This window comes from Thalia democratica, chromosome 6, assembly GCF_965202585.1.
Source record: "Thalia democratica chromosome 6, ktThaDemo2.hap1.1, whole genome shotgun sequence".
Classification (NCBI taxonomy): domain Eukaryota; kingdom Metazoa; phylum Chordata; class Thaliacea; order Salpida; family Salpidae; genus Thalia; species Thalia democratica.
In genome coordinates, this window is record NC_139170.1 from 29,090,029 (window position 1) to 29,162,117 (window position 72,089).

A 72,089-nucleotide genomic window follows, 5' to 3' on the forward strand; every position below is an offset into this window, starting at 1 on the left:
ATGCTAAAAAATTGTTTATAAGGTAATAATACAAGTATTTTGCTGATAGAACTGTTGATTACAAATATCAATCATACAAAGATGGTTTAAGTGATGTACTGGAAGTTTGATGATAGAATTCAGCAAAAAACTGTTGTTTTTAATCTGTATTAAAATTTAATTGAAAGCTTTATATAGTTTCTAGTGTTAGATTATGTATTTCAGAATAAGTTTAATTTAAGAGTTTGATTTAGAAAAGTCAGGAAAATTTTAGTAAAAAGTCAGGAAAAAGTCAGGAAAAGTCAGGAAATTTTTCTCAGCTTGATCAGTGGCAACCATGGCTCTCATAAAATGTTTGATATCCTTCAATTAAGTTATTAGCATACTCATGATTGTCGATAAGTTTTAGCAAGAAACATTTTTTATTTATTTTATGTATAATTAGATCAAAATTATTTAAAAATTAATACTAAAGTTTAATTTGTTGTTGTCGAAGATATATTTTTATTTTTCAGTTTTAGTTAACCAGTGTATTTAAAAATTACTTTAACAAGATAGTCTTAAGAAAGTTTTGAATCTTGAATTATACAATATTATGGTAATTAAATATGGACATGAAAATTTTAAATAGAATAATTACAAGAATTTATGAGTTTTTAAATTGAAAACTTTGATAGAACATTACATAAAAGTTTTAGTTTAAAGTTTTTACTTTATGCATAAGAAACCTTTACTAAATACAAGCTTTAGATTTGTTTGTTTTTTGATTTACAACATTTTTTAAAGTGAGTTCGGTTTTTTTAATAGTTATATTTGTAATACATATACAATATACGTACAAATTTTTTAAACAGCTATTCCAACTACAACTTACTAATAAAATTTAAGCTTAAACTTTTAGATAGACTTTCAGATAGTATACTAAAGAAGCTGTGAGTCCGTCTGAACTGAAAAAAATCCAAGTTCACAAAAAAAGAGAAGCATTTTTTTGATGTAACTTTAACTTTAAATATTTAAACTTACTTTTTAGTTAATTTCATATTTGTATGGGTAGAATGAGTTAGGGATAAGGGTATGAATTAAAGAAAAACAAAATAAGGCTCTAGAAATTTTTGCTGATTTAGATACTTTTTTGAAGCTTTTTCTCAAGAAAGACTGACTCTGAGTATACTTTTCTTTATATTTTACATTTCATAACAGAAATCAACACAGTAAGAGTAGCCAAAAAATAAATGATTTATCAGTATATTTCAAAGTTCGACTTACACTTACAGTATTAGCTTTAAAAAAATTTATACATGAGATTTAAAACCATAAGAATCTTAGCTTTTTCCATATTCTTTATTTTTATATATTTATTATTTATTTATCTGTTTTGATTTATTATATCTTCCATTTATTTGTTAAAACAATTTTTTTTAAATTTTTTTTACAACTAGAGTTCTCTTATAGTTTACTATAGGAGTAAAACAATGTATCGTTTTTAAATAATCTGCAAAAATAAATTCTTAATATTATTATAAAAGCTTTACCCTCTAGCAGTTATTTAAATTGTTTATATAACAAAATCAACACTAAATTTACAAAAAGATGAAAAAAAACTAATTTAAAACCAAAACAAATTTAGTTTCTTACATAGTAGCCATAAACTCAGGTCAAATCAAACACCTTTAACAGTTTTGAAGGTTATGAAATGAGTCTTTTTATATTTTTTAAACATCTGTTGCTGTATAAACATGCATAGTTACTAATTTTATAAAGTCTTAAATACAAACTCAATATTATAATACAATAATGTCAGAAAAATTCTAAAGTATATACCTAAATAGTTTTATTTTAATCTTTACAAAAACTTTATAAATCAATATTTTTCCTTAAACATTAGTGTAAACTGTTAAACTATCTTTTTTTCTAAGTTCATTAAATTACACCTTGAAAAAGCATTTTAAATTTTATTTCCACCATAATTTCTAAGGTTAAAATCTATGTAACAGAATAAAAAACTATCAATTTTCTACTCAGATTTTTTTTAGTACATTCTTGAAAATTAAACTTTGCAAGTAAACTTTACAGTTACAAACTTAATAACCTAAACTTGTTTTTTGTTTAGTATTAAATTATCATATTTCCTTTGCAATTTTTTCTCTAAAGAATTTTGTATGTTTTCGACTCAGGCTTTAAAGTTTAAATAGTCATAAAGTCAAATTTTCTTATGAGAAAGCTCTGATTTTAATTAAATAGTGTTTTATTTGTATTTTTATGTCAATAAAACGTTATTTACCAAAAATTTGTATTTTTATTGTTTAGGTATAAGTAACTAAAAAGAAAATTGTTTTTTTTAATTAGTTATGCTGGGCTGAATATTCTACACATGTGTCGCTGATTGGCTGGTCTATTTTCATAGAGATAAAACTACCCAACCGTTAAATTTGATGCTATTTATCATATCACAAGTTGTTACAAGTTAGCAAAACACTTGGTTTAAAATTCAAAAGTCTGTTCTCAAATATTAAACCTTACTAGTTTCAGAAATTTGTATATCTTTAAACTGTAATACATCATTAACTTATTTTAGAATTTATTCAAATTAATATGAATGCTCAAATTTTTGGATGGAGAAATTCACTAATACAAATCTTATTTCAAATGACTATTTTGAAAATACAATAATCAAACATCCAACAATGATGTCTTTCATATCGTTGACTATAAAAAACATAAACAAAAAAACTAACTTTAATAATAATTTTAAAATAAATGACAATAGTAATGAATATTTTTCTACATCACATAAGAGAACTTTTCTTGAAACTTTTACAGCACCAAATAACTCTTTATCAAACTCATATTCATGCACCAAAAATATTTTATCGATAGCTAGGACACATACACCATTATTGCACTCTTCATTGTCTTCTTCTTTTTCAGAACCAACCCACTCAAACTCTTTTTCACACTCTTATTCATGCACCAAAAATACTTCATCCATAACTAGGACACATACACCATTATTGCACTCTTCATTGTCTTCTTCTTTTTCAGAACCAACCCACTCAAACTCTTTATCACACTCTTATTCATGCACCAAAAATACTTCATCCATAACTAGGACACATACACCATTATTGCACTCTTCATTGTCTTCTTCTTTTTCAGAACCAACCCACTCAAACTCTTTTTCACACTCTTATTCATGCACCAAAAATATTTTATCCATAACTAGGACACATACACCATTATCGCACTCTTCATTGTCTTCTTCTTTTTCAGCTAACAGGCCCAGTCTAAGTTACCATCCTTCTTTACATAACTATACTGGTTTATCTTTAGTTTCTTTTTCTTTAACCAATGAAGATTCTTTTTTAGAAATTAAAAAGTTATCTAGAAAATATAAATTAGAGTACATCGAAGCAGTTAAAATAATTATAAATAAGAAATTCTCAAAATTACAAGACAAACAGATAACAAAATTTATAAATTGCTACTTCAAGGTAGACAAGAAAAACAGAAACTACTATGGACCATGTCGTTGGACTATATTACCTGGATGGACAGGGTCCCATTCCCATAATATATCTTTAATTTCCTCAGAAAATGATGTCATCCCAAAAAAGATCCCACGACTCAGAAGGGATGAATTTCCCAACTGTTTTCCACTAACTATTAGATAGTACAAAGCCAAATGTAACAGCCGTTATATAAGGTTTGACTACATCTTTATGAACACAATTCTGGTTCATTTTATAGGTGCACCAGATAGTTCTTGAAGATGCTATAGCATTGAAAATCAAAAAAAAAAATAGTTACAGAAAACAAAGATATGAAAAACGTAGAAATATACCATCAGTTTCACCAACATTACAAATCTAAACACACAGTCTCAAACATTAGAAATTTATTAAATAAAAAATCTCTGGTTAGAAAAAAGTTTAAAAACCAAAACCCTGTTGACCATATTCAAAGTATGTTAAAATTTGCAGGTCAAGAAAAGTCTTTTATTCAAAGACAAAAAAAGGTTCAAGGCGATCTACCATCATTTTTTATTGCTGAACCTTCAAGCTACTATGATATTTTTTCTCATATAGTTAAAGGTAACTTTTACCAAAACATACAATATATGTAACTACCATGTCACTGCATTCTCTTATTTAAGTACAAAATTGATAGACACTCGATCAAACTCTTTTCCTCTATTCCTTGGACCCATCTATATTCATAAAAAAAGTACAAAACAAAATTTTAATTTTATTTTTGAGTGAATTAAAAATTCAACTTAACTTAGTTGCTCAAAAGCTTAATTATTCTGATGACTGGCTAACCAAAATATCTTTTGTTAGTGACCAGGAGCAAGCAACAACTTCTGAAATATTAAGCGTTTTCCCAAAGGGAACTTTAATTTTGTGTTCCCTACATATATCAAAAAATATTTTTAGGAAGTTGGATAGCAGGCTGTTAAGTCAAAGTGTTGTAAACTTATTATACTGTGACTCTGAGACTAGTTTTGATAGCTTAAAAAAATATTTTACAAAGTCATATATACACAAGAAGCAGATTTTAAACATATATAAAAAAACAATTGGATTTAATACATCAATTTGTATTAATTCCAAAATGGAAACTAAATCTCCCAAATAAAAAACCACTAACCAATAATACAGCAGAAAGTGCAAACGCCAAGATCAAAACTATTACAGGAACGCACACTTTAAAACCTTTGGAAGTGGTTGAAAAAATTAAAAAACTCATAGACATTCAATTTATAGACATTAAAAAGTCATTTTATAATGAAGGACAATTTAGGATACCAAACAATACTGCCCCAAAATTTAATCTTACTAAGCCACAGTTAAACACACTTTTTTATCATTTTATCTCCACCCACTACAACACATACACAATTTCTACATGCAGGAAAACAAAGACTTTTAAAGCAGCATGGTAAAAACACCTTGTATACATAAACGGTAGGCCTTATGTACAATCATCAGACAAAAAAATTCGTTTTCCAGCATTTCTTTTAAATACAGCTAGAAAACCAGGTCAAAAAATCTAGAAAACAACAAATGTACTAGAGTTTTAAATAGGGCTTTATCATGATAAAGTTTTTTTTCTAATTTTGAAATATTTTTTCTCCACATTTACAACACAGACACATATCTTTCTTTTCTTACATACTTATTTTTAGTTTAGTGTTCTTTTAGAGGAAATCATATTAATTACTTTCTTCTTTTTACATTTACCATGCACATACACTATAGAACAACTTTTTTTACTTTATGTTTTTTCTTTCTTAATGTAAATATGTATATGAGTTTAAAAAAAATATATAAAAATACTTAAAAAAAAATTCTTTTCCTATTTGTAAACCTGTTAAATTTTTTTTTTGTTTGTAAAAACTTTTAAAATATGTACATAAATATTTTAATTGAAAAGGTTAAGTTAATTTTTGGTTAGTTAAAGCTCAGTTATTCATTCAGGTAATTTTTTTCATATTAGAGTTAGTTTTATTGAAATTCTTTAAATACTTTTTGTGAAACAAACTTTAGTTTTTGATTTAAAAAATTTGAGTTAATTTTTGTTTAGTTAAAGGTCAGTTATTCATTAAGATAAAGTTTTGTTTTTTGAAGTATTAGCTTAAAATATAATTAGTTTTAATTAAGTTCAGGTTAAATGTATAAAATAAAATTCACAGGGTAACTCAGGCCTCTGATTGTTTTTATAACTTTGTTTTGGAACTAAAACATTGTTTGAACAACAGATATCTGATTTGCCACAAGAATTTTTTATTTTAAGGGTATAGGGGGCTAAAAGCCAATCACTTCTATGTTTTTGTTTATCTATATAACTATGAATCTTCAATTAAATAAGCAAAATGGAAATACTTCCAAAAGACAAAAGGAAATTACAGTTGAGGCCAGAGGGTTACATCCATGGGTTACTCCAATTACAAGTTGTTTTTTACAGATTTTAAAAGTTCAAAATATTTTTTGAGATATAGCCAGTTAAAGTCGGAGGCAACAATAGGTTCCATATGGTAGGCACAACTAAAACAGCAAATAACTAGAATTCACTAAAGATATATCTCCTAGTATTTTTGAATTTACTACCACAAATTTTTAGGAAATGTTCCTAGCAATATTTAAAAATAAAAGGAATAAATAAAATTATTTATAAAAAATATATAAAAATAAAACAATTTTTTTTGTTATAAAATTTTTAATTTTTTTTTTGCAAAAGACTTTTCTAAACATTGCAAGGAACATTTCCTAAAAATTTGTGCTAGTAACTTCAAATATACTAGGAGATATATCTTTAGTGAATTCTAGTTATTTGCTGTTTTAGTTTGCGCCTATCATAAGGTTCCTATTGTTGCCTCCGACTTTGACTGGCTATATCTCAAAAATTATTTTGAACTTTTAAAGTCTGTAAATAGCATCGTGTACCTCAGTAAAAACTATATAAAACAAGATCACATTGTGAAAAAAGTGTTTTAACCCCCCTATGCCCTTAAATTTATCCTTACCTTACACAGATGCGTACTTCTTAAATATACTCTTTGAATGTAATAGATAAATAATAATAGACTTTTTATTTATTTTTTATAGTTATAAGGGCATACTTACATAATTATATAAAAAAATGGAAGTGGTGGGCTTTGAACCCTAGCCCAAAGCCTTTATATTAAGCATGCCGCCTTAACCGCTCGTCCATCACTCTTGCGAAAATATGCAAATTTTGCATTTATATATTTAAAAACTTTAACAATTTTTAAAAAGATTTTGCATTGAAATTTGTTTATAACTATTAATTCATTAAAAATATGATAACATAATTAATTATGTACCTATTTTGTTAACATAACAAACCAACTAAATCAATATTTAATCAAGTATAATAATAGCTATTTATAAAAATACAAAACAACAAAACAAAAATTATACGTAATACACACAACAAGTTAATACATAAAACAAACAAGATAATTGACTTACTTAAACTAAGTAAAAGTAATAGTTACTTTAATTAAAACTTTATGCTTAAGTATAAGCATAATATTTTAACCTATAATTAATAAACTTTTTTAAATCCTACGCCTACCCAATACACTCATTTTATATCTAATTTATATGGATCTTATAAAATTTACTCCTTTATTAAACTAATTCTTAATTATTTTTAGATTTTTGTTTTTCAATAATTTTAAAACTTTTTTAACTATACTTTTATGTTTATGTTTGCCAAAAAAATAATATTTATTGTAAGTTTATATTAAAAACCAGATTAAACATTTTTTTTTACTATTTTTTGTTTATAAGTGATAAAAATCTCGAATCAAGATGTTTTGTAAGCGTTTTGTGTAATTTTTTATTTAAAGTTTTCTTTTCTCTTAGTATTTTCCATGAAAACATCTTAAATACAAATGAAAAATATTTTTTTAAAGTACAAACAATTAATAAAATTCATTAATAAACGGTTTATCAACCAATGAAAATTTAAAATAAAGTTTTTGAATGTACGGACCTTGATTTTATTCTTTTAGTAAACCTTTTGACCATATATTTAATATTCTTTAATTTATGTATTAAAGGATTTTAAGTAGAACTTAAAATATTTCTAAAACGTATTCTTGTCTCTTTAATTGTTAACTTTTATTTATACTTAATATTTCTATTAACTTCTCATCACACCTTCTATTAATAATATTTTGATAATTACATACAAAAAAATTGATCTATATATGACGTTTAAACGACGTTTAATTGTTTATTTTATATACGAAATGTAATAAATAGTAAATACCATTGTTTCTGTTGAAACTGATTGAGTTATAACGTTTATAGGTTTTCTTATTATTTTCCTGAGTTTTAACATATAAATTTAATCACTATTGATTTTTTTATATTTTTTACCCAAAAGTACGTTTCTTTTAATTGTTTATTTTAAAGTTTACGTAAATTTGTTTTTTTTAAGTAATAATTAAAAAATTTATTAATACTTAGTGGTTAATATAAATACTAATTAAATTATAAAACTAACTGTTCGATGTTATATTATTTAAATTAGTTAATTTTTAAGTTAACTTAATATATTTAAGTTTAAAATATTAGAGTTGTTGTTTTAGATTTTTTATTAACAGTATGTTTGTTTTTTTATTGCTATCGCATCATTTTGTCCCTGGTTTCGTATTAATTTTGAAAAATTCAAAAAATTTTTATACTCTTTAGCGCCGCAAATTTTAAACAAATCAGCGACGCATTGGTGGAATATTCAACAGGTTATGCTAATAGAAATACTCTTGATATTTTCCATTGTTTGTCAAAAATTTTATAATTATAAGACAGTCTAAAAAAGTTAAACTACTTTGTAATAAAATTTTAAAACATTATACTGAAATATTCTTTGCTCTTAAATAAAATGTAAACTTTTTAGCTGTCTAAAAAAAAATTCTTATAGAATACTTTCGTTTTAATAGACAAAGAATAAAGTTTGTTACTGTAGTTAAAAAGTAAAGTTACGATGTAAAAATTGCTGTAAACTATTAAATCCTACTATCACGGTTGCCAAAAAACCTGGAAGTACGTCAAATTTGACAATTTAGGAAAAAATTCTGGAAGAAACTGTGAGAAAATAAAAATAATTTAAATTTAACATAATTTTTCCAAATAATTAAGTATAGATTAAATACGGAAAATCTGTCATGACAAAATTTTTTTTGTATTGGATTTTTATTTCATAAAACATTAATAATTAAATAAAAATATATCTTCAATATTTTATAACATTAAAGATTCACCTTAAATGGTACTATCTTAAACCTCATTTTTAACTAAAGATGGTCTAAAAGACTTATACTTTCAAAAATCTGGAAAAGTTAAAAAATCTTTGGCAGCCCTTACTATATATTCAAATTTTAGTACGTTTTTTGATTAAAAGTTTATATTGAAGACAAAGCATAAAATTGTGACCACTCATATCTCATACAGTCATACCCATCTAATTCATCATTTTAAACTAAACCTAGTGTTGCAAGAATGCATTTTTTGCAATGCTAGTTGTATACTGTATACTTTATAAACGTCTATTTGTTTTAAATTATAACGCCCCGCTCGATTAATTGATATGTGAATTAACTAACTCCTTTCAACTAGTATTTGACTAAGCCCTTACTCCTAAGCAATCCCCAACGTATAAATTGTTGCTTTAATAAATTGAAAAAAAATCAAAAATGAATTTAACTTAAAATAATGTTTCATCCAAGTAACTTTAAGCAGTACTACTGAAATCAATAGTTTTACTTTTTTTACAAAAAACTATGAGCACTTTGTCGTAACAATAATAATTGAGTTTAATACTAAACTTAATCTACTGAATTTTTTTTTTAATTTAGCTTTTTTATACTAAATATTTTAGTTTGGACCATTTTTTTTATCTGATAAAAACTAAAAAAATTCAATTAAAACTAAATAGATATTAAACTAAAATTGCGGATTACGGATTAGGTTTAGTTTATGGTGAAGATTTTTTTGGCAAATTTGTTTTTAAAACTCTGTGGACTACAGTAAATGTAAAAATCTTTATTTGAAAGTGTATATAACAAACGTAAAAGTTTCGTATGGTTTATTTGAAACTTAAAAACAACAAAAAAGCCAACTTTTAATTTTTCGAATTAGATTATATAAAGACTTTAGTTGCTTTCACCTGCCTTTAAAAATAAAATTTCAATCTCTTTAAGTTTTTAAACTAAGCAAGGTTTTTTGAGACTTAGTTATAGTGATTTTTAATATAAATAAAGTTTCACTAATTGCAGCTGTTCAATCAAGCGTGTTATTTCTAACGCTGGCTGACGCTATAGTAAACAGAAAAAAAAACTTTAGTCAGCTTTGTTAAAAAATTATTTAACAAATGTCATGCTCGAGTATTTTCTTTTAGCTTAAAGCTTAATGAAAATCAATTAAGTTTTCAAGTAATTTCCATAAACTAGGATTTTTAACTAATGCTAAAAAAATTGTTTCGATAAGTATATTCTAGTTTAGCGGTCGTCAGGCATTCGATAGTCGCGGGTTAAATTTCGAAAAAAAAACCTTTACATGTCGGTAGTTACAAAAACTTTTTTTTCAACTTCCTTTTTCTATGAGTGAATTTTTTTCCTTCATATCATTTTCCTGAATATTTGTTCTAAGTTTAAAAAATAGTCATGCGGGCTGCATTTCATTTTTTGCGAACTGCAGTTTTACCTTTCACGAACAATCCCATTTATTGTAAAAACGTGATTTAGGGCGATAATTTGTTAATCCCTATTTTAGGAAAAAAATTAATATAAAATTTTTAGACTTAAATAAAGTTTTATAATCATAACCTGCTTAAAAAGTCACAGAAAGTAAAATTTAACCTAGATGTTACCAATTTTACAAAACTTATTAAAAATTAATAAAACTATTTCAAACACAAAGGACAGTGACAGTAAATATTTATAAGTTGATAAGTTTAAAATAAATATATTATTTATTAAACGACAAAAAAACCCCTGAAAAAATTTAATGTAACGATAACCGCAAGGTTTTTTTGTGTACAAGGTGCTAAGACCAACGTTTTTAAGCGCTTTTTTTTGTCGCTCAATAAACAACAAACATGTTTATATATATATTTATATTAAAGGTTTTATACAAAGTTCTGATCGATAGTGCTCGACAAATTAAATTGGAGCTTAATATTTATTTAATTATATAAAAACTATAATTCAAACAGCTGTTTCACACACGAAATGTAAAATTTCATGTGATCCTCAGTGAATACAGTTTATTATAATAGTGAACAGAAATTTCGATTTTAGAACTTTTTATAATAATTATGACGTAGTAATGGTACAGTTTATTGTACGATTAGTTGAATTTGATATACGCTGTAAATGTTATTCTATGCTTTTTAGGAAAGTTTAAAAAGGTTATTTTGGAAAAATGTTTTAAGCTTTTAGAAAAATTTATTAGGCTGTTGGGAAAAATGTTATAAAATGCTATAAAATACTCGTGTTTGCCGCTTCGATTTTATTTTGTTTTAATATTTAGTTGGTTTTAATTTTGTTAAAAAAGTATTTTTGATAATGGATGCATATGTTTTGTCTTTCGCTTTTCTTGTTTAGTGTTATGTTCTTATCTGATTTTTCGATTTCTATTTTTTCTAAGTTACAAAGTTTGCAGCCGAATTTAGTATTGAATTTTAAATTTGTCCTGTTTAATATTTCCCATTTAATTTTGTAGTCTGTATTGTTATCTTTTAAGTTCCATATATAATTCGCTAGTTCTGTTGTGTGTCTTTTGTTAATATTGTTAAATGATGATTTGTGGTTTCTGTATCTTTGTTTAAAGGTATTTCCTGTCGACCCTATATACTGCTTTGTTGTTTTATTTGATGTTACTGTTGCTTTATAAATTATATTTGACACTAGGCATTCGTTATTTAAAGGGCAAGGTTCTTTACGGCAATTACAAAGTTTATCTTTTATGGTGCTTTTATCGTCTATATTGCTTTTGTTTAATATTTTGTTATTGTGAGCTATTATTTTACTTCTGAAATTATTTGTGCAACTGTAAGATATTTTGATTGTGTTTCGGTTGAATATTTTATGGAATGGGTGGTTTTCGTCAAATGATTAAACTACAAAATTAAATGGGAAATATTAAACAGGACAAAATTAAAATTCAATACTAAATTCGGCTGCAAACTTTGTAACTTAGAAAAAATAGAAATCGAAAAATCAGATAAGAACATAACACTAAACAAGAAAAGCGAAAGACAAAACATATGCATCCATTATCAAAAATACTTTTTTAACAAAATTAAAACCAACTAAATATTAAAACAAAATAAAATCGAAGCGGCAAACACGAGTATTTTATAGCATTTTATAACATTTTTCCCAACAGCCTAATAAATTTTTCTAATAGCTTAAAACATTTTTCCAAAATAACCTTTTTAAACTTTCCTAAAAAGCATAGAATAACATTTACAGCGTATATCAAATTCAACTAATCGTACAATAAACTGTACCATTACTACGTCATAATTATTATAAAAAGTTCTAAAATCGAAATTTCTGTTCACTATTATAATAAACTGTATTCACTGAGGATCACATGAAATTTTACATTTCGTGTGTGAAACAGCTGTTTGAATTATAGTTTTTATATAATTAAATAAATAAATATATTTATATATATACATATAATTTGAATTCAATAAGTTATTTAAAAGCCCTTCAAGTGGGCTCAGTAGAAGGTGTTCAAGTTTGAATATTAACCTTATTTTATATTTATCTATATAAATTTCCTTTGTATATATACTTTGTAATAGTTTTAATAAAATCACAATTTAAATGCTAATTACGTTACTTATATATTTTTTCTATTTTAGTTAGACTTGTATGCATATTTAACTTAGCGTTCAAAAAACTAAATGTTTTTAAACTTTTGCCCTGTACTATAATGCTTTTATGCAGATTGCAGACAGATTATTTGCTACTTTTATGCAAACATTTGCATGACTTTCAAGCTACCTGTTTAATATGGCAAATAAAAGTACCTTATGTGAAAAGTTTGTGTTAAAAAAGCTATTTGTATTGTATCACATGACCTATTATCAAGCCTAATAATTTTAACCAATAGAATACATAATTTAGTATTTGGTTATTTTATTTGTTAAATATATCAAAAAGTCAAACATAAATGTAAGGTTTAATTTTAACTTATAGTTTTTTGTAAGTGAGAACTAGCTGGTTAGCATCATTCAATGAAAAACTAATATAGTTTTCAAGGTTGTCATTTGGACCACTACATCCACCAAGTCACACATAAATAAATATATCTAAAAACAGTTGATGTTAAATAGTAGTTATATTTTTAATAACGATGTTTTTTAAAATTTTCACCTTACTGTTCTTTAGTGAATATTAATAAATTATATTTTGTTTTATAAACACTCTAAATTAAATATCTATTTTAATAAAGTTAATTTAGAATTCCAACTTTTATTAATGAATTAGCTAGGAATATAATAATAATCATTTATTTTTAAATTGTTTTTAAAATCTATAGTTTTTATTTGGTATATAAGAATTCCTGGTAATTACCTAGAATGATGTAGCACCTATTTCAAAGCTTAAATTTTATTATATTTAATGTCTTTTTTATCTATAATTTTAAACTAAAAGTTAATACTTTGTAAATACATAAATAAAGTTAAACTTATTTATCATAAAAACTAATTAAACTTAAATCTTTAGTTGCTTTTAATATACAATCTATATACACAATATTGTAAATATACAATATATTATATATATACAATATATTGCAATTACATCAATACAATAATTAATATTGATTAAGATATTGTAAATTGAAATAAATTAAATATTTGTTTTATAATTAACAAATTTAATTCTTACTATACTTTTATATATTTTGTTTAAAACAAAATATCTTTTTAGATTAAACTTACTAGGCTTAAAACATTAATATTTAGCCTAAAATTATGGTTAAAAAAGACTCGAATATAAAGTCAATTCAGCTTGATATTAGTGTGACATCATCCTAGGTAATTACCAAATTTTCAAACTGTAATATATAAAAGTATAAAATAAATTTGTTTCAGTTTTACTTGTTTTTAATACATTATAAGTTATTTGGTAAATTATGGACCAAAACGTAATTACAACAGAGCTAAAAGGAAATGTTAGTTTGTTTAAAAATATCTTTTTAAACTAAATACTATCTGTTTTTTGACTTTGTACTTTATAAAATAATCTTTTAATAATCATTTCAGTTTGAAAAAATAGGAAGTGTTGGAGTCTTAGTTGCTTCATTCTTGATTTATAGTGTCTTGTATACATATTCTGGACAGTTCTTTGGCTTCACATCTGCTGCAATGGCTGTTGCAAAATGTTTACCAATTGTTTTCTGTCACCTTATGGTGTGGAGGTAATATGAAAATTATATTGCAGTTGTTTAAAAAACACCTTTAATTTTTTATCAATGGTTGAAGATAGCATAATAAACTAAGCTTAAAAAAACACTCAATTTTTTTCAAGACTAGAGGTCAGCAAACCGGCTCACAAGCCACATTCAAATATTTTTCAAATAATCTAAAATAATTTTGTTAAATTTTTTTCAAAGTTTTAGTGTTATCTTTAAAAGATAATATGTTGCCTTTTTCGTTCAAAAAATAAGTAAAAAGTGTGTTTTTTAATCACACTAAAATTGTTTCTTTTTCGACTTGTCGACCTCTGTTATAGACTTATGCTTGTTGACATTTTTTTATTACAACAAGTTATTAGGTACTAATTTAGTATTTTATATTTTGAGTCATTGCATGAAAAGTTTTGGTATTAAAAGTATGTTAATTAGTATCAATTGGTAAAATGTAACTATAGAAATACTTGCAGGTACGGTTTATTTTAGATGCTAATGTAAGAAAAATGTTAATTTTTAAAACTAATGTTTTAAGTATTTTAGTTAAAACTAAAATACAGAAGTAAGCATATTAACATATTTTAGTTTTAAATCTAGAAATACAAGTTAAGTAGTTAGTTTTCATTTATATAATATAGATTTTTCATATATTCATTATGGCAACTGGTCAAGTATGCACAAAAGACACTTTTGCACAAAGACAATTTGTCACAAAGGAACACTTTTGCACAAAGACACTTTTGGATAAAGGGTCACTTTTACACTATAGACAATTTTGCACAAGATTAAAAAAAAACAATAAAAGTTGAAATAAAATTACCAGCAAGGGTAAGGGTTAAGGATAACAGTGACAATAAGAAAAATAGCAAAGTAAAAATAAATAAAAAATTATATAAATAAAAAAAAAAAAATTAAATAATAAAGAAAAATAAAAAGCCAACCAATAAAAGGGGTTAACAGTGATAGTAAAAATAATAAAAAAATATAATATACATATATAATAATAATATTAAAGAAAACAAAAGTAACCGACTATAGGTAAGGGTTAAGGCCTTAGGGGTAACAGTGATAATAAAAAAAAAATTAAGAAAATAAAAAATGCTAAGAAAAAATTTTGGGCCAAGGGTAAAGGTCAGTGGTAACAGTGATAGTTAAAAAAAAGAAAACTAAAAAGAAAAAATAATTAATAATAAAAAAAGAATAAATAATTGTTTAACCCATGCAACAGTGTTGTACAAAAGAGTTCCTTGTGCGTATTTGACACCTACCCATTCAATATATATGTATTTACAAACTTTATATTACGTATATAGTTTTTTAGCTTTCACAGTAACTAAGTTTTTAAGTAGATTTAAGCACAAAATAAAGTCTAATAAATTGTACAAAGTTTACAAAATATATATTATGTATTTTAAAATCTACTTAAATTAAATGTAGACTTTAATTTTTCTTTATGCAAAATAACCAAAAATACTAAGTTTTAAGAATTAACTCTGTACAAAAAGTGTAAAAAATATGACTTGTTAAATTTTTTATTGTGCTTACAGTTGGACATGAATTCATCTCTTTTTTTGTGGAAACAGTTTTTTCCTTGTATTCTACGTTTTTTGCTTCTTTTAAGCATAGTCTGCACATTTGTCTGCAAACTTTAACTAAAGATTTATGCTTATTTTATCGCCACCAAAATTTATTTGAAGTCAATATTTCTTTTTGTTTTAATCTACAATTGTAGTTTGATTTTTATTTATTTAAGAGACTTTCTAAGCTTTGCAAACTTTAATCTGGACTAAGTTAAAACAATCTGTTGTAATTTATTTTCTCATACTCCAGAGTAACCTCATGTAATAGTTATCTTTTAAACTAAATACTCAGAAAGCTAAATCACAATTCTCAACTTTATTTAAATTATGTCTTTTATGTACAAAAATACAACTTTTAATAAATTTTATCTAAATACTAAAAACCTACACAGTTACTAATCATTAGTTCATTAAGTTAAAAATGAAAATCATATGTGTATGTACAATGTACAGTGATTATTGTATCAATAAGCAGGGTTGCCACTCGGTCAGGAAAAGTCAGGAAATCAGGAAAAGTCAGGAAAAATTTTAAAAAATGACAAAAGTCAGGAAAAGTCAGGAAAAAATGGGGGGTTTTGAAAAAAAGTCAGGAAAAGTCAGGAAATTTGATAAAATAAAATGAAAAAAAGTCAGATTTTGTCAATTTAAATTTACAAAATTCCTTGTTTTCCAAAGACTTCAAATGGTAAAAATTAATTAAAAGTCCTTTAAAGTCAGAAAAAAATTCCAAATTTTTCCTAGAAATTTACAAAAATATTTAATTTTATTTCCTATGCCTTCATCTGGTATAAATTAGTAAAATATCCTTTATAAAACTGCAAAAATTTTCTCAAAAAATATTGAACATCTTTTAATAGTTTCAAGTGTTAGATTATGTATTTTAGAATAAGTTTAATTTAAGAGTTTGATTTAGAAAAGTCAGGAAAATTTTGGTAAAAAGTCAGGAAAAGTCAGGAAATTTTTCTCTGCTTGATCAGTGGCAACCATTAAAAGCTACGTAAAATATTTGTCCTCTTTTTTTATAAAAAAAAGTACTTAACTAATATAGTTTGGTTTATGTAACTAAATAGTTTAATTTGAAATTTGTTTTATATTTTGTTTTAATTGTAGACAGTTGTTTAGTGTCATTTTCAGGGTTGCCACAAGGTTGGGAAAAGTCAAAAAAAAACTACGAAAGTAAGGAAAAAGAGATAGTTTCTGAAAAATAAAGTCATGAAATTTGATAAAAATGTTTGGTAATGTTATTCTCTAAAATTTTTTGCTTTTGCAATTAATATTTTTTTCAGGGTCTAATTGAATTTTTGAAATAAACTTAAATCTTTTAATATCTTTATTTGTTTTTTAAGTATTTGGATATGTATTTTTGAAACAATTTTAATTAAAAAATTGATTTAAAAAACAAGATTTTTTTTCAGCTTTATCTGTGGGAAACCCTGCATGTTTTTTTGGCTTTTACCTTAAATTTTACATGTGTTGTTATTGTTGTTTTTGCTTAATAATTTATTGTTTTGTTCTATTATTCAGTTGCTGAAATTACTGTTGCAACTATATAATATTTTAATTATACTGTGATAAAAAGTTTTCTTGTACAAATGATAGTTTTCAGAAAGTCTATATACTAGGTTTAAGAATTCTTTGCCAAGATTTTTTTGTACTTTTAGATTGAAAAGATGATCAAAATCTATTGCGTTTTGTTTTCTGTTATTATTTTTTGTTATGAATTTTGTGAACCAATTTATTTTTTGTAGTTGACTGAAATTAGATCGTTTTAGTAGGTTTGTTTGGCACTATTGAAAAAGTCTTTGACTAATAGATAATTCGCTCATATTACTTATTTTTATTAAATAAATACAAGTTTTGTGCCAAAAAAAAAACATCACTCTGAGGGAGTCTTGGTGCATAAAACATGTTTAAAGTATTGTCTGTTTTATATCAATATATGTAAGCTGTAAAAGTTTGATAGTTAAATAAAACAAAAAGGAATCTTTCAGATAAAATTACTTTTACTTTTTGAACTACTTTTATTACACTATATATCAATCAAACTGATTTATAAGGAGTTAATATTTATTGATATCAAAAGTGCATGACCATATCTAAAACTTATTTTAGTATTGATTTAAAAAAGTAAAAATTAACATATATAATCTACATTTTATATCATATACTTGTTTCATCATTAATTAATTGAAACGTTTTAATCTTTTAGTTTATGAATGCACTAATAGTTTTAAAAATTTTAAGGTGTGGAAACGAAAACTTGACAAAACCTAAACACAGAACTAAGTTAATTTTAGTTGGACTTTTTGCTTCAATGGTAGGAGATATTTTTCTTGTATATGCAAATCAAGGATATTTTCTTCAAGGTAATTTGGTGTCTTAATGAAGTTTTGTCTAAATTTCGTATACATATTAAGAATATTTAAACACATTGTAAGTTATAATTTGTATCAAAAACTCTTATTCATTAATTGAATTTAATACAATAAGCACTAATTATAAATAGTAAATATACTAATTTTTGAAATATTTTTTAAGTATTACTGGTTTAGTTTTTAATCTTAAAATTATGTATTAAAACTTAAACTTATATAATATATTTAAATATTTTTTGTGTTAAATGCAAAATTATAAAATGTCAATGCAATTTCAAGCATCAGAATTTCAGTAGTTTAATTAATTAATTGATTCCTCAATTTAACGTTTTATCTTTAGTCAAATATATTGTGAGTAAGGTTCTGTATATGAAGAACTTAAAGAAATGTTATTGAAATGATAAGTTTAAGTGTGTATTTACAGATGTGGACACACTAATGTTAATCCACAGTTTTTTTTGTTAAATGGTGTTTAGTCTAATATTTACAAACTATTAAACAATTTTGTTGGAAACTAATTACATACTCCTATTCTTTTTAACAATCTAAGTTTGTGATTTAATTATTTACTAATCACTTTTTTAAACAAACACTCATAGGTCTTTTTCACTATTGTTTAAATTGCATCTGTTTTTTGTATTTTTTATGCATAATTTTTTTTAAAAAAATTAATATTTGGCCTCATAAAAATATTATAAATAAGAGTTATTTATTTAAAGTGTATTTAGGTCGCGCGGACTAACACAAAATTTTACAAATTGATATTATTTTGCATATTTTAAATTTTGCTACCATATATTATAAACCTTTTAAACTTTTTTGTTTTTTAGATAAATGGAAGTAAATTTATTAAAATAAATAGGTTCTTTAAAGTGTTACACGGATACTAGTTTATTATAAAAAATATCCTTCTAAAATGTTTACCAATGTTTTACTGGGTTTTTATAATTTTAAAACCAAGAAAGCATTTACTTATTTTGTACTAAAGTTATAAAACACCATTTATTTTGTTTTTGTTTAATTCTGTTTTTGCAATATATATTTACTTATTACTTTATGATCTTATCTTCTATTTTTGCGTTCAAGAATATTTTTAGCACTATAAACTATTTTATTTTATATACAGTGTTAAAGATTATTTCACTGTACTAGTTTGTGGTATTCTACTTGACTAAACTAAATTTTGAACTTTCTATGCTTAGATAAACAACTTAGTTAGTTATAATTAATCTTTACACCAAACTGCTATAAAATTGAATACGCTTTGATTTAATTTTTTTCTACTTATTTAAATACATTTGCCTACTTACTATTAAATTATTTTTATCTTAGTAAAAAACTCATAGGTACAAAGGTTGTAAAATTGATTTTTATAGCTCTTCAATGCAAAAAGTGTTAGAAGAAGTGTACTTCAAAAAGTATTAGTCATCAGTTTTTATATTAGGGAAATAAGAAGACGTAAATAATTTTCTGCGTAAAACAGTTAAATAATTAAATTTATGTTAAAGTATTTTGCCTTGCTCAAATTAATTTGTTATTAGGGGTATTTTTCATAAAAGTATAATAATTCTTAAGGACTTTGAACAATAATTTAAAAATAATCAAAAGCTTATGGTAAAGTATTACTGATAAAAGTTATTTAAAACTACGTAATTGTAAGTTTTTCACAATCTATAAATGTCAGTAGCCTTTTATAAGTCCTGGGCCAATTATCCTGGAAAAGGTTGCTTTTGGGCCAGTCATTCTAAAACATTTGTAATAATCAAAATATAAATACTATTTTAAATAAAAATATGATAAAATAATCAACAGTTTAGCACTAGTAATGAGTAATTATTAAATTATTAGCCTAATTTTTAGCTTTTGCAACAATTTTCTTTATTTTAATGTTTCAAAAAGGTATGTTTTCAGCTGAAAAGTACCTCATTGGCCGCACATTTTGCTTTAAGGTCCGCATTTCGCCCTGCCGCAGTTTGCCGACCCCTGGTCTAAAGTCTAGATCAGGGTTTTCCAATTTTTTTTTTCAAAAGGCTACCTTTGAAGAAGTTAAAAAAGCTATGGCCCCCTCCAACAAGTGTTTTTTTTGTTGTTGTCTATCATCAACTCCAGAATATCTAGTATAAGTTTCAAATTATGGCCGTGTGGCTCCCCTATTTACGGCTTGTGGCCCCCTAAATTTTTCCATAGTTTTTAGTATATGTTTCAAAATTACAATTAAAAACGCCTAGGACCTTTTTTTTATCTTCATCATCAACTCCAGAAAAGCTAGTGTAAGTTTCAAATTATGACCTCATGGCACTGCTTTTGGCCCCTTTGCCACTCATGGCCCCCAAGGAGGCCACTTGGCCCACTTTTAAAACCTTGGTTTAGATTTTGGTAAAAGTAGCAGATAAGAACGATATAACAGCTTTGATAACTAATAAATTAAAATAAATCTGTAAAAATGTTGAACCTAAGCTTATAGTCATCAAATTTTTACTATATTTTGATTGTTAAAACATGTTATCTTAAACATATAACAAAGTTGAAAAGGTTAATACAGGGTTGCCAAAAAACTTGGAATCCTGGAAAAACCTGGAACTTGATAGTTTAGGCTAAAAAAATCTGGAAAAACCTGGAATTTGAGAAATTTTGAAAAAAAAAACTGGAATTTTGAACAAAAAACCTGGAGTTTGAAACAACTTTTACATGTTAAGTAGGAAAATTTCGATTTGAATCAAAAAATCTATAGTATAAATAAAAATTTTTGTCATCATCAAAAAATTTTTTATTAAGAAACACATTTAAAGAAAGTTTAAGATATCTTTTCAATGTTTTTATACTATTTAACACATTTTTTACCTTAAACTTAATTATAAACTAAAAATAGACCCTAAAACCTGTAATTTTTAAAACCTGTAAAAAAACTTTGAAAAACTGGAGAAAATTTGCCATAAACATTTGGCAGCCCTGTTATTATAAGTTTAAAAAAATTTGTCAAATTTTTTTATCATATCTTGATTTGTTTGTAGTAATGGAAAGTAAAGTAGAAGCGCAGTGGGTTTCAGGTTAGGTAAAATTCCTTTTTTATATTGTTTACATAATTTTGATATTTATATCCATGTTAACAAACTTATATTCAAATTGTATGTTTACCAGGGCCTAAATTTAAGATGAAAATTTAATAATGTAGTTTATCAAAAGACAAAAAAAAACGCACAAAATTTTTGGTCATAAGACGTGTTATACGATACAAAGAACCTTTCGATTATTGAGTCTTGCACGACGGATATCTTTTGTAATATATAATAATTATTATATAACTGTAATTATTATATATTATAATAATATGCTAAATAAATTTAAAAAAATAAATTGATATATTAAACATTTAATTGCATTAATAGTTTTTAAAATATTGCATTTTAATGACTATAACATAACGAAAATTAAATATCTCAGTTTAATTTATTTTATTAAAACTTTAGCGGCATGCAACATTAAAACGTAAAATTAAAATAAAATATTGCAATTTATATTATACAGTTTAAATTTAATTTGCTTATAATATAATATTAATATATATAAAAGAAATATACAAATTAAAGTATCTTTAAAAAATATTTAATTGACCTTTTTTTTTAATTATTAAAATTTTACCATTTTTATATAATGAAAATTAAATTTATAGTTTTAGAGAAATATATTAAAACTTTAGCTGCTTATTTCATTATTATATTAAATAAAATTAAAATATTTCACTTTAAATTTAGTTTACTTATAATACAATACTTAAATATGTAAAAGAAATATACATTAATGTACATTGTAAGTCATTATAGTTTTTCATAACATAATTTAAAATAAATAGTCTTAATCTAAAACTGTACTGTTCATTACCAAATAATGAGAGAGAAAGTGAATGAAAGAAACAGGAGCCATCAGCAGAGGCTTTATAAGCTAAGTAGCTATAATTTTCACAATATTTTGAGTAATTTAATAACAACAATTGGCATTAAAATCTAACTCATTAAAATTCAAATCAATTTTATTACTAAAACTTGGTAGTTCTAAACTAATAATAAACCTTCTGTACATACTAAACAAACTTTTGAAGTCATTACAACCTTCAAATAATCTCAAACACTGCTTTGCTTTCATTTCGCTGTCAATAACGTTCATGCTAACAATTTTAATTGTACTGTAATTATATAAATACTTCAACTTTAAATAATACTTATAAGAACTATAAAAACTTGCATTAAAATACTAAATTAATATTTTTTTTTAATAAGCTAACAAAAAGCACTAAAAACTAAAAATTCATAAAAAACTCTATTTTTGTAGGTAGGGAAGGGTATTGTATAATTATTTGAACCAAATGTTACAAAATAATATAAATATTTCATAAAAAATTAGATTTTTTCTCTTTTTTTATTATATTTTCTTTTTCATTACAAGTCTTAACTTTTTGATTTTTTTATTAAAAACCCTTAAAAAAGTTTTAGGTAAGCTAAATACTATTTTTGTTTCTGTGAAAACAAAAGTTTCTGTGAAAATTATTACTTTGTGTGGTCTGGTGGCGTAGGGGCACTAATGGTAGCCTAAAAACTTTCTGAGTTGAATTGCAGGATTATTATTGAATTTCAGTTTAATATTGGTGCAACATAGTAGTAGGCTAGGTTAATACTGGAAAATTTCCTAAAAAACTGATCTGTAACAAAACACTTTGAAAATAGTTACTCTGACCTGCAACAGTGTTACAAAAGTTTCTTTGAAAGTTATTATTAATGTGTGGTCTGAGGGTATAGGGGCCCTAATGGCAACTTTAAAACTCTCTGAGTTGAACTGCAAGATTGAAACCTAGTGGTTGACACATATACAAAAAAAAATTGTAGTATCTAACCTATTCAGAGAATTAAAGTGAATTAAAATTCAACTAATATCAATAAAAAATATATATAACATTTGGTTATGCTCTTCAGGTCAGCACCAAAAACAAACTGAAAATATAATACATTTGATGTCTTATTTAACCATAATAAAAGCAATTAAATACTTTAGTTTATTAGTTTATGATATATAGATTAATTTTATTCATGTATTTATAAAAGATAAATTTTAAGCCAAAAATTATGATTATCTAACACATCAAATGTATTATAATTTCAGCTTGATATTGGTAGTCTATATAAATTATTGTATTGAAATAATCATTTAATAATGTAGATTAAAAGGGATTAAACATTCAAGTTTTATTAGTTTAACATAAATATGTTAAATTTTGTTTATTACTTTGCCTAAAATCATGGTTAAAAAACACATTGAATATAATACAATTTCAGATTGATATTGGTGAAACATCATTCTTGGTAATTACCAAACTACAAATTGAAACCTAAGGGTTGACACATATACAAAAAAGTATTTTATTGTATCTTAATTATAATTTGAAATAATTTTGTGTATGTAAGTGATAATGTATAACACTTACTTATGACTTTAGTAATATTACTATAAGTAGTATATACTACTTGTAGTATACTAATATAATATACTAATATAACTATAGTATATAAGTATATTAGTAATATTAGTAAACTAAAACTCTTGTGTGTAGTTTTTTTTTCTTATTTCTATTTTTTTGTCAATTTCTAATTATTTGAATTTTGAGCACCTTTCTCTAGCTTGCATTTTTTCAACTGAAAGCGCAGTGTATTACTGACTAAAACTAAAAACAGACTGCGGGTACCCTTTAGTAGCCGTAGTAATCAACAATTTGAACCAAACTATGTTTTATAATCGTTACTGTACTTAGACTTTAATTAATTTTGTAGCATCTTAAATCTGCGAAAGAAATAATAACTAAGTGAAGCTACAATTTTGAAGAAGGTTTTATAATTAATTTTAAAGTGTAAAAATTCTAATTTTAATTTACTTTCAGGCATGATCGCTTTCGGAATTGCTCACATAAACTACGTCTTCGCTTTCGGGTTCAGACCGCTGCGACCCAAAATCTTGCTTTTGCTTTTACCCCTTGGAGCTGTCGTGTACTCCTACTTGTACCCTAACATAAATAACGATGTGTTGAAATACGGCGTACTGGTTTACGTTGCTTTGATAACTCTCATGGGTTGGAGAGCTCTGGCTTCTTACAAGTAAGATGTTCTTTTTTTTTTTACAAATCTTTTCTATTTTTTAATTCTTTAACTTCTTTTTTGCAAGTTAAGTTATAAGAACACTGTTTAGTGCAGTTTACCATTTTGTTAATATTTACTGGGTCGGATTTTTTCCTAATCGAAACAATAATTAATACGGTTATAAACAGAGCAGTTAATTTGCACCTTTATTATTATTATTTTATTAAGTTTTTCATTACACAAAATTAGTAATTTTAATTTTTGGTTTTACATCTGCCTTCATTTTCTAGTGCCTCTAAATCAACTGCCGAAGGTTCGACTAACAATGAAAATCAAAATGATCTCGCGGCAGTCGTCGGCTCAGTTTTGTTTTTTATCTCCGACACTGTCCTTTCGCTTAACAAGTTCACTGTTCCGATTCCCCACGCTCAGTACATCATCATGTCGACATACTACACTGCCCAGCTTTTTATTGCTTTGAGCGTTTGTGGGGGACGCGTTAAAATTGATTAACTTGCCAATTTTCAACGTAAAAAGCAATAAGTAGTGAAGCTGTAAACACAACACAATCAGTAAGTAACTCAAACTGCTAAATATATAAGAGCACTGAAGAAAAACAAAATGTATGTTTGCTTTTAACATTTAACCCATTATTTAACATTGTTTAATTATTTTTCATTACTTTCAAGCCATTGCTAAACTAAATTACTTTTACTTCATTAACTTAAGTTTTAATTTAGAGTTATTTACAACATAGGAGTACAAACCTGGTTAGTTAGAAGATTAAATAGTATAAAGGTTAATATTTTGTTTAAAAAAATTTGTGATTACAACAAAGTTTCAATTAACTACTCCTTTTAAAATTAAGATAAAAACGATTAAATACACATATTACAAAGGTTTTAAATTTCAACGTTAAGTATATGGTTTAGTTGAAATATACTTTTATTAATTTATAAGTTTGTATTATCAATAGCTCAGTATTCAAAATATATTATCTCTTTTTTTAAAGCTGAGCAATTCAAAAAACATATGACATTAATTCAAGACTAAATAGTCATTAGGTGACATTATCAAGTTCGTGCAAACTCATTCGATGATTAATTAAAGTTACAGGTACATTTAAGTATTTCGTTTGCAAAACAGCTAATTTAGAATCAGTACTCACTGTTGCAAAACTTTTAACCCACTTTCATATAATCCTGAAGTGAAAGTTATTACTAATTTGAGAAAAGCAATTTAAAAACTAGTGATTAATTTAAACTTATTAAAAATTATATATCATTTATTCAGCTGTATAACTCTTTTATACTGCCCTCAATATAAAAACTTAAAGCTTTACTTTAAAAAATATATTAAGAAAGTGATATGTTTTTTAAAGTTAATTTTAACAGTTTGTTTTTGTTATAAAACTAACAATTTAATCTGAAACTTGAAACTGAAAAAATGTTTTTTAGAAGTTTATTAAACATTTTGAAAGCTGATAGTTTTATCAATTTAAAAAAGTATCTTAAAGTAAATAATGTAAAGTAAAAACTAGCTTTTTTTGATGTAACTTGCGTTTTTGAATAATGAAGCTTTAAAATATTATTCTTCAATTTCTAACTTGAATGTATGATTTGTTAGCAAAGCAAATCACAAAAAAAAAGTAACTTTATCATAACACAACATTTAACGTATTAACTTTACTACACTCAGATAGTATTTTTCGCAGTATAAAAGTTTAAATATCGAGTTAAAACTTAACTACGATTTTAATGTTGTTAATACTCATATCTGTTGGTCTGTTTTACTGAAACTATTTAGTCAATTTAATTGACTCATATTTTCTATGTGCACTCAATATTTTATTATGTCAAAATTACTTTAAAAACAAGCTTTGAAAACCTTTATTTAGTATAAAGTTTTTCTCCGCATTTCACAAGTTATATATATTTTTTCATATTTTTGCTTCAGTATTATTTATTTGAAACTAACCTTTAGCTTGTTATTTTAAGCAATTTTCACTTAAACTCGTACTGTTTTCACCGTGTTATGCTGCTCAATTAATATGAACTGGCTTTGAAATATTTACATGACTCTTTTATTGCGTACTTTACCATGTTGCATATGTTATTTTGTTCGGAGTTGTATTAAAATATTTATGGATAGTTTTGTCTTTTATTGTCTGAAGTAAATACATACTTATATTTTTGGACTCGGTTTAAAAGTTAGACATTAAAAGATCAATCTTAATTTTTTTTAAACGATTATTTTTTATCTAATTGTATAAAGACTACTTACTTTAATGTAACAAACATACTTAAAACTCTGTAAAAAATACACGACAAAAAAATTTGATCTTTTTACAATTATACAAAAGTAACTTGATTTTTTTCGTTTAGCGCAACACTGCTTATATTGACTCGTATGATAATAATAAATGATATTTTTAATTTTTAAGCTTTAGAAATAGTCAATGAGCTCACTTAGTAAGGTATTTTATAGTCTGTTTTATAAAAACAGTTACGCTAAAATTAATAACGATTTTATGTTAAAATTAGTAAAGCATGTAACTATAAATAATTAACATGCTAATAAACTTAACAATGGGATGTTAAAATAAAAATTGACTATTTTACTTTATGTAAAATTAAATAGTTCCATAACTAATTAAAAAAACTGTATTTAGTACTTGATCGTATCGTTGACAAAAAATATTCTATCATTCTTAACAACTAAATTTATACTGAACGAATTTTTTATAAAATGATAATATTACAGAATAAAATACTTTGAGGCAAATAAGAATAAATGTATATTAATTTTACTAGTAAACAAAATACCTAAAGATACTATTACAAAACTGAAGCATCAAAAAGGCGTATAACAATTTGATTTGCTTGTTAATAAGCATAGCTTGTAGAGGTCTGTGCTTTTAAAAGAGACTGGCACTGATGTTTCTTAATTTAGATTAAGTTATACAACATTTTTTTTCTTTTACAAACTTTTCAAGTACAAGGCTCTTATTAAAATAGAATTTGTAAATTGTTTTATTATTTTAAAACTGACAAAACTTGTTGAGTTTAATATTTCGTTCACGGGAATATAACTTATTAGCATTAATCCACAAGTAAGACAAAACTACAAAATAGGTATCTTTAGTAAAAATTTGATACGTAATACCTTAATAAAAACATGCTAACTCTCCAAAAAAAATTTTGGCTACTTTGAAATTGTAGTTAATATTATACTTAAGTTAATTGAGATGATAAAAATAAATCTGATACAATAAAGATTTAATTAAAACCTTTTTTACGCTTACAAACTTTTCAATAAATAGTGAAAGAATGTATGTTATTTTGAAAAAGAAAGAAGCTTTTCTAATTAAGAACAATAGATTGGTATTTCCAAAATACTATTATAGTGACTTAAGGTACATTGGGGACCGTTAAGTTCCAACCCTCTATCATTTTCCACTAGCACAATTCCTACCCGATAAAATCTGAGAATCACTTAACGACTAAGGGTTAGGGGTAACCGTGATAGTAAAAAAAAAATTCAAAATGAAGAAAATAAACAAAAAATAAAATTTTGGGTGGTAATTGTAAGTATACCAGGTAAGGTAGTACAAATTAAGACTAATGTTTATAAAACCTTTGAAAACAGTTATGTGTTAAGTATATAACTTATGGAAAATGACCGTGCAAAGCATTTTTAACAGCCCTATTAATTTATTTTTAAGCTATTTAATTATATATTTTTTGAAAATATTTTTTAGATATATCTGAAGCCTTTCAAGTATGAACTTTAATTTTTAAGTTATTAGTCCTAAGTTTTTTACCTTGATAAACTAGAGAATTTCGTTCATGTTTGTTATTAAATTTTGGTATAAAGTAGTTCCACTTAAAAGATCTTAACAATTGTTTAAGTGCTTTATTTATATTTTAAAATTAGCATTTAAATTAACTGGAAAACAATTATACTGAATTCTACATAAGCACACCTGGCTCATCATTTAAAAACCTTTAAAAATCTAATGGTTTTATTACTTTTAGGTTTTATACACCTTCAAGGTGTCTTTTACTATAAAAAAATCTTAGCGTTGTTGCCATTTTTGATGAGCGTATCGCCACATCTTAGTTTATTTAATGCAGGACCTTAAGAAAAATACTATCTTATGTCTAGCAGTTTAAAGTTTTTTATTTTTTAGAATTATGCTAAGAACAGGCCAAAAAATCTGAATTTAAAATCATTATATCTAAACAGTTACCTGACAATTAAAATTCCGATAATTCAAATACTGACAATCCAAGTTCTTCTGAAAATTTTTGAGTGGTCTTATTTAAATTAATAAATTAAACTTTAAAATTATTCAAACTTTCTATGTAAGTCTAACTACTAAAATTATGATGCTAACATAAAATTTCAAATGAAACATCATAATTAATAAGACTAACCTTGTTTAAGTAAGTTTTAAACAGTTATTCCTGGACATGACGTTAAACTGTTCTGGTGCATGACTCGATAACCGAAAGGTTTTTTTTCGTGCACCAGGTCCTTTGACCAAACTTTTTGAGTGTTTTTTGTCGTTCAATAAACAATATTTATCAATGATTAAAAAAAAACACTTATAATTGAAAATAGACATGTAGGATTAATTATTAAGATTACAGTAGCAAAAAAAAAAGAAAAGAGGTGTTTCACAACAACTCAGAATTATTAAAGTTTGAATATTCAAGCACCTTATCTAAGTGCTTTATTAATAAATTAGTTGACTTTGTTGATTCTAGATTTATTTGTTGTACCTTAATACAACAAACCACATGTAATGTGTGAATCATAAAATGTAAATTAAGTTTACTACAAACATAATACAGAATTTTCTTATTTAAAAAGTATCATGTATTACACAACACTACAACTTTTTTTGAGATTTTATTTTTTAAGATTCTATATGTTCTGCTAAACATCATTACTATCTTATCTTTAGATCGCATAAGGTATTAATTAAGGTTTTAAGGTTATAATTTTACTTATTTGTATTTATTATTATTATTATTATTATTATTAAGTTTATTGTCCAACAAATGGACCTAGGCATTAAAACCTAAGCCACTTAAACTGAAAGACACTAACATAAAAAGAAAAAAACAAATTACAGTGATTAAATAAACATAAACATAAAACTTATACAAAGTACAAACTGAATAAATTAAGACTTTCACAATTCAACGATTCCAAAGTAACCAATCTCCAATTATACGTTCCAAAGCAACAAATACCTGTAACAAGCATTTCTGTCAAATCTTCAGAACCTGTCTTCATCTCGCAGAACATTGATCTGAGCTACTATTTGCCACTCGTTATGACGGCAAATTCAGTCAAAAATTACTTCAAAAATGTGGCAGCAACAGTTCACAAATCTAGCTTAGGAATCAAGTGAGTATCCAATAATTTCAAAATCTAAAGCCCAAAGCACATTAACAACAGCCCTTCCAAAAAAATCAAAGTTGAAAAGTACCTAAAATCTATAAGGGGAAGGTGTAGCTCACAGATTAAACTACCAATAAACTACATACCACACACCAAATCAATGGCTAAAGAGATGAACAAAACTAATCACTTATAAATTTTACTGGTAAATATTTTATTTAAATCAAATCTTTTTAAGTTTAATCGAAAATGTTTAAGATTTTTGCACGATACTAGTTCATTTGGAAGTTTGTTCCACATTTTTACCGAACGATAGAAAAAAGATTCGTGCCAACCAACATAGTTGAAATGATATTTGCATGTATATTTTCTATTATTACCTCTGAGTGAGTAATTATTTTCATAAAGTTTAAAGAAAGTTTGAGAATCAATAGTAGTTTCATTGTTAATCAGTTTAAAAAAAGTAATTAGATCAAATTCAAGTCTTCTGTATTCTAAAGTTTTTATATTAAGCTTTGTTAGTCTGTCTATGTAAGACGTATATGAAATGTTGCACCGATTAAAAATTAATCTCGTAAATTTTCTTTGAATAGATTCTAGTTGGTTGATGTCTTTTATAGAATATGGAGACCATAAAGGTGTGTTGTATTCCATCTTAGGACGGATGTAAACTAGGTACAGTTTTTTAAGAATTACCAAATCCGTAGATATAAAGCTTTTAAGAACTTGAAAAGATAAAATTGATGCAGTACGGTAAATATAGTTAATATGATGGTTCCATTTAAAATTATCTGAAATAAAAATTCCAAGGTCGTTGAATACCTCAGTTTTAGGTAAGATTGCATTGTTTATTTTAAAATCAAACGTTGGAATAGGTGTACTTTTGTGAATATTCAAAACATGACATTTGCTGGGATTTAGGTTTAATCTCCTTTCTTTTAACCAATGGTAGATTTTATCTAAAGATTTTTGTAAAACTAAGTTAGATTGGCTAAATATTTTTGTGTCGTCTGCAAAAAGCTTAATGTTGCTATTAGAATCAACCTCTAAGGCTATATCATTTATATAGATTATAAATAACAGTGGACCTATAACCCCTCCTTGCGGAACTCCACTAAAAATTGGTAAGGATTCTGAGAACGTGTTACCGATAACTACTCTTTGTGTTCTTTCCTGAAGAAATTCTTTGAACCATTCAACTAGATTTCTATTAATTTTGTATTGAGATAAAGTTTTAATTAACTTAAAATGAGAGACAGAGTCAAACGCTTTCTGAATGTCTGTATAAATTACATTGATAGATTTATTGGTAAAAAAAAGATACTAACCATGAATGAAGGCAATCCAATAATTGAATACATGAAGTTCGTTTAGGAAGAAAACCAAATTGTTTCGGAGAAATAAGATTATTTAAGAAAAGATGATTAAGTATTTTTAATGAAATTATACGTTCAAAAGATCTGCAAAAGCTACTAGTTAGTGAAATTGGTCTATAGTTTAATGGATTATTTTTGTTTCCTTTTTTGAATATTGGTATAATATACGATATTTTCCATTGCTTTGGTATGAAAGATGTAGCTAAAGAGCAATTAAAAATTAACCAGATTGGAAAAATGAGAGAGCTAATAGTTCGTTTTAAAAAATACGAAGGTACATTTTCTGCTGTTCTGAGTATTTTATCTTTTAAATGATTTACAGATTCAATTATTTCATTATTACTAATAAAAAAATCCTGCATTTCAGGACAACTCTTATCAATAAGTATAAAATGTTCATCTTCATAATCTTTACTAAATACTTTTTGGAATGATTTGTTAAAATAAGAGGCTTTATCAAAGTCAGAAATTAATGGTAAGTTATTTTCATCAAGTAAAAGAGGAAAAGAAGGTGATAGATTTAGCTTTGATTTTACAAAAGAATAAAAATTTTTTGAATTAGTATTTTGACAGAAGCTTTTTTCATGTTGTATGTCGAATTTTTTTACAGCTTTTTCGTATGCTTTTGAAACTAGCTTGTATTTTTCAGTAATCTGCTGATCTAACTTGCATTTTTTGTATAGTTTTTGCTTTTCTTTTAGTAGCTTTTTTAAATTAGAAGGATATATCTTACGTTTTCTTTTTTTCTTCTTCAAGGGTACAAATTTTTTGATTGTAAGATTAATAATGTTAACAAATTTATCATAAAACTCCTGTAAATTCTCTGATTTATTATAAATAAATTTCCAATCTATACTTGACAAATACTCGTTGATACACTTAAAATCCGCTCTGGAAAAATCTGGGTAAAGTGTCACAGTAGCTGATTTCATGCTCTTTTTAACACTAATGCTAAAAGATATAAGGGAATGGTCATTAGTATTAGTTAAAGGTGAATCTACTGAATGAAATTTAATTCTATCCAACCCCATGTAATTACAAAGCACTAAATCAAGAATACCACCGTCTTTATGTGTAGGTGAATCAATAATTTGAGTTAAATAGTTTTCTGAATAAAACTTAATAAAATTTTTATTACATTCATTGAAAGTTGAGCTTGGAATACTCCAATCAATATTGGGAAAATTAAAATCACCAATAATATAGAAAGAAAATTTTTTTGGTGTGAAATGTTTAATAAGGTCAATCATGTTTGATACAATTTTTATAGATTTAGAAAGATTTGCAGGAATATAAATACATAGAAATCTTAACTTTAATCCGTTGAGAATTAAATCAAAGCATATAAATTCAAAACCGTCAAAAGCAATAATTTCACTTTTAACTTCAATAATTTTTAAATAATTTTTAACAAAGACAGCAACGCCTCCCCCCCTGCTCAATCTATCATTGCGAATAACGTTATAACCAGATGGACAAAAAATAGAATTGATAATGTTTGGATTTAACCAAGTTTCAGTAAAGAAAAATAAGTCTATGTTGTTTGTGCACATATGAAACTCAACAAAACTTATTTTGTTTAAGATAGATCTAATATTTGTATAGGAAATTTTTATTATAAAACTTTTACTAGACTTTGACCTATTGAGGAAATTTGTGTTTAAGGCTTCAGTACACTTATTTTTTAAAGAACTAACAGTACTATTATTAAGAAAAAAGTCACTACAATTACCATAAAAGTTAACAGATTGACTAAATATATTAAAGTTTTTAACAAATTTGTTACAACTAACACTAACCCCAGAGTTCCAGGGTGGTGTAACGAAAGGGCTGCTGTATTTTCTCAACTATTTTGTTGTTTCTTATTACATATTGTACTCTCAGATTTTTATCATCAGCCAGTTTTTGTTTTATTTTTAACTCTTCTCGCAATTTTTAAAAGCCAATAGCTCTGAAACCGTTCTATCAGGATTAATATATATTGCGTTTTCTTTTCCTTTCCTAATAACTTTTAAATTTCTCAACTTTAAAAGTCTCTGCTTAGCTTCCAAATTGTTGAGCTTAATTATAATTGGTCTGCATCTATTCTTGATAATTTTTCCAATTCTGTACAATGAGTTGAATTCAGATTTAATAATTTTATGTACTCCCAAAATTTCTTGAATAGTATTTAAATCTTTTTTTGAATTTTCAAGTGAGCTACTAGGATTTTCTGATTCTGGAATATTAAATACAATTACATTGAGTGCCTTTTTTTTCTTTTAATTTTTCATCACTTTGAGCTTCTATTTTTTTGGTAACCAAACTCAATTTTGTACTTATATCTGTGAAAAACTCAGCTGGTTTGTTAAATCGAACTGTATCAGCGTAAGTCAGAAACTTTGTTTGGAACTTATCAAATTTTGTAGAAAATTCTTGTTTAAACTGTAGGAATGATGTCTGCAAGTCACTAATTTTTTGTTCGATTACAGTATATTTTTTGTCAAGGCTAAGACTTTTTTCACATGTGCAATCATCATTTTTCAATTCAACCAATCTTTGTTCTAGACTCAAGCTTTTCACAGTGTATTCATTTTTTAATTTGCTAATATCATTTTGGAGTGAACTAAACTCCATATCCTTTTGAGCTCCAAATGCTATAAGTCTCTCTTTCAATTGCTTTCCAATCTTGGAATTTTCAATCAGCATTTTAATTCCATTTTCATTTGACATTTTAAGTTTTTTACTTAATATAAACCTTTATTTGAAGAAAAAAAAAGGCTAAAGATTTGATTAAACTTTTGCAGATAAAGTCAAAAAGACTATCATGAACGTATTTCATTTATAAATTTAAACAAAATATCTTTATACGATAACGCGTATAATAGAAAAAACATTTGAAGAAAAATTAAATTGAAGTATTAAATATTTTATCAGCTAGCCAGACATTTCAGTTTACTGAGTTATTATAAGACCTCGTTGAATTAGATAAAGTGCAATATCACAATATCAATTACGAATCAAAAGTGTTCAGAGAATGATTATGCCTCCGTTTTACAAATACTTGAAGTTCGAGTGCAAATCAACACAAAAGTTTAAGTTTTTTTACGCGATAAACATATGGTTAAGCTACAACATTAAAATAAGAAGTAATTTTTTTTAACTCTAAACGTTAGTCTTCATTTGCTATCTAGTCAAAACTTTAAGTATCTTTCAAACGAGCCTTCGTTTGTGTGTATGTGACCACAAAATGTAAGAGGGCAAGTCATAGTCGATTTTTAAAGTCGTCTGAAAACGGAACGTGATCTGGAGTATCTTGTGGACACAAGTCTGGTATAAAAAACAAATTAAAAGAATTTAAAAATTTTACATATTGCTAGGCTGCTTTTTAAATAACGTGTACTGTATGAAAGTATTTTAATAAAAATATACTATCTCACACAAGTCGAGAATAGCAACGTAGGGCTTGGGTTACCAAGACTGGGTGACAAAAAGTTACGTCATATACAAAACTGATTTTGAAGAGGAAGTTAGAACTGTTTCTGATATTGTTAGAAAATCAATTGAAAGTTTTATAGATAAAAAAAAAATTCAAATAGATATTTCAATTGAAAATAGTAGGAACGAAATAGATATTTCCTAACCTTAAATATTAATGTTAAAATATAAGTACATCAAGTTAAACAGTACTAAGCTTGAACTAAAAACAATCATTTTATTTTGAAACTGTACCTTAACATCAAATTTTAACTGTAATGTAAATTTAAGCGCAGATTTTTGGCTTGTAACTAATAAATAATAAACTAAATTTTTTTATGAATGATATGTAACACATATACTTAAATACTTTTCAGCAATGAAATTTAAAAAATATATACACTAACTAGTTTAACTTAAACCATATTGTTTGTTACTAGAACAGTTTTTAAATTATAAAAAAAAAAATTAATTTGTTATTAATTTAGTGGTATTGTTTCTAAACAGCGATAAAAAAGCCGAGAATATTTATTGGTAATCAATTTAAATAACAATTTTAACCTAATGACCATTAACAACAGTCCATTTTACATTCTGTAACCTGATTTCGTCCTTAACACGACTAATAAAGCAGACATAGACTCAATAATTCCTCAAACAGGACGCAGAGCGTCAAATGGATTATTGTTGATGATCGGGTGGTTCAGTTTATTGTTAACTTGTCATTAAGTCAGAGATCGGCAAACTTCAGCCTGTGAGCTAAATGTGGCCTTCAAAGCAAAAATCTGAAGCACGTGATATACTTCGCAGGTAAAAATTAACTTATAAAACAAAATATTTGTTGTACAAACTTACAACTAGGATTTCTTTATTTTAAATGTGTTTTTCAAGGTTGAAGCTTACTATTTTTCCCAAATTTTTTAACATAACTTTATTTTATTGCTTTAGTATTGATCAAAATTCCAAAAATCTAGTTAAAATTTAAAGTTCTTATTTGTTTTGTACAATAAAAACTCACTAATGCTTTTTATAGGATCATATTTCATGAATATTATACAAGTTTTTGAATAAATAAGAACCATACTTTTGTTGACAAAATTCTTATACTTATTTGCCTTAAATAAAAATATTATTCAGTTTACAAAAGTAATAAAGCTTATTAAAGTAATATTAAAGGTGCAAATTTAATATCATATTTTTTACCAAGTTGATCCAACTAAAATAAACATTTAAAACAATCAAACTAAAAAACGGCAATTTGGGGATTTTCTAACAATATTTGACGGAATCTAAATTCCAACTTTTTACAGAATTTCTAAGTCATAACTTTTTTTATATGTTATATAACCCTTGAAAGTGTAAAATTTATTTTTATGTGTTATACCTATTTCTTAGTTAATCAACTTTTTTTATTTACTTAACACACTAAAACATAACATTTACACTTTATAGTTTCACACAATAGGTTAAATTATTTAAAAGAATGCTATAAATTAATTCTAGTTCACTTAGATTTTTTGTAAGAGGTGCTACTCATCTATTAGTATACTACATCAACAGCTTTTGTGTTAGTAAGAGTCTCTATTGTTTAATGATATTCTACCACTGTGAAATTGATTTTTAATGTGTTTTATTTGATATTTCCTTTAGTTTTTATGCTATTCATAGCAATATCAAACAAAAAAAAAACATATTGTAAATTTAAGACATATTTAGATAAAAAAGTCTTTGACTTTGTTTAGAAATAGGTGTCTACTTATTTCCATAGTACAGAGTAAAAAATTGTATTTTAGTTTTTATTACTAAAATAAATAAAATTCAGATAAACTTTTAGGGTCTTTTTTACAAAATTTCGTTTGGAATTCCAGATTTTCAAAAAAAAACCAGTGATACTGGGTTTTGTTGCCACTCTGTATAATAAGCACAATAACAGAGATGTTAAGATTTAACGCTACAATTTTTAACGCTGATTGTCGCTTTTTGTGTCTAAAGAAAAAAAAAACTGAGCAGTAGAGTAACCTTTCAAGGGCAAACAATTGTCAAAAATTTCGTTTTCGACCATGCAGCAGCATCTTACTTTCAAAAATATTGATTGGCTCAATGTAGAGGCAAGGCTGGTTCAGTCGAGAATTGTCATCAGTGTAAGAACTGAATAAAATGACTGCCTATGCGGCTCAAGCTACAGTTTTTTAATTAAAGTTTTACATGTCTTTGAGCTTAGAACAGGGATTGGAAACTTCTCTAGTAAATAGGTAAGATTTACTTGAAAGTCTTTCGCGGGCAAGAATTGTTGATAATCGTTTGCTAGCACTATATATTTTTTAAAACTTATTCCATAAAAAATAAATAAACAAATTATTTTTTTTTAATCCCAGTTTTCAGGTTTTGTAGTAACCTTGTGGATATGAAATAAAGACCAATAATATTGATACATAAGAAATTTGATGATATTCCGGGATTTCAAAAAATATTTCAGGATATTTAGCCGCCCTAAAAAAGTAAACTAAATGTCTAAAACAAAACTTTTTAAAATTATCATTTTACGTTCTGTTAAAGTAAAATAGATTTTAGGTTTTTTTATTAAGCTAAAGAAAAACTCGAATACATTTATTACGAAAAATTGTATACTAGTCAAAAATTTGCTTAACGACAAAGAAACTCTATATTCATATAAGCTAATAGTTTTTGTTACTTCAAAATGGCATTAAAAAGAACTTGATAAGACTAATCAAAATCTTAACAAGTATTTTCTTAAAGCGGGTAGGATTCTAATATGCACGAAGGGACACTTTTGCACGGCGTCGATTTTGCACAATGACTTTTTTTGCACGAGTTAAAAAAGTTTGATTTTTTTTTTATTAACCTCAATATATATATATATTTTTACTTTCACTACTACACTTAACCCTTACTCTCGGTAGGTAACTTTTTTTTCCTTCTTTATAATTTTTTATTTTATTGTTTTTTCATTATCAATAAATTTTATTTGGTATACATATACATTTTCTGTTACTGTTACCCTTCACCACACCCTTACCCTCGGTCTTTTTTCAAGTTTTATTTCTAATATTTCTATTTTTTATTTTTACTAACACTGTTACCCCTAACCCTTACCTTCGGTCGATATATTTTTTAATAATTAATCTTTTTAATGTCTTTTTTTACTCTCTTGCAAAAATGACCCTTCGTGCAAAAGTGTCCGTTCGTGCATATTTGACCCGTTCCCATTTAAATCAAGGATCGACAGTCCTATATAAGTCATTAGCTAATTTTCTATAAAAAAAGGTCTTCCGCAGATTGCAGTTAAAAAATAGTTATCCAATTGATTACTACTTAAAACCAAAAATTTGATAAAAAAGGCTAAAATTATAAATCCAGAGTAGTTACTTACTATCAAATTATGATTATAAACTGTAAACTTTTACAAAAAAATAAATAAGTAAGATTTAAGCTTAAAAGTACATCGCGGGCCGCATTTTACCCACAGGCTGCAGTTTGCCGATCCCTGCTTTAAATATTAAAAACTTATACAAATGAAGCACCAAAGATAGACTTATGAGTACTTTTTTTAAATGATTGAATAAAAATAGTATTTAAGAAACGCTTTTTTTCTTTTCGCTACTTAATTCTCTGTAAGACGGATGCCTTATTATGTGTCCGACTTTTCCCTCAGCAGTGTCGAGGCTGTACCCGTAGTTGTAGTAAGGTCCGTACCAAACCGTCAGCTCCTCCCCCTTTTTGATCTGCCTCGTTGTTCTGTACCATATCTGCTTGTCTTTGAGTTCGGCGTACAGCGTTTGGTGCTCTTTGTTCCTGCAAATTTGTGTTTTCCTTCAATAAATAGCATGGTTAGAAACTGAATTTATTATACTGAAGGAATACTAATAAATATTAGACACAGTAAATATAGGAACCGCTTAGTTCCAACCCGCGATCATTCCAACCCGAACAAATCCGAAAACCGCTTACCGAACGAGGGTAAGGGCTAATAGTGATAGTAAAAAACAAACACAAAATACAGTAGACTACCGCTTAAGTACGCAAATTGAACCCGACCAAAAAGTGCGTACTTAGCACGGGTAGTGCGTACTTTTTGACGACATATTATAATATGAAATTTAGTTGCTTGTTTTCTTTCTTACAACTAGCCACCAAATAATTAGACCAGATAAAGAAGTCCTTTATTTTAAATAACAATAATATGAGGGAACTTCTTAGGTTTTTTTTCGACATGATGAAACAGAGCCAAGATTTTTTTAAAATTTTGTATAGATTGCTAGTCAAGCTAAGTTTAGTTTTATTTATTACTTAAAATCATTTTTCTGTTATTTGCTTCATTGTTTCGGTTTAGAATAAACCTAGTTTTGTTTTTTATAGCTGAGATTTTTATCAAACATTTAATTTAGAAAGTAATACATTTATTATACTTTTCCATTAGCTAAAATGTGATTGATTTTTTATTTGAGAGAAAAACGTTTCAAGACTGTTTTTGTAAGAAAGTTTATATCAGTAGAAACATTAATAGTATAAATGCACAATGATAAGATGCTCATTTTTTTTTAACTTTAGTTTTTTGTTGATGTTGTTTCATTTTATATGTTTATTTTGACTTTATAAAATTTGTAACTAATTTTTGTGGTTAACTCTTTTTATATTTTGTCACAATAAAGTTAAATAAAAAGTTGCACCACCAAAGCCAAAATATGTCTCCCGTGATAATATGAGGAAACTTCTTAGGATTTTCAATGCTGAAATAAGAATGGATTCTCGCAAAAAAATCTGTGAAAGCAATTATTTAGATTATTTGTTTATTTAAATTTGTTATAAATATATAAAAAATTACAAAAAATAGATAAAAATGTTAGAATTTTTTTTGTCTTTCTGGATAAGTGCGTACTTAAGGTGGATGCGTACCAAAAAAAAAAGCGTACTTAAGCGGTAGTCTACTGTAAACAAAGAAAATAATAATAATAATGAAAGAAAGTTAACAAAAATATAGGGTGGGAATCGTAAGTATACTAGTAAATATAGACCTTAAATACAAATTAGGAAAACAAAACTAATTGATATTTTGTGAAAAATTTTGTGATAAAAGCTTTGCCTCTAAAGCAGTTTTGTTAAGCAAAATTAAGTTTTCAATTAAGAAAAATTACTGCATTGATCTTAATACCTTGTTCTACGAAATTCAGAGGTGATTTCTAAGATTTAAAGAACGTGATCACGGTTTTTGTTGGCGGTAGAGACTGTTTTCCGAAATCATCTATAAGTGTTTAAATGTTGCGTACTATTTCATTCTGATTGTCAACAGAACAATCTATCGTGAAAGGTTTTTTATTGAAAAGAATGTTTCTTGTTCAGCTATGCTATATTTTTGAAGAATTTTCTTTCTATCAACTTTGTTCAGATATGAAGTATTGTACTTTTCTCACTTTGTAATAAAAAACTTGAGAGTTTAGAAAAAGTTTTGACAATATTTGTCTGTAGTACCTAACCTACTTCATTAAACACATATTAACATATCCTAATTCTTATTTTTTAAAAACAGTAGGTGTTTTTAAACATAAACTCACAGAGCAGGTTGCACAAATTTCATCCAATTACCGTTTTTTGTTCCATCCACAAAGTGTGAAAAACACCCGTTATCAAAAACCTTTAAATATTAATTTTGAAGTTATACTAAATACACTTTTTATTTATTTTTTCAAAAAAAAAAGTTTTAAAAATGTATGTTTAAAAAAAATTGAACTAATTATTATTTTTTCCTTTTTTAAAGATTGTCATTTAAAAAAAGCCTAATACACAGCAAATAAACTTTTTTTCTAAATTGCTTTAAAGTTGTGCCCTTTCAATAATATTACCTTTTACCTTACTAGCTACTTTTTAAACACATGTAAAATTGTTTGTACACAGTAGGCCCTAATCACAATGAAAAAAAACATAGTAAATCTAACTTTTTTGTAAATATTGGTTTCTAAAAGTTTTCTAAAAAATAAACTTTACTAACATTATATCAGAACACTTTTTAAGTCAGAATATTTTTAAGCTTAATAGGAATTTCAATTACAACAAAAGTTATTAGACTTAAAATAGTAGCTTTTTTACTTGAACGTTTACTTATTCTAATAACAACTTAGTTTAATTTAAATTAAAAATTAGGCAGGTAGTTTACATAGGCACATATGTTTTTTTTTTGTAACAGTTTGTAACAAGGCTTTAATAATAAAAATTAATATGCTCTATTTTAAACACTAAATAACAACTTTAAAAAAAAATTCTATATTGTGCTGTCAAAGAATACTGTGTATGAAATACAAAAAAGCTCGCAATAAGAAAATAATAGGTACGTGGATAATTTTTATTATTTCTTATTATAAGGTGTTTAAAGATATATTACATATATTCGTTTAAAAAGATATATTTTACGGATATAAAATGTAATATGGTTCACTTGTGCGTATCTTTCACAATTTTTATATGTTTACAAGATTAAGGGCCATAAAAATTGAAAAAAATAACATAACTGTTGTCAATTAAAATTTCATCTTTCAGGCCACTAATTTAAAACAAAACATTAGCTCTATATATAAAAGCTTCCAATACTTACACATATACGACAGTTTTTTTAAAAGAAGCACTTTTGAAAATATAATAAATTAAAGTTTGATAGTTTCATGGGTTTTTTATTGTACAATTTATTGTAGGATTGTATCAGATAAAAAAAAGACTTAGTCTTAAAAGTTCATTTTAGTTTTTAAACACAAAAACTACATACAATTCGTACTTTAAGTTTTCATATAAGAGCCAATCTTAATTTTAGTAAACATATGCGGTGTAGTTATCAAAAAACTTTGTTATTAATATTCTAAAAGAACAAAGTTTAAAAACTACTTATATAACTAACATGAGTGATACCAATGTGTTGTAGGGTGCCAAGCGGGAGGTTTAGTAGTGTTAGCTGAGTTTGTAACACTACTAGTGGCAAAACATTTTAATGTTTCAAATACATGTAGTTTTATTATGGTAAAACTTTTAGAGATAAAGTAATGGTTAGGATTAGACCAGGGGTCGGCAAACTGCAGCCCGCGGGCCAAATGCGACGCTCAAAATCAAAATCTGCGGCCCGCGAGCTCCTTTTTAGCAAAAATTATACATTTAAAAAACAATATTTTATTTTTTTTGTGATGAAAATTTACATTTAGGCTCTTAATTCAATAAGTACTCTTTATTAATGGTCTAATATTGCTTTATTTGTTATATTTTTGATCTTAATATTATTTTTCTACTGATTAATAGAATATTTTTTAGATAAATGCGGCCCTCTAACGTTTTTTTTTCTAAATAGTGCAGCCCGCTAGCAAATTTTTCTAAGAAAATCGGCCCGCATGTCACATAAGGCTGCCGACCCCTGGATTAGACTTTGAGTTAGAGTACGAGTTAAGGGTCAAACAACTAGGCTAAAAAAAATAATCAAGCATATCTGTAAAAAACTTTATGTATATGAAGCAGTGGCAAACACATTAAAGCCTTCCTGCAAAGCACCACAAACTATCCCAACTATTATCGTTTTTATATTTATTATTGATTTGATGGATTTTATGTCAAAACTAAAAAAAAACATTTAAAATAGTCACTTATAGATATTAGATAAATATGTATAAACGATTTAATTATGCTCTGCATCTCCTAGGATATAGGTAATAACCACAACATGAAGAGCTTAAACACTAATTGAGCTTCAAACCTATACAAAGAATTAAACGATACAAATTTAATTAATCCAAAAAAAAATTAAAAACAAAATATATAAAACCTGCTAGAGTTTTACAAGCGGATTTTTGATAACCTAGAACAGGGGTCGGCAGGTATTTGGTGCTCGCGGGTCAAATTTCAAGTTTTCAAAATCTTCGCGGGCCACAGTTTTAGTTTTAGTGATACTTGAATAATCTTTTGGCTTCAGTTTTGGTCACACCAGAGATAGTTTTACTTTTATTCACTTAATTACTTTAAATGACTTTTAGCTATACATAGAATGCCTATTTAATATATAAATATATATTGTAATAGAATTTAAATTGTTTAATATAAAATATGTACTTTCTTAAATACTTAATAAGTTAAACTTAATAAAATACGTGTATTATTTTGCTTACAACCTATTCTCTGTAAAAACCGAGCTTGAAAAACATTTATGAGTCACTTTTATACATTTTTTATATTATGAACCACCTTTTCATATTCTAAAAACTGTTTACTTTAGAAAATAGCTTTTGCGTCTTAAATAGTTTGCACTCTTTAGAAAATTCAGTAATTAGTCAATCAAATAAAATTAACATCTATTTATACCAGGGTTTCCCAAAGTGGGCGATATCGCCCCCATGGGGGCGATTTTAGTAAGTCGGGGGGCGATAATTAGTAAGGGGGCGAAAGGGTGGGCGATAACGAGTAGGGGGGCGATTTTAAAATTTTTGACTGTCATAACATATTTACTTTTTTTCTTGCTATTTTACTAATTTTGGCTAGCTATTAAATATTTGACCCTGAGGTAAAACTTTAACAAAAAAGTTCATTTTGTTCATGTAAAATATAGAAAAAAAATTAAGTGTTTATGACTCCTACTTTCAAGTAAATTACATATTTTGTAGCATATATTTTCTTATTTAACAATTACATAGATCATAGACGATCGGAGTCCCCCTCACCATTTTATAACCTGACGTATATGTTATTTGGGGTCATAAATGGTTTTTTTAAATCTATGTTATCTATTATTAACTTACACCTCATGATATTTCCAATTGTTTTTTTAAAAGTCACTAAATTAGACTAAGAAATAGAAATATACAGGGTTGCCAATTTACCTGAAAACTTGGAAAAACCTGGAATTTGATAATTTAGGCAAAAAATAAAACTAGAAAAATCTGGAAATTATAACAATTTTAACATATTAAGTAGTAAAATTTCGATTTGACACGTAAAAGCTATCATATAGATAAAAATATAAATCCCTTCGAGGCAGATATTTTTAATGTAAACGACTTACAGGAAACATTCTCAGACTTACAAACAAACCTTGAACTTAAAGTAAATTTTTCTAAAGAACGATATGAAAGCTTTTGGACTCAACAAAAACTAAGACAAAAGTATCCAATCATTTGAAAGGTATTTAGATTGTTGTTTATAGGTTTTCCTTCTAGCTATGTTGTTGAGAAAGCTTTTAGTTCAGTTATCAACATCTTGAGCAAAAGATCTAATCTAGATATTTGTAAAGGAGGTGACTTGAGGCTTTGTTTTACTGATTAAGAATCAGATTAGAAAACCTTGCAAGCAGTCATGAACCTCATCCTTCACATTATATTAGATTTCAGTAGCATACATTTTTTTATGAAAGCTTTTTTATTTTATTAGATCTTTTAAAACATTTGTTATTTAACCTGGTTTGTATTTTATTTAAGTAGTCTTTTTATAATAACAGTTTTATTAAGTTATTTATAGTACAACAGGTTTGCATAGTGCCTAATAAATATTAGTTACCGTAAACTTCCTCTTGAGTTAACACTTTTTACCCAAAAAGAAGTGCAAATATATATATTTTTTAATTTACCTCAAATAAAGTCTATTACTAAGTAAGTATTAATTAAACAAAAAATATACAATATTTAATAGCTTATATAGACCTTTTTTTTAATAAATGTTTGTTTTATATTTTAGTGGATTTCATGTTTATTCATATCATTATTGCATATAACATACTTGAATTTGTCATTTTGTAAAAAAAAATGGTAATAATTTTTTGAGTTTGCACTTTTTGATTTTGTTCAAAGTGCGAACTCAAGCGGAAGTCTACTGTATTTATTAAATGGTTTATGTTTTAAAATTGTTAATAGTTTTATTTTGACCTGGTTAATTTTGTAGTTTATATTTGTCGTTTTACATTACACTAAAAATTTTTATTGCACATTGATTAAAATAATTGTTTGAAAGATATTTATTTGACAGATTTTTCTTATTACTTATTTAATCTATATAAATAAAAAAATCTTGATGACCGTTAAAGTTTTTATTTCAAAAATTTTTTTTTTTGTTTCAAAGAGTATAGATTTGGTGTCTCTATTTGAAATGACTTCAAATTTTTCATTTAAAAGATTCTTAAACTCAATTTTATTTTCTAACTTGATATATTATTGTTAAAAAATCTATATATTAAGGAATTTTAAACTATCAATACACCTGTTTTTTGTTTTATCTTACTTCAATATATATTAGCGATTAGAATTTGCTGTTTATTTTAATAGTTCAACACTAGCTTTTAGTTTTCACTATTATCCTCTGTTAAATTATTATAGGCTAATAGCTAGGAAAATAAAAATTAAACAGAATTAAATAAGATCATCAAAAAGACTGCTACAGTTACAAAACAAAATTTAAACTTAAAGTTTTTTTATAACTAATTACCTTCTGTTCACAGAATTAACTGTAAACTATTGATTTTTTTGAGTAAAAATTAAGAAAAAAAGATTGTTAGAATTAGGGTTTAGTTTCCTATTGGTTATTCCAAGTCAAATAATATTTCATGGTAGTCTACTATGAAACATATAGTTTAAAAAAATTGAAATTAAATTTTTAACCTTACAAATAACTTGCTTATAATATATCTTTGCATTAAAATTGATTATTTTACTGCATTAACTGAAGCTGTTGATGAAACCACTTTTCATGTGAGATAATCAACCAGTCGGTAAAACTTCCTCAAACTATATAAGATTTATGTTTTAATATTTATTTTATTATGTGTAATATAAAATGTTCATTCTTTTATAGTTTTTTAATCTCTGGTATAGTAATTTTATAATAAGCCTATTTATAAAATAATTTAAGTATTTTGTGCGGCTTAAATAAGTTACTTAGTATTAACTTCTAAATGTCCGAAATTCGTTATATGAAAGTTTATTATAATGTCAGGTTTCAGTTAAGATTTCAGATGGGTAGCATACGGTTCAGATCTAGTTAAATTTTGACCCGCTAAGTAACTTGAAAACTACTTGTGCACAATAAATAAAATTTAGTTCTTCGATACTTAATATTTTAAAACAGTCTTTCAATTTGGTTTTCGGTTCAAAACTGTATTTCCTAGATATCAATAATATTAAATCATTTTATTACAGTTTTGCTCAAGTTTTTAGATTTTCTTATATGTTATTTTTTTAAATTACGCAGCCCAGAATTACATTTTTTAACGAGTTAAAACTAGAAATGATATGATAGTAAATATGAATTGCTAACAACAAAATTTGTCTACCACTGACCTAAAAGTTTCATTAGTTTCGAAACAATTCATATTTAAACAGGATTGATTACAGATTACAAAGGCTTTTTAGTTATTAAGTATTTTGTTACACTTTACTTAGCTTATAAGAAAATAACTGTAAACTATTTTCTTAAGCCCTGTAAACTACTTTAAACACAGCCCAAAAGTGCATGCATAAAAAGTACCAGACTAAATTACATTTCGAACACAACTTTTCTGGCTCAAAAGTTTGTACTCAAGAGAAAACCTACTTTGTAAAATCGTAGGGGGCGATTTTTTTTCAAATTTCTAAAAAGGGGGCGATTTAGTAAATGAGTTTGGGAAACCCTGATTTATACTGTAGATAAGCTAAATCAATTTTTTTAGCATAATTAATGCTGAAATACTTAAGTAAAATACCTTATTAGTAATTAATTAGTCTTTTACACGGTTGCCACTTTAAAAGCAAAAAATTCTGAATTATATAAAAGTTTACTAAAAGTTAAAATAGCTAAAAACTTTCTGTTAATCAAGCCTAAATACATAACTAAAATATCATTATTATAAAAAATCACAATATGTATATCGACAAAAAATTACAATTAGTAAACTACACTACAGTCATAAAAATTATTCTTAGAATTCGAGGATTTATTCAAAGTATTTGAAATAAAAGTTTGAGATACACCTGAGTTTTATAAAAATTTCTTAAACAGCTTTAACCTAGTCTGAATTTTTTAAAATTTTTAAACTAGCCTGTTTGTTTGGCAACCCTGTTAAAAATAAAGTACACAAAGTAAAGAAATACCGAAGTTTATTAACAGTGAATTAATTATATAACTAAAAAAATTCAGCGTTAATGGATAATTAAGTTTTTGAACATTTTTATCAAATATATAAAAATTTATTAAGCTATTAATGAATTAGAAAAACCTGTTTTTTATTGAGCACATTGGCAGTTCTTTATCTGCATTAACAATATTGCATTTAAAAAGACGGATGTGAACTATAAGACGAGCTATAAGAACTATAATACGTTATTTCGGAGTTATTGCGAGAATAAAAAAAAAAAAGTCGCTTAGGTCAGTTTCAACAACGCACATAATCATTTCAGTAATTACAGACTGATCAGAAAAAACTGTTTAGGCAAGTTATAAAGTAGCAAAATTAATTACTAAAAAAGATATCGTTGTGAGTTGAAACCTTATTTAAATAATTTGTGTTTCCGTTAGTAAAATATCTTTGTTTATTTCTTCAATATCAACAAAAAGTCGTGTTTAGGAAATGTCTGAAGATTATAAAGCCGCATAAACCAAATTAAGATTTAAATTAATCTGTTAAGATGCAAGAACTGATACAACAGATATTGCTAATTTTAGAATTTTTATTACAGGTGGTTTTACTAATTTTGATATTTTAGAAGAATTTCTAGGTTTAGTTCCAATACAAAGCACAACAATAGGTAAAGACATTTTAAAAGCAAAGGGGCAATGCACCAATATAGATTTTTTAAAAGTACAACTTTTTGCTTCTATTTTTAGTATATAATCAAGTTAAAGGTAAAAAAAAACTGTCTTAAATAATATAGAAAAATTTAAAAGATACCGTTGTAATACTATAAATGTGTTTTTTACTAAAAAATGTTTATATTGTAGATTTTTGTGTCAAATCAAAATTTTATTACTTACCATGTAAAAATTGTTTAAAATTCCAGGTTTTTTCGATAATTCTCAAATTCAAGGCTTTTCCAGATTTTTTAAGTATACATTGTCAAATTTAAAGCTTTTCCGGGATTTTTTGGCAACACTAATTGTTCACACTTATATGTATACAATTAGTATAAATTATAAATTAAATTGTATCAGGTGAAAGACATAAAACTTAAAAAATATTTAAATTCAAACCAACACTGTGCATTGAATAAAACACGCATCATAAATTTAATTTACCACTCTTTAAAGCAAAAAAGTCAGTCCGAGTGACCAAAACTAGCCTGATATTTTAGCATACAAAAATCAATTCAAGCCAAAAACTAAAAAAAAAGACTAAATTAACCTGATATTTGAAGTCTTCAAATAGTCATAGTCTGAGTGTGTGGCAATTTCTATTTGTTTATTTGATCGAATTTGAACTACTTTGATTAAAAAGGTACAAACTTAATAAATTACCATTTCTCAATCTAGTTTGTATTAAATAGGTAGTTCCAAAAAACAGCAACTGTTTATATTAGTATGCAACGCATAAAAATAAACTTTTTTTTGCCAAAAAACATGGTTTGAAAAATCGAAAAGTACACCTAACAAAATTTTTTTTAATTTATGTCATATATATTGCTTTAAATGTGTCTTTACACACTTAGATATTACATGTAGAAACAATAATGCTAGAAAATTGTGCATAGACTAAATTTTATCTCGTTAAGTATTAAATAAAAAGTGGTTTAAAATATTAGCATCTTTGTTAATTGGCGTGCATAGGAATTAATTTAAAATGTAATGAAAACTTCTAAAAAATCAAAGGTGTCAAAATCAAAATAAAATTTCCCTTATTTCTTATTATTATTTTTAATATTATTATTATTATTAAGTTATTTTAATTTATTTTGTGTAAACTAGAATATAACATTTAGAAATAAAACATCTGTAATAGAAACTTAGGTATAAAAACGAGTAAAAAAAACTAAACTGTAAAGAAATTACATTTTAGTAAATTACTGTGCATTACTTTTGTACAAAACGGGAAACATTTGCATTTAGTTTTTACCAAATAGGTATTATATAACTATCTTATTAATTCAAATCACTTTTTACACTCTTTTTTCAAAAAATAATTTGCTATTGTAAGAAGAAAGTTATTATGAAATTGAGAAAAAAATCCTGGTAGAATGCTAACCTGTCTTTTTCACATTTTTAGGCTAAATCAGTAAAGTCTTTTAATTGTTTTAAAATGTTATACAGGAACTTAAAACTAAATTTATCAAATAAATTTTTGCTCAGCGGGCCACATTTACATGCTCGCGGGCCGCAAAATTTTCTTTCGCCGGCCGCATTCCATTCAAAAAAATAACGTGTTCGTGGGCCGCAGATTTACCCTTTGCGGGCCGCAGATTTACCCTTTGCGGGCAGGCATTTGGCCCGCGGGTCGCAGTTTGCCGACCCCTGACCTAGAATAAGGTATGTATGCTTTTTGTAGGAAAAACATTTCTGCTAACTTTTTTTTTAAATATAAGTCTAAAAAAAATATTTACAAAAATATATCATAATTTGTTTTTATTTTTGTTTTTAAGGAATGAATTAATAAAAATGTAACCTTAATAAAAGACATTTTAGTACTATTGTTTAAATAATATCTAATATTACAATAAATTTAAAAAAAAAGTTTATAAACACAAATATAATTACTTACTAATATGTTATAAATATTATTAAAGTTTAATTTACAATTTAAACTAAATACCTCCCATGTGTAACCTTTTCCTTTAGTCAACTGCCTTTTCTCAGCATCAATGAGAAGCTTTGAACCTTTTCTGTTGTCAATTTTAGTACCCAGGTAAGGACCAAAGATTATGTTTTTATCAATATCTATCGCTGCAAAAACCCCAGAAATAGATGCAGGATTAATTTTTGACTGTCTCATTTGCAAACATTGAGGTAGTGTTTTTTCAGCTGTTCTTTGTCCATTCTGCAAATTACTATGTGAATTACATTATAAAAAAAACTTTCTACAGAGCTATGAAACAAACTTTCAAGATAGCCTGGTCAGGGACATGCCTCCATTTTTGAAGTGGGCTGGGACTTTCAAAGTCTTCAGTGATGAGATCAGAGATTGGAGTATCTGAAAAAAAAGATTATAACATCTATAACTTTTGTAATACATATATAGTTTAAATTTCATTTTTGCTCAATCTGCCACAAATAACGCATGAGAGCTTAAAAAACAATAAAATCAATTTTTTGAAAACTTTTAAGTGAATATAGAAAACCTATTGAATAAAAACAGCATGGTTATAATATACAAAAAAAATGAAAGTTATAAAAAGTAATATTCAGTTTAGTTTTAAAGACATTAGTCTTCTTACTGCTCAAAAAAAAAAAATTATTTCCAGTAAAAATCCTGATTATTTTGATGTTTCATTAAAAAAAACTAGTTATGCTTCATTCTACAGTTTCAAATTTGTTATATAACTATATTTTACTTTTAAGCTACACAAAAACAAAATTGTTATTAGGTACTAATAAATTTGTAAATCAAATAAAAAATAAAAGAAACATTTATATTTATTTTTAAACTAGTCAACAATATCCTATATAGCTTTGAGTTTACTGGTATATTTAAACTTTAAATAAATGTTATAATTTTGCATAAAACTATAAACATACCTTAACATTTAAAACTTTATAACTATGCATTAAAGTTTTCACAAAAAAAATCATTTTCTTAAATATTTCAAAGTGAGCTTGCACCAAAACCACGATGAACCTTTCAGAACATTTGTAACCCATGTTCGAAGTAAGGCAGAAACTTATAATTTCACCACGGTTAGTGAGTGTGAATGTGGAAAGAAAAATCATACAAGTTATATAGAAATAGCAACTAAAGACAATATGCTTGCAGGTGTAGGCGACAAAGATATTAGAAGAGAAGTTATAAGCACCGAAGATATCTTGTCCAGGTCATTGTTTGAGATAGTTTCCTTTATTAAAAGTAAAGAAACGGGCAGACATGCAACAGAGAACTCTTGGAATGTATCAGCGGTATCTTTGTTTCAACAACAGAAAAAGCAATATTTTAATGTAGGGTAAAAATGTACCTTACCAGCGCTGTAAAAAGTTGTTTTATCCATTCAAAGGGAAAGGAACTCAGAATGTAAAACCTTTCAGATATTGTTTTCTTGTTGGAGCAGCCAGGCAAAGAAAGTTAATTCTGTTCAAACCCTTGATGATGCAACCAAATACAATTTTATGCAACTAAATACAGAAGTAATGTCATTACACGCTAATAAACAAATTATGTTGAACAACATTATTTTTGACAAAAGAAATTTGCGTAGAGCCAAGATATTCAACCATCCACATGCATCATTTAAAATCACTATATATGGCGCAAATAAGTTTGTTATGGGTAGTGCGTTAGCTAATACTGGTGCACAGTCAAACTTTTGGGGATGTAAAAAATTCCACGATGCTGGTTTTGGTAAGAATGACCTACCACCTGTATCAATCACAATTTAAGCTGCTAACAAAATTCCAATAAATATCTTAGGTGCTTTCATAGATACTGTTAGTGGAATGTCTCCAAAGAACGAGGTAGTCAGCTGCAATAGTATTATTTAGGTCAGTGACTAAGTAACTGGGTTTTTTCCCTCGTATGAAACAATGGTTGAACTTCTAATCATAAATAGAGATTTTGCCACTATTGGTACTCAGCTGCCTCATCAGCATTATAAAGTTGTTGCAAATTTGAATGATAAAGAAATGTCATCAAACAGCAGTTTTCATTGGTTTGAAAGTTTTCAAGAGTTTGAAGTGGAGCGCTTCTTGAGCGGATTTGACAAGATCCGTGACATCAATCTCAAGCAGGGGTACAGATTTGTGTTGTTTGACAATGCCTGTTGATGAAGTAGCGTACGCAGAAGCCAACCAGGGCGTCAGGGAAGAAGGGATCTTGGAGTTCCACTCTCAACAAGATTTGAACAAGGCAATGGACGAGCTTGATGGAACTGAACACAAAGCTAGGAAGTTAAGACCTTTGTACGTTGGCAGTAGGTGTCTACTGCAAAACCAGAGCAGCATCAATCCAGGTAAATGGGACAGAAGTGGAGTTGTTATGGAAGTGCTTCCACATGATCAATTTGTGGTAAGAATTGATGGCTCACAGAGATTGACACAAAAGAGTAGAAGGTTTTTAAGATTGTACAACCCCATCTCAACAAGTATTGATGCAAAGGCATGCTGTGGTTGGCGTTGAGATCAACCTAGATCTTAATGTAAGAGGACAATGTAAGAGGACAATGTAAGTCATCAATCTCCTGATTCGCCTTCAATGTTTTCAGATGGTTTGAATGGTTTCAGAACTAATGAGACAAATGAAGCTGATGGGGATTATAAGAATGTTGAGGAAGAGTACACTACTGCTTCTATGGTTCCCATAAAAAGAAAGTACCACTTGCTCTGTGTAGGTTAAAAGACTTTAATACCCCAGGTTCAAATTGGTGATATTAACAAAGACAGAGTGGAATTACGTTAAATTGGATATGTTTAGTTGTGTAGAATTTAATTGTAATGTTATTTTATGCTGTAATACAGTTATAATATTTATTTGTTTTAATTAAAAAAATCCTTTTTTTAACAAAACCAATTCAACTTTATTAGTATATCCAAATTTTTTTCTATTTTTATAAATGCACTTTGTTACTTATCTAGATTAACTCATTTGAGATTTGTTTTACCCTAAGTTTATTTTTCCTTAAATGAGCTGAAGGGGGTGTAGAATTATTAAGCTTTAGCTCATTTTAGTTTATATATTTACACTTGTTATTAAATTCACTTAATTCAACAAAGACTTATTCTTCAAGTAGCAATAACTTTAGATAAAATAAATGGTTTAAAAACTAGGTTTATACATATACTTTATATACAATAACTATCATTTGCTTTAGATTTGTATAACTATATTAAAAAAGAATAGAAACCTTCTGAGTTTCTTTTAGTTAAAAACAAAATTAAGCAAACTCTGTTGATCAAAAATGATTAATAGATAAAAAAACAATTATTTCAATTCATAAAATGAGTATAAAAAATATACTTTTGTTACTACAAATCTTAATACATACCAGTTTCAGGGTTTGTGCGCAAAATTTTTTTCAATTAGCCTGACTGAGACCAATTTAGCCTGACATTTTTTAAAAGTAAGGATAGTCCCCTTTGGAAGTCATTTTAGGTATTGGGGGGTCTTGATTAGTACTATTGTAGTCTACAACTTCAACCAGCTAATCTCAAAAATATTTTGAGCTTTAAAAATCTGCAAAAAGCAACTCATAGCTCAGTTACAACTCAATAAAGTAAGACTAAATTGTGAAAAAGGTGATTGACCCCCCCAGTATGCCCTTAACATAACAAGTTCAGTGATAAGTTTAAAATAAGTGTTATATCTGATCTATTAGTAGTGTAAAAATTTAATATGTATTACTAAACACAACTGTTCAATTTTATTAAACACTAAGTAAAAACATTATAACCAGAAGATTTATAATAAAACATCACATTGTTGTGTTTTACTGAAATTTAAATGAAACGCTTAGACGAGTATTAAAATTCAAACAAAAAGCTAAATTGTTGAAGTAAACTGTAATGTTTAAACTGTATTTTTTTTATGAACTTTCATAATTATGACGTATATAATCTACTGAAAACAAAATAATGAAGATTCTTAAAAATGTTTTTAGAGATTCAACAAAAGGTTTTAAGCATTTACTTTTACAAATACTGACTGATTTTATCTTTAATAACTAAATCTTCATTTAGAAATAAATTTACATCTCAATTTGATCTTAAAAAGATTTCTCAGTTTTTTTAATCAAACATTTTCAAGCATTTGAACTGAGAAAAACTGAAACTCTCAATAAAAAAAAAAAACTGATTTAGCCTGACGCGCACAAACCCTGCAGTTTCCACAAAATTTTAAAAACAATCTAGAAATTTTTTTAAAGGTATAATTTTAAACACTTAAAACTAGAGCTATTTGTTGTACAGTGCTTATTCACTTATCCGGACTTCACTTATCCGGACAGTTTTGGTCAGACAAAAATTCAAAAAAAATTCAATAGTAAACTCAAAAATTCATTCAAAAAATTTCGCAACTTTTTAAATTCCATAAGTTTTTTGCTGAAAAACGTGGAAAAACTATAAAACCAACGTCTACTATTTCTAATTTTAGTAAAACTTTTAATAAAATCTAATTTTTTAGGAGTGATATGTTTCTGTTAAATTGACTTTAAACTTAGTAAAAGTTTCCTGTTTTCTTTCTGTCTGTTTTTTAAATTAAAAAAAAGTCTTTCATTTCATTTAAAGAGATAGGTTTACATTATTTTTTGTTTTTAAAGATAAATTTAATTTATATTTTCTGCTAAACAAAAACTAAATTATTTTTTAAATTGAGAGTTAGGGCAGGTGGAATTACAAATGATGAATTTTACTTGTTTGACCCATAAAAAATGTATATAGTTGCAGAGGGTTAGTAAGTCTGATGTTTTTCTAGCATAGAAAAAATAAATTAATTAACCTTAAGTTCAGCTTTTATTATTTATCCTTTTATTATATATTACTTACAATTACTATGTATTTGTTTTTACCATAACACTTTTAATATGCATTGAATTATATGCAGCAGTTATATTATTATGTGAAAAAAATGTTTTTTTGTAGTTATCCGGATTTTTAGTTATCCGGGACACGTTTACAGAAAAATCTTGCCAAACGTGTCCGGATAAAAGAATAAGCACTGTACTAAACAAAACTTTAGTACAATAAAACGTTTATAAAAAATATATACTTTTAAAATAATTGTAAGAAAAACACAACTTTATGTTTGAAAATGCATCACTTGACATAATTAATATTTAAAAACTAAATTGTCAATAGTATAAAAGTTTTTGAATGGAAAACAAAAGAAAATATTTACTGAAGAGTACTAAAAACTACTTATTATGACTTTTTATATATTTATTTACTTTTTTTTTCTTTAACATTTTCTTTCATTTTAAGTAAAATAAAAATTTAGGAAATAAAAATGTATTTTAAAATTGATTAAGTTTAAATTTCTATGTAAACTTTCATGTTGTTGTTCTTTTATGTTTAAACTCAGAATTTTGTTCAAATTTAAACTTTTTTAGCTGATAAAAAATTATAAGAAAATTAAATTTTGTATAACATTGGGAAAATTACTAAAACCAAGAAAAAATCAAGTGTTTTTCAAATCTAACCAAATTTATTAATTGAAATCAAGTGCTTTTTCAGCAAGTTTAAAAATCAAAAGAAAGCAAGAAAAGTGGGAATCCTGCACAGTGCACATAGTTGTGATTAGAAAAATACTATTTAATTTAGCAAATATTTTATATATATAACAACTAATGTATAAAATAAATTATAAATTATAAATTTTTTAACAATACAATGTTTTACTCGCTTGAAACTAGTCAAACGAGATCTTCAGTTGTTTAAAATTGTAAATATTTATATAATAACATGTAGGAAGTAATAATAATAATAATGTATAAAATACTATATGTAAACTGTTAATATCCTATTGTTAGTAAATATAATAGTATTAAGACTATATTTTTTCATTTAGCAGCATTATTTTATGATGTATAGTTCAGAAACCATATTAAAATATACGTAGAATTTTTAAATTAAAATAAAATTTTAAAGACTTTTATTATTAACTTAACTGAAATTTGTAAACAATAACTTTTATTGTTTATTTTATTTATCAATGATATTCAAAATTAGAGTGGGCATCTTATATTTTAAAGTTATCATACATTTAACATTGCAAAGGGTAGAGTATTTTATTATAATTTTTACCATACTTTTTTACTACAAAAAAAAGCACAATACACATGCTAAAGTAAGTCTCAAAAAAAGTTCTTACCATCATACTCTTGTTTTGGCACTAGTAATGATGAGTTGATCATACTTTTATTTTGACTATGATTTCTCCAAGTTTGTTTTACTTATATCTAACAAACAGGTGTTACAAAGCTTTGTTTTTGATCAAACTATGGATATTATAGTATAGTAAGGCTAGCTTTGAATTTGTCAACTTTTAATCCCCTAAGCTAAGAGCTGTAGTAAATTTTACAAAACGTTCATTGGTTCCAAAACTATTCAAATTCAACAATTAAAATTCTTTTAAAAGCTTTTTAGTAAGTCCTAAAATTTATTTTAGCAATATTTCAAAAAATAATTTAAACTTCAAAAAATTTTTATGTAGGTTTATTACTAAAATTTTAATTTACTGTGGTGTACGATTCGATAACCAAAAGGCTTTTTGATACACCAGGTCCTAAGAACAAACTTTTTAGCGCTTTTTTATCGTTCAATAAACAATAAAAAAAAATATGTTAAACGAAAGTAAAAAACTAAACTGTCGGAACTTAAAATTTTAGATTTTAAATAAACTTGTTGTATCCCTTTTTCTTCTAAGGTAAATGTGATTACTTAAAGTTAGTTATCTGTTTTTCTCTCTTAAGACAGGTATATTTAATTTGTTATTTTTTTTAGTTGTTGTGAATACCAAAATTTATTATTGTGATCTTAAATAAATGTGCGGAAACATATTGGTATTGAAACCTTTCTACTTAGAGAAGCTACAACTCATTTTATTTTCTATAATTATATTTGCTTTGGTCAAATTTTTACAAAAAGTTTAACTACGCATAAACAATTTTTTCTTGAAAACGTGTTTTAAGTAAACAAGGACCTAATACTAAAATAAAACTACATCACATAGTGATGAAAACCAAGTAAAAAAAATAGTAAAACCTTCACTTAACAAAAAAAAAGATAAGCTATTCTTCGAAATAAACTATTTAGTTAGTATTTGCCTTTAACTGGTGAAGAGTTGAGCTCAAAGAATTTTAGAAAACTACAGTTGACTTGATTGCTTTAGATGGTTACTTGAAGTAATTGAAGAAATAAGAATGTTTTCTACAGTGTAACAAATGTTTCAAATACAATATACAAGACTAAAAACATTTAATAGCTTACAAAGCAATAGAAGTCTTTCAGCATTTAGTTTATCAGACAAAACTTGTTTATAAAACAAAAACTTTTGAGTACAAGATTTTTAAAATAAATTGATACAAATGTTTAAATTAATATGTCAAATAAATCATTTCAGAAAAATTATTAACAACTAACATAAAAAAAAAGTTCTAATTTCAATTTGTTTGTTAGTTATTCTTTAACGAATTGTTGGTAAGTATCGAACTTACTTGAAACATAGCAGAGTGCCTTAGAGTAAGAAAATAATTGTATTAACACTTTATAATTTTTTACCTTTTGTCTTTATATTAAAAAAAAACCTTCATACTAGTATTAAAATTTTTGAATAATATTTAAAAAAAATAAGTTAAGGATCTTAATTTTTCAAAACAAATTGAAAAATACGGTAACAACAGCCGCATTTCTAAAAAATAAAAGTTTACGAAGTACTTAAATTATTTAAGACTGCGACAAGTTTCTTTGTTATAAACTAATAACATATTTTCACGGAGTTTTCTTGGTTAAGATCAGGGGTCAGCAGCCTTTTGTAACTCGCGGTAAATTTTTGTCAAAAAATTTGCTCGCGGGCCGCAAAATTTAGATAAAAGTCTTCGAGGGCCGCAGTTAATTTAAAATAATTCTATTAATCAGTAGAAAATTAGTATTTCAGATCAAAATTTTATATAAAATAAGCAACAGTAGACCACTAGAAAAGAGTACTTATTGACTTAATAGCCTTACTGTAAGCTTGTTTTTGACCTTTAATTCTAATGTTTTTCAAAAAGTATGTTTTTGGCTGAAAATTGACTCATTGGCCTCATACCTTGACTTTGAGGGTCGCGTTTGGCTGTACTGATCTAGAAACTGTGTTAATAGTTTAACATACAAAAAAAAAAAAGGCGTAAGTTATGAATAAATCGATTTTTTTTGTAAATAATCAAATATTCCAATGAACTAATTTCGATTAAATTTCCACCACGAAAAATTATTATCAACTCTTGTCTTTTTTTTTAACAGTACTGGTATAATAGTTAGATAGCATTACTAAAGTTATACAGCTTAAACTGTTGTAAAACTTAAAAATTATTTGGATACTTAAGTTACTAACCAAATCTAATAACATCGGAAAAACTTTATAAAATCAAAAAAAAAACTTGATTGATAAGGGTTATGTGGTGTCGACTCGACAACTGAAATGTTTTCATAGTTTTAGTCTTTTGACAAAAGTTTTTTATCGCGTTATTTATTGTTCAATAAACATTACTTTTCAACATTTAAAAATGATAAAGTTGTTTTTTTATTGAAATCATTTATTATCTATAAAAAAAACTTGAAAGCAATCCAAGATCTTAACACTATAATAATAAATATACTTCAATTAAAATGGATAAACTAATGCATTTTATTGGGAGCCGATCATTTTTAACCTGATTATTTCTAACCTGATCATTTCTAACCCGTCTTTTCTAACCCGACCACTTCTAGCCCGATTATTTCAACCCGATTATTTCTAATCGTTTCTACTTCAATCACTAAAAATTTGTTTTTTAAGGTTTTTTAAATTAGTATTTATCAAAAAAAAAAACTTTACCAAACTGTTCTCTTATTGAAATATAAGTTTATCTTGTCTCAAACAACTTTTTGTGTTTAATAGTTTATTAACTAGAATAGTTTTGGAAATAGTTCCAAACGTTCTTAAAATATACTTTTAACATTATATTTATTTCACCTTTTATAGTTGAAAATTGATTTCCTCATTTGATTTGTTTTCATAACAATTTGCTTAAATCGAACTTTTTTATGATTATTTAAGGTTTGCTAAACGACAATTATTCTAAAACTAGGGGAAACTTGAGACATTTTTCTTGACTTAAAAATTTCAATACACAGTAGTATTTTGGTCTTTGTTCTTAAAGTATGTTATTTACAAAACTTTATAGCTAAATGATACAGCTAAAACAAGTTATGCTTTTTTTAAGCGAGAGTTTGTTCTGTCGGTGTTAGAGCCCATAGAAAAATAGGACCTTTTTGCTTTTTTAGTCTGCTTTGTCTTCTTTAGACTGTAAATCTCGAAAAAAAATATCATTTTTTACTAAGGTTTTTTTAAATTCTTTAGTGAATTTACATAAATAGTTAATGTCTTTGCTTTTTATATAAACTTAATATTTTTTGAGAATTAGCCATTTTTGGTGTTTTTAAATTTTGGTTTTTTATTTAGGTCTTCTTGCTTAATCATTTTTTTAACCTAAATTAATTGACTAATAAAAATATTTTTATTTACATTAAAATTGTTTTAAATATATTTATCTTTTAATATTTTAAGCAAACAAAGGATCACAAAGGGGTTTGTTTATCAATGTTTCCTAGTTTGCGTAACATTTAGAAAAAATTATCAGCTAAAACAGTTTTTTTATGAAAAAAATTAAGAATCTCAGTTTAAATGCTTGAAAATTTTGAATATAATAAAAATTGAGAAATATTTTTAAGATCAAATTGAGATGTTAATTTATTTCTAAATTAAATTTAGTTATTAAAGACAAAATCAGTCAGTATTTGTAAAAATAAATGCTTAAAACCTTTTGTTGAATCTCTAAAAATATTTTAAGAATCTTCATTATTTTGTTTTCAGTAGATTATATACGTCATAATTATGAAAATTCATAACAAAATACAGTTTAAACATTACAGTTTAGTTCAACATCTTAGCTGTTTGTTTGAATTTGTTTACATCAGCTATGTTTTTGCATAGCTTAGTTGGTTGAACTATTTTATATTCTAATTTAAAGGCTTTATACCAAATACTTTTTAGATTAAAACTCTTAGCAGTTTGTTCATATAATTTACTGTTTGTTTAAAGTTATTAGAGATATTCACAACACTAAAACTTAGCTTTAAGATATAAGTACCAAGTTTTGTGGGAGTACAAATTTTAGGTACAATTCATTTTAATTTACAAGAACAAAATATTAAAGGTTTTTTTTTAATTTAAAAGTAAGTTTTTTAAACCTGATACGACATCAACAATCACTGTGTTTATTTAGAGTTTAGGATTTATAATTATGTTTAATTTTAAGTATTAGTCAAAATACTATAATTAACATTTTTTACTTATTTTAATACTCGTGTAAGCGTTCCATTTTAAATTTTTATAAAACACAACAATGCACGTCGTTTTATTATAAATCTTCGGGTTATAATGTTTTTACTTGTGCTTAATTAAATTAAACAATGGCGTTTAGTAATATATATTAAATTTTTACACTAATAATAGATTAGATATATCACTTATTTTAAAACTTATCACTGAATTTGTTATGTTAAGGGCATAGGGGAGTCAATTACCTTTTTCACAATTTAGTCTTATTTTATTGAGTTGTAACTAAGCTATGAGTCAAATATATTTTTGCTCAGCGGGCCGCATGTTTTTCTTTCGCGGGTCGCAGTTTGCCGACCCCTGCTTTATAAGAACTGTTTTCATTTTATTTATGTTTAGTTTTACTGTAGATAAGTTATAACGTAAGTAAATTTAAATGATTTTAACTGTTACTAATTGCTTTTGTCTTTTACTAAACTCTTGATTACTTTATGATTATTTAATTACTATATAAGTTTGTAAAATCTTATTACTTGTTAGCTTTGTTCTCTATTGATGAGAATTGCTTGAAATATATTTAGTTTTATTGAAATAGTGTGTCTTGTGTATCTTATTGTATAATTACTGGTAACTTATGTTTCAATGTTTGAAAAATATATAACTTAAATATAGTTACAACAGATTACTTTAAGAATTCAACAAAACAGGAACAAAAAATTAAATTATATTTAATCAACAAAAAGCTCATTTTTAGCAGATTGATATGAAGAAAAAAGTCATAGTAATGAAATAAGTTTGAAATTGTAGTAGTTTAAAATAAAATTATCATAATAAAATTAATTTAAGATATATAAATAATAAGTTTTCGTTTAGATGAAGTAAATTATACTTTAATAAGAAAATAATTTTGTTAAGATTAGTTTATTTTTGAAATTTTTTTAGTTTAAAACAACTCTATAATACAATAACTTTTACTGATCGGGTTAACAAAATATTGGGTTAGAAACGATCAGGTTAGAAGTGATTGGGTAATAAATGATCGGGTTAGAAACGATCGGGTTAAAAGTGATCGAATTACAAATGATCGGGTTAGAAATGATAGTTGACCATATTATTACACATAATTAATAGATTTCCTATGAAATAATTTTTTTTCTTTGGTAAAAGAGGGAACTATAAAGTTGTTTTAGTTTATCTAAAATATTTAACTTAAAACTAGAAAATAAAAAAAAATTACTTATTGTCAATGTGTTAGTAACTATTCTAGTAGTATAAATACAAATTCCAAAGTTATGTACAAAGTATATTTTAATTTTTTTTTAATCAATTTGCAAGTAAATTTTTTATATTTGTTTATAATAGCTGTTGTTTTCTATGGTTTTTATTTATGAATTTAAATATAAAAATAAATAGCTTTTTAGATCTAAACCAAACTTATATTTCGTAGTTTTTAGATAAAATGAAATAAAACATAAAACTATAGAAAATAAGTTTGTGTAAAGATCTTTTTAAATACAAGTATTCTTAGAAAATAAATATTCAGTTAGTTAATACTTTTTTATTCAAATTTTGTACAATAAACTTTATTTAGCAATTTGTATTCTACTTGTACTTTTTTACCGTAGAAATTGATTTTTTTTCGGCGCATTTTTTATTATTATACTTTAAAGTGTTTAACAAAGACTTTCTTTTGTTCGATCTGTTGAGCTTTTAGGTTTCAATCAATATAATTGTCTTCGTTTTTCATGCCACATGAAAAAGTAGTTGCGAAGCATTCTGTTGGTTATTCAAACAACAACTAAAAAATATTGAAGTATAATGTTGCGTGATTGTAAGCTGCTGTATAATTGTACTTTATTTTATTTTTGTGATTTTAATGAAGCCTTGAAGTTTGCACACTTCTTTTGGTAAGTTATGGCTATGCCGAGAAGTTATCATTTATTTCAGGGTACGGTAAATACTTGGAGAACAAAAAATCGGCTTCACTATCAACAAGTTTCAGTATTTAAAAAAGTTTTTTTGCACTATTGAACTTTATTTTTCACAACAATGGCAGGATATAAAAACACTTTCTCTATCTACCAGTTAGCGCGATTAAGAACTTAGTGATTCTTTTTGAGCAAAAAATGAAACAATTTTTAAATTATTTCTACTACATATTATAACTATTTAAAATATTTTAAAAGAGTTATGAAATTTTTTTATTGTAAGAAAAATATGGTCGTTAAAGAACTTTTACTTAGTATTAACCTTTCTGGATTTAAATAATGTTATCAGAATAATAAAAAATAAAACCAATAATTTTTTTTTTTTAACAATTTAGTTTTTTAATGATTTAAAGCTTTTTTTTTTCTTTTGTAATATGCTGCATTTAGAAGAATGTTTACACTTACATACTGTTTTAAAAATAATTTAAAAACTTAAAATACTTTAAATATTTAGGTACACTTTGTATGGAATAGTACTTAAGAAACTCAAACTTAAAATGTAACAGAAACAAACTGGTATCTCGTATAAATTTAAACATATTTAACTAAAAGTATAAAACTTGTAAAATATTAATTTATTACTTGATATTATAAACTCTATTAAAAATAAACTTCAAACTAATTAAAACTCATAAATTATAAAGACAGCTTGAAAACTTTAATTACAAGAGCTTAACTGCTAACCCCAAGATTATCAAATAAAACGTACTTGCTTAGCTTTAAAAACTTTATGAACTAATTTCCCGCTAAAAACAAACTAAAAAGTATTACAATCTTTCAAAAAAAAACTTTAATAGTTTAATGTCGCACTATAACATTAAAACAATTGCTTAACAGCAAATAATCTTTAAAACGTTAAAATCAAAAAAAAAAAAACAAGCGAAGTAATTAAAACAAACTTCAGTAAGCGATTTTGTGTCCGGACCGTTGCTGATCCGCATCGCTCTTCCCCACCTTTTTTTTTTGGAACGTTGGCGGAGTTATTCCAGTTGACCTGCGCAAGTTGAACCCGTGCTCCGTGGTGAACTCTATATGGGGGTAGTACTTGTTGATCTCGTCCAAGTACCTCACGCTCTCGTCTTCCCTCGTCCTCGCCGTCTTGTCGATGATGTGGACGAGGCAGCTGATCGGTATCCAGACGACGAGAGCGGCGACGGCCAGCCCTCCGACCAGGTTGTCCTTCATCACCTCGATCAGGAAGGAAATTTTCAGCTCCTTGAAAATTGCTTGAACTTTGGTGATGAAGTCCTGGACCATGGGCACGCAAACGTCGCTCATGCAGTAGCCGTGGACGCACGCCGCGTTCTCCTTCAGCTTTATATTTGTGCCCTCCTTGCTCCTGAACGGCCGGCAAAGCGTGGTTATATTGACGCCCGGGGGTACGACTGCTGGCGCGCAGCAGCGCAGGCACATGGAGGGAGGCGAGGTGCAGAAGCAGTCCTGGAAGCCGTGGAACTCGCACAAGCTCTGGCACTTGCCCCCTTTGCAGGTGCCCGAGCTGCCGCACGGCGTGCCGTCTTTTACAAATACGGGCTCGGGGCAAGCGAAGTCGACCCCGTTGCAGTTGACCTGCTCTTGGCACTGGCCTGGGTTGCGGTTCCTGCACACGACGGAGCTGCTGCTGACCTGGCAGTTTGTGTTGCAGCAGGCGTAGTTGAATGGTGAGCACTTGGCCTCGCCCCTCAGCTCGCACTTTTCATCGCAGCACTTGTCCTCGTTCGAGGCTCCCTCCACCCTGAAGCCCGCGTCGCACTGCTCGCCAGGGTCTATAGAGAAATCGCCGCAGAAGCTGCCTGCAACTCTTTTCTCCTGGAAGCAGGCGATCGTCATCGGGTTTTCAATCACCTTGGAAACGGACCTGATGGAGCATGGGGAAAACTTCATGTTATTGGGGAACTTCCCGCTGACGGCGCCTGGGTACATGACAAAGTTACCGCCGCCGTTCTGCCCCGGCGCGCACTCCGCCGTCTCCTCGTCGTGCACCGAGCCGAAGTTGTGGCCGAACTCGTGCAGGGTGACGATCAGGGACTCGGCGGAGAGGAGGAGGCGGTTATGCAGGTTGAAGGAGGACATGCCCACATTGTAGAACACCAGCTCATTCAGCCGCGGGTCCGGGTAAGTGCAGATGCCGCCACCCGCCCCGTGCGACTGACTGATCTCGGCCACGTACGCCAGGCCCAGCAGCCCGTTCTCGAACTGGCTGAAGGTGAACACGTGCGATAGGCATTGCTTGTTGGGCGTCTTCGAAAAGGAGGTCAGGTACGAAGTCCCGACCTTTGTTCCCTTCTTCGAGTTGAACAGCTCGTCCGTTGGGTCCTTAAAGATGTCCAGCCTTTCAATCTGAAACGAGAACCCGCTTCCCGCGCTTTTGTCCTCCTCGCTCTCAAACCAAACGGTCCTCTCGAAGTGCTTGTTCACGTTGGCGATGTGCTGGAAGATTATGTAGACGACCTCTGCGTCGTTGCTGTGCGTCACCCTCTGGTAGAACCTGTGGTCGACGGTGAGGTGCAGGCTGCAGACCTTGCCAGTTCGAGCTTGCCTGCTCCTCAGCCTGGACTTAATCGTACGCGATCTGTTGGGTTTCAAGTGCGCGCTTCCGCAAAAACTCTCGTGGCTCGTGTTGAAGTTGACGTCTGACATTTTGTAAACTATCAAATCTTCGCTGCTGCTATCGTTGGTGTGCATATTTAAAGGCTCCACGAAATAAGTTTCGTTGCCCGACCAGATGCTTATGACTTTCTTGTCCTCTTCTAAAACCGCGACTGCTTCCGAATCGGCCGAACCTTCAATGTGACCCTCGAGCAGTTTGTTTCTGTCGAAACTCGAAAATTCTTCTTTGTTTTCACCGAAAAACTTTATTTTTATTGAGGGTGAAAGCAAATCTTGATATGGATATAGTATAAGTTTCACTGGCTTTCCAAAAATAGGAACAGTAACCTTTTTAAACATGGCTACTTTTCTACCATTCGTACTTCTTTTATTCCTACCACCATGATAAAACTCTGACTGTTTAAGATCACTTTCAGAAATAATGCTCCATGATTTTAGATTTTCAGTAAGCGTTGTTGGTTCAACAAAAACACCAAAAAGTTGCAATCCAACTAACACAATTATTTGTAATTTAATACACATCTGATTTTCAAAACAATTTATAAACAAATATTATTAACAGGTATTAAACAAACTTTACAAGTATTTGTAAAAAAAATCTTAGTAGGATACTTTTTATTTATCTTAACGCTTAAACTAGTTTTTTTTTCATTTTAAGTATGTACAACTTAAAAATTTTTCATGAAGCAAAATGTTTAAGGAAAACATTTTCACAATTAATTGATGTTTTTCTACTCAGCTAAAACAAAAATAAAACACTTACTTACATTTATAGATTCTTCAATAAAAACCACAAGATATCATAATTAATGCATATTTTCGCAATAGCTTTAAACTTGAAGCCACAATAGCATAAAGAAAAATATTTTAAGAATAATTTTTGAAACTTGCAATAAAAACCATAATTCTGTTTTTCAAGCACATAGAAACAAATATCATAATAATTTAAACATTTGTACGCTTTAAAAATGAATAGATGAGTGCTCATACTAGTGTTTTTTTTAACTTGTATGCAGTAAATCACAAAATAAAATCTGTGCTCAGCAGGTAGCTGAGCAAAACTTTTTATAAGAATTTTTATTTTAGAATATATTACATTTTTAAAGAACTATCAAAAAGCGGATACTTAAACTAAACACGATAAAACATCTACCAACTTACGAAACACTTTTACTACTAACCATAACTTAAGCACAAAAATAACTTTAAAGGAAACTTTAAGAAACACTGCTCTATAAATAAAAATTGTTATTTTCAAATAAAAATCATTGCACAGTACTTTTAAATTCGATTTATTAACGTTATTTATAAAGTACTTTTTTTTTATCTCTATAGAAACATCATTACAAACTTTATGACATGAGTTTCTATTTGATTATAAATATAAAATAGAATATTTTTTGAAGATTAATAAAAACACTCATATAGTAATTTATAGAAGATCTTCTGTTGTTGAACAAATCTTCAAAAAATGTTTGAAGAAATAAATGGAAAGTAATGTAAGTTAAATTTATCAAAAAATAAAACAAAAATATACAAAAATGGAGAACATACAAAAAGATGAAAAACTTATGGCTTAAAATCTTATTTTTAATACTTCTTAAAAACTTATATTTGGGTTAAAATTGAACTTTTTAAATATACTTAAAAATGGTTATTATTACTAAATTGATGGTAACTATAAAACATAGAATGTTAATGCTCAAGTAGGTTTTATAAAAATAAAACTTTTTAATATAATACTAAAATAAGAATCCAAAAAAATAAAATAAAAAGTAGTATAACTGTGTCTCGATTTTTAGTTGTAAGTTGTACTTAAACTAGCTGTTTTAAAGTTTTTTATATGTATATGTATTATAAATGTTAAAAATCAAATATTAATAATAAATTTAACTCAAATGAAGGACTGTTTAAAAAAAAAAAGTTGTAAAGTGTTTACTTAATGTTTTGAAATTTAAAAATTTAAAAGCTACAACTTAGTTTTATGACTAATTATTATTGCATTATGAGAATATTTTTGTTTTAAATTTTTGTTTTTTTTAAATTGGGTCAGCTGCAGTTGTAAGGTTTTGGAAGTGTTTTCATTTATAACATTATGCAAATTAGGTAAAGTTATGATACAGCAGAATATTAAGTACATCTATACCCTTATCCCTAACCCAACTTACCCAAAAACTATATAAAAAATAAACTAAAAAAAGTTTTAGTACTTAAGATTAAAATAAAAAATAAGTAAAATATTAGCCAATCAGAAGAAACCTTATAACTGCAGCCGACGCTTTTAAATTTATAGGTTTTTGGCTACTTGCCTTATTAAAGAAGGTTTTATATTTAAAGATTTCTCAGTTTAGATCATATTTTATTATAAAACGGGTTTCTAGAGGTACAGATAACAATTTACAATTACAAATCGTTTTAAGATACTAATTAAGCAATGATAATTTAAGATTAAAAGCAAAATTTTTTGAAATGTGAACAGATTGTTAATAATTTGTACCTCTTGTTTGCTCAATTTTTTTAATGCAAGTCTTTTAGATGCTATGTAAGTTTTTAATTTTCCTGATGTGGTGAAAGACACACCACTTGATGTTGTAACTGATTTTGTTACTTTGACGTAATTAATATATTTTGATAATACAATTCATATGTTTCAAAGCTACTAATATGATTGTACCATCTACTTTTAAAAGTGCCTCCGGTTGATACAATACTATCCTTTGTTTCTTTTGTAGATAATACTGTGGCTTTGTAAACTACATTCTTATTTAAAATTTATTTGACAAATGACAGGCATAGATTCTTAAAGCGGCAGTTGCAGAATGGAATATTAGTGTGTTCCAAATAATGCGCTTTCATCTTTTTTAATCCAAATTTGATTGTTGTAAGTTAAAACTGTTTTGCAGGTATGTTTGATGTCTTTACCCTCTGTACTTGTGTATGTCCTTGTTAAGCTTATGGCTTTTAACAGGTGACGTTTTTTATACTTGATAAAAGTTGACGATATCAAATGTTGTACATTATTATTTGTTTGTTTAATTTCCTCAAATCATAGAACCATATTATAAGAACTTTTCCATTTGATTATAGCTTTTTTAGCTCTTGTTATTTCACTGGCTTTTTCTAGAATAATCTTGGGCCTAACTTGTTTTTTTCCTGGATTTAGTACTCTGCATTCAGTGATAAAAGGAAACTGTTTTTTATGGTCTTTTATTGTGATAAAAACGTCTGCAGCTGTAAACTTAGGTATCTTTTTATTTTTGTTGCTGAAGATCTCCTTAAAAATAAATACAGTAGTGAAACATTGTATTGTTTTTAATAATCTGCAAAATAAAATATAATTCGTTTCCATGCAGCTACATAATTTAAAACTTTTTATTTTTCAATCTAAATCTAATTACAATATCATAAATATATTATTTAAAACAAAATTAGCGCACTAAATGTTAAAAATAAAATTCATACTAAAAGTAAGATGTAAGGAACAGCTGTATTTATTTTTTTCAAAAAAATAGTATGAAGCTCATGTTTCAAAGATTTAAAAATGTTTAATGCTTAAAAAATTGTTACCAATAATAATTAAAATAAAGTCAATCGTACTTAAGTTAACAGAATTTAAAAAATATTTTTTATTTAGGTTTTCTTTAGTCAATATTTGCTAAAAACTGAAATGCTTTGAAACTCAAAAAAAAAAAAAGAATTAAAAATAACTATGTCATATTAAATCTATCTGCTTCATTAATTGTTTTTTTTATTCAAATTTTAAACATATTATTAAACTTTTAATTAAAACTTTTTTAACATAATAACTTATAAATTATTTCAAATTTGAAAATAACACAAATTAATATCTAACAATCAATAAAAACAAATTAATAACTGGTGTAACAATAGAAAAGCACACAAAAAAATCAAACATATAATCAGACATCAGATGTTTACAAATTTTAAGCTTCAAAAAATGAGTAGCTTTCTTATAACTATTTTACGTATTTTTATGTCTAATAATCGGTTTAATCTTTTGTCATTACAGTTCAACAAATAAGTTAGATTTCATGAACACATAAATGTTCTAATTTAGGTTTATTCACACTAAAAAATAAACTATAACAACTTTTTTGTAACATATTGTTTTTGTCTAAAAAATTGTTGAAAAGTTGATCTATGTAGTCAAAAGTATATTGAAAGCTAAAAATGTACACAACTTTATTGTATTTATGTAGACGTGTAGAATCTTGCAATAGTTCTAATAAGATCATGGTGGGTACAATATTTAAAAATAAACATTGGTTTTCATTCGAAAATTTTAAGTATATACTATTAGAAACACTTCATTTGAATAAAATATTTGAGATAAAATCAGTTAAAAATAAAATTCTATTACAAAAAAATCATAGACATCTTATTAAGAGTTTTGAAATATTTATTAAAGATTTATCTTTTTCTAACTGTATGAAGCAATTTTCTTAAAACTTTAACAAAATGTTCTTTTCACTATTACTAACAACTACTACGTAGACAATTTTTGAAAAAAAAAAGATTAGAATAAAATTAAAACTGTTTTGTTTTTTTCCTTTAAAAATAAAAGTATTTTTAATTATAAGTTAGAACAGTTAGTTACTGTTTGTTCTATATTATTTAAGATTTAATATAAGTTTAAGTACATGATTCACAGACGACTCAGTTGCACTTAATTTCCTAAAATGATATTATATGCGATGTAGTACACTATTTAAAAAAATTATCTAATCTCTTTCAAAATATAAAACTCAAAAATATCAGACAATATATTATAAAACTTTATAAAACTATTTTTATAACTGTCCTGGACAAAACATTAAAATGTATCTATGTAGTGTGCAACTCATGAACCAAAATATTTCTTGTGCACCAGGTCTTAGTTCAAATATTTTGAAAGATTTTTTCATTCAATACAAAATTATAATTTTAACAAACTACGTTTTCATAATAATATTTTAATACTAGTTAGTTATTTTTGTACTATTTTTCAATTTAATATTTTATGAGATAATTAACAAGATTTATAGTTTTATAATTTATTTTAAAATTAGATTTCACTTAAATCAACTATTAGTTACAAAACAATTCTTCTTTAAATAGAAAAAACACACTTACAAACATGGACTTAATAATTTATTTTTTCAATTAAAGTTAGCCATTACTAGTTGTAATTGTCAGGGTTTTTACTCTTTGAAACTATCTCAAAAAATTATTCTAAATAAATAAAAACTTCTTAGTACTATAAGATAATCTGAGTATAATTTAAAAGCCTACATAGATTTGTACAGCCTGTGTGGCAAATTAATTTTCTCTCATACTTTTAAAATAATATAGCCAATTAAAATATCACTAAGAAGCATGACTTGACTATAAATATATGTTTGCAAACTTTATAAAACATAATTTTGTAAAACAAACAAGTTAAATTGAAAAATTAAATTTTAGAAATTAAAAAAATGTATGCAGAATTGGAAATAAGAATGTTTATACTTTAAACTAATCATAAAAGTACTAACTGGAAAAAAGTAAGATTATATTATTGTAAAAACTTTAACCATTTACTAAATAATAATATAAAAGTACATATAAAACATAGTTTATAAAAACAAATGAATTTGGAATATGATCAATTAAATAAAAACACCGCATAAAATTCTAATGAATTCAAAGTTTTGTATTTAGGAAAAGTTAGCTACAGAACAGAAAATCTAATTATTAACTTAAATAAATACAATAAAGTTAAGTAAAAAAAAACAAGTTGTAGAGCACAAATTAACTTATAATTTTTAAATAGTTAAAACTTAATCAATTAATCTTAATGTAACCTGAACAAAAACTAGATAGTTTTTAAAAAAATCCAATAACTAGTTTTAGTTTATCAAAAAATATCAAAATACTTCAGAATATCTTGAGAGAGTGGCAACTTTGATATGTTTTAAAATTATTTTAGTTAATAGTTTACATTATTTAAAAAATATCAAAGCCATTTATATAGAAGTAAGTTGATAACTTTATAAATTAAATTTTTCAACACAGAACCCACATTAAAGGCTTTATTAATAAAAGAAAATATTACAAGATGTAAAAACTTGCAGAACTCAAATTTTGTGCCTACGCACTCCTCAACTGCAAAACAAGTTCAAAATAAAGCCCAAAACATATATATGTTTTGTTTTATCTTGAAGTTTTATACAGAATTACTACTTAAGGAAAAAAAAAACAACTAACCTGAGTAGTGTAGTTTTCTTTGAAAGTTATATTCATTTACATGCTTTAGTTTTGTTAAATACTATCATTTATTTAATAATAACAAATTTAAACAGTATTCTTTCTTTATTAAAATACTGTGTTAGTTTAATAAAGAAAGAGTACTGTTTAAATTTGTTATTATTATATATTCCAGTAAACTTGTTTTGCTAGGATCTTTATTAGCAAGGGATTAGCATTAAATTCAAATTGTTATAATTTATTTATTCATTTATTTATTTATTAAGAATTTTTCAAACAGCAAACAAATTAAAAGTTTATTACTTTACTTAAAAATTTAAAAATGGGTAAAAGTCTGCAAAAATTGTTTATGTTGACAAATCATAAAATGTAAAGTGATTCTTCAAATGTTGTTTCTGAATACTATCATTCACTTAATTTCAAAAAACTACAACAACAAGCAATAATAAGAGGGAAAGTCCCATAGAAAGTTTAAAATAAATGTCATTAGCTAAACTAAGTTAGCTCCTTATTTATTTTTTACAATAATCGTTCATATTATTCATTATTAATCATTATTAACATATATCAAAATGTATGTAAGTCACTTTCAGCTGCAGTTATAAAAGTCATATTAAAAAAACTATATACGGCTGCAGTTGTCCTGGACAAGACATTAAAAGGTATCCGCGGTGTGCGACTCGATAGCCGTAAGGTTCTTCGCGCACAAGGTCCTTGAACCAAATATTTTGAGAGTTTTTTATCTTTCAACAAACTAATGTAGTAAAGTTTTGGAAATCTTTTCAATCATAAATTTATGCAAACGAGGTAAAATAATATTACAGCAGTGCATAAATAACTGTAGTTAATAGTTTGTTAATAACTAGTGATGTACCGGACTCACTATCCGGGTCCGGGTCCGGCCGGATATTGCCATTTTTGTCTGATATCCGGATCCGTCCGGACTCTAATTTGAAGAAAAAGTCCGGATCCGGTTCCGGCCGGATTCTAATTTGAAAAAAAAGTCCGGATCCGGTTCCGACCGGATTCTAATTTGAAAAAAAAGTCCGGGTCCGGTTCCGGCCGGATCCTAACAGAGATCCGGCCGGACCCGGATCTAGTTATTAGAAAAGAGCTTACTGAAAAGTATTTTTTCAAAAACAAACTGTGTAAATTAATAAGAGTCATTTTCGTCAGTTAAAATTAAACACCTACCGTGATTGGCTCATTTTGTACACGTGACTAATTTACATTTGTTTACATTTAAACTATGAAATAAACATTTCAGAAATGCAACTCTTTACATTTGTTGTAAAATTGAAAACTTTGGAATGAATACTTGCATTATTTATTGTTTAAAGTTGAGCTCAGAGAATATTTAGAGTTAATACGGTTGAATGTACGAGGTAATGAGAATCATATGACGAAATGTTTCAAACTAAATACTGATGCAACAAAACATCAGAACATGACAGGCAGTTTATATGTAAGCAGTTAGTTAGTTTGGTGTGCAGCTTGAAGCAACAAAATATCTTGAACTTTTTTGTGAAATTTTGTGATAAGTGAATATTTCAACTGGTGTTTAATTGTTTTAATATTTAAGCCAGGTTTATAGTTTAATGGTTTATTAGAAATTTTACAGTTTCTTGTTTACTAAAATTTTTATTTTATTTTTAGTTTATTGTTATAAGTCTTTTGATATAGATTTAAATATCTTCCAGTTTTTAAAGTGTTACCAAAGTAATTAACAATTTTGTATATGCTAGTATTTATTGTTGTGTTTTATATAAAAGATTCATTCTTTAAAACTGTCGTGTCTGATTATAGAAAGTAATCTCAGTTGGAATTTAGTATTTGT

General features: G+C 26.3%; 3 protein-coding genes across 3 annotated transcripts; 1 reads left to right on the plus strand and 2 right to left on the minus strand.

Moving 5' to 3' along the window:
* Window positions 1-13,624: 13,624 nt before the first annotated feature.
* Window positions 13,625-26,167, plus strand: LOC145837730 (lysoplasmalogenase TMEM86A-like). Its single transcript, XM_082945160.1, has 5 exons — window positions 13,625-13,706; window positions 13,798-13,952; window positions 17,768-17,889; window positions 23,822-24,035; window positions 24,308-26,167. Exons 1-5 carry the CDS (start codon window positions 13,668-13,670, stop codon window positions 24,528-24,530), a joined length of 753 nt encoding a protein of 250 aa, XP_082801286.1. The 5' UTR covers window positions 13,625-13,667; the 3' UTR covers window positions 24,531-26,167.
* Window positions 26,168-37,644: 11,477 nt separating this feature from the next.
* Window positions 37,645-55,315, minus strand: LOC145838679 (PR domain zinc finger protein 14-like). Its single transcript, XM_082946301.1, has 5 exons — window positions 55,200-55,315; window positions 49,291-49,382; window positions 49,005-49,229; window positions 39,835-39,914; window positions 37,645-38,077 (listed from the first exon to the last, which is right to left on the minus strand). Exons 1-5 carry the CDS (start codon window positions 55,240-55,242, stop codon window positions 37,858-37,860), a joined length of 660 nt encoding a protein of 219 aa, XP_082802427.1. The 5' UTR covers window positions 55,243-55,315; the 3' UTR covers window positions 37,645-37,857.
* A 6,981-nt stretch (window positions 55,316-62,296) lies between these two features.
* Window positions 62,297-64,345, minus strand: LOC145838931 (ADAM 17-like protease). Its single transcript, XM_082946550.1, has one exon. It carries the CDS (start codon window positions 64,343-64,345, stop codon window positions 62,297-62,299), a length of 2,049 nt encoding a protein of 682 aa, XP_082802676.1.
* Window positions 64,346-72,089: the final 7,744 nt, after the last annotated feature.

Excerpts from the sequence above, each read along its gene's own strand:
- LOC145837730 (XM_082945160.1), top strand. The coding sequence starts at position 13,668 with ATGGACCAAAACGTAATTACAACAGAGCTAAAAGGAAAT. Across the intron at positions 17,890-23,821 it reads TCAAGGATATTTTCTTCAAG|GCATGATCGCTTTCGGAATT; the intron begins GTAATTTGGTGT and ends ATTTACTTTCAG. Across the intron at positions 24,036-24,307 it reads AGAGCTCTGGCTTCTTACAA|TGCCTCTAAATCAACTGCCG; the intron begins GTAAGATGTTCT and ends TTCATTTTCTAG.
- LOC145838679 (XM_082946301.1), bottom strand. The coding sequence starts at position 55,242 with ATGATCAACTCATCATTACTAGTGCCAAAACAAGAGTATGATG. Across the intron at positions 49,383-55,199 it reads GCCAAAACAAGAGTATGATG|ATACTCCAATCTCTGATCTC; the intron begins GTAAGAACTTTT and ends CTTTTTTTTCAG. Across the intron at positions 49,230-49,290 it reads CTGACCAGGCTATCTTGAAA|AATGGACAAAGAACAGCTGA; the intron begins GTTTGTTTCATA and ends AGTAATTTGCAG.
- LOC145838931 (XM_082946550.1), bottom strand. The coding sequence starts at position 64,345 with ATGTTTAAAAAGGTTACTGTTCCTATTTTTGGAAAGCCAGTGAAACTT.